Source organism: Nicotiana sylvestris, chromosome 1 (assembly GCF_000393655.2).
Source record: "Nicotiana sylvestris chromosome 1, ASM39365v2, whole genome shotgun sequence".
NCBI classification, from domain to species: Eukaryota; Viridiplantae; Streptophyta; class Magnoliopsida; order Solanales; family Solanaceae; genus Nicotiana; species Nicotiana sylvestris.
In genome coordinates this window covers 282,258-354,346 of record NC_091057.1, presented here as the reverse complement: position 1 = coordinate 354,346, position 72,089 = coordinate 282,258, and the positions used below count along the sequence as shown (strand labels likewise).

Below are 72,089 nucleotides of genomic sequence, written 5' to 3'. Positions count from 1 at the left end.
CTATTATTCGTGATATGCCGCGGTTTAGGGGGTTTTGCTCGGTCATTACCTGTGGGGCGGTATGCTACAGAACCATTTCTAGGGGTGTTTTGGAGGCGTTGACCCCTCGCTCGCGTACCCATGCGAGTGCTTGTATTCCTGTTTGAATCGACAAAAGAGTGAAGATACACCAAAATAAAATTGTCTGTTACCTCGACCTGACAAGCCGATGAAAGAAAGAGCGGCATTGTAGGGTTACTCGCTCCGCCTAGTGCTCAAATGGTGGTTTTGGATTTGGCGGCCGTGTTCGGCTTCGTCGTTGTCGCGCCCCCTTTTTCCTTCGCAGAAGTCCAAGTTTCGACATTCACGGGGGAACGACTCGTTTCCTTTTGGGAATTAGGTATTTGAATTTGAAGAGTCGCCACCTAACGGATTAAGGTGCGTTAGGGCACCTAGAGCGATTAACTCGTGTAACTAGTTTGCATTACGAGAGATTAGGGTAAGGGCTCGAAATAACCTTGAGGGGAGGGTGTTAGGCACCCCTCACGGTCTACAACGGTGACCGAACTTAAACTACGTGAATTAGTTATTTTAACAAGTAAACAACTTTAACACATATTTGCAAATAAAGGTAGTTTCATGGTCTAAATACATATATGATCAAGAAAATTCAGATAATAAAAGTAAAAGAGGTTTGGACAACTTACACATATATATGTAAAGAAAAGGAAGTTTAGAGAATTTAAACACATATGGGAATTGGGAAAGGAAAGTCCTAAGTTGATTAGCCTACATGATCAATCTGTGCAATGCACGATAATCCTCCTCACCTAGAGGGGCTACACGTGACATTAGCGCGCAGGTCATCATATCCTTTTACTACCCTTTACCCTACCCTTAATGTTATATAAGCGAGTTTGATTGACGATCCCTAAGCGTTGTGTTACCCGTCCCTTTCTTATGGTTCTGGAGGAACTTAGGACCTCTAAATCTGTGCAGTTCTAGACAAATCTAAGGTATTTAAAAGGTAAAAATCTAGGCGACAAAAAAAATAACACGTAGGACAAGCAAATAGGGACAAACAGTTAGAAGGCTCATATTCACCTCCGCATGTATATAGGCAAATAAACAGCACGTCTAAAACACAGATTTTGAAGAAGTTCAGAAATCCTAATAACATGATATCTAGATGAATTTTACAGATACAAGATATGCATAAGGAAAGTGTCAGAATCCTAACCAGTTTGCCTACTGGTTTTATAGCCTGTTAAGCTTAAGTAGTACAATCAAAATGCAGTTTCCAGTTTTTATATAGAGACTGATTACCTAAGGCTTGCCTAGGCGCGAGACTGTATGCAATATCAATTACAGGAGATAATTAACAGTTTAAGAAATTGTTCAACCTACAAACATGATGTTCTAGGTGACATAGATTATAACAGGTGATTTATACTGATTTGTGTTTAGAGACATGGTGTCTATGCGTGGGGGTTGTTTTGAACCTTTTCATGGGCAGTTGTTTACTTCAATCGAAATAGACATGTTTTACGAAATGTAGACAGAGTTCCTAAAAGACCTAATATCTAATACATACAGGAGTGCCAGTTTTATTAAGACATGATTATTAGCCTAGTAGCAGGATCTCTAAGTGACAATACTTGTGCAAATTTAAAAGCATGGAACAGTGATATGATTATTAGCCTAGTAGCAGTATACTGAAGCAATAACACGAAGCCCTAAGGATAGGACATCTAATGCATGTTTAGCATGATTTGAATGCAAATGAACATATTAGTCCTAGAGCATGGCTTCTAATGTAGATTCGCAGAATATAAAGCCTACAACATATTTTCTACCCAGTATTTCCCACAATATCATATAGCTACCCTCCCTTTTCACTAGTCACCCCAATATCTGTTTACAAATAATTATTACAGACAAGAATTGAATAAATTACATAAATACGATATAGATTAAACTATAGGGAGCCTGATGCAGGCCCAAAGCAAATCCTGGTGTACTAGGCCTTCAGTAGTCTCAAATGCCAATGGTTTCATAGCCAAATTCATGTCCAGGTGTGTCAGAGTTTCGTAAGGACCTCAAGGATCCCGGGCAGTGCTCACACCCAGACTTTTTACAATAAGGATTGAGTAGGTGCAGTGTGGAATAGCCAGCCCCAGTGTGCCAGAGTTCAAAGAGATCTCAAGAGGATCCCAGGGTAGTACACACACTGGAGGGGCAGAACCTATGGACTTAAGAGTAAAGTGAGGGGTGCTTGACATAGTTTTGAGAAGTTTTTGATAAGAAAATAGTATAGAAGTGACGCTAGGAGTGAAAAGGTTTTCTGAAACTAAACATGTTTGAGAGAGGTATTAAAACACTTTTTGAAATTAGCCAACACAAATCACAGAACAACCAGATTCAGGACACTTGGTTAACAAATTCCACATAGGGAGAGAGGGGTTGAGACACACATAGAATACAACTAAGTGTATGGTGGAGCACATAAGTAACAAGATGCACATGACTCTCAAGGGTTCTACAGAATTAATAGGTTAGCTATAAGGTAGGTGATTGAGACATAGAGCAAGGATCATAGTAAAGCCATATTGAAATACATAAACACTAGACAGGATCAGGCACACAACTAGAGTTACCCTGAAGAAACTAGATAACTTAACATGATCTCATTAGTTAAGTAGAATAAGCAGAGATCCAAATAAACAGACTAGGCAACACTATGCAAGTGTTCCTGGTATAGACATACTGACACATATAGGAAAAAACATGTTGAGGCATTCTAGACTAAACAGTAGGCAGATTATTGTGGGTTAAACATACTAGTCAGAGATTCTAACAGAATAAAACTCAAATATGCTAGGTGAAACAGTAATTAGGCAGTGTGATTCAGACATGCTGGTTACATATTGAGCAACATGATAGTAAACAAAAACAGGATTGGAAATCATGACTAATGAACTAGAAACAGCAATGAAACACATAGAGTTTTGGACTTTAAATTGAATCAGGACATACTAGTTAAGGAGAGAAAGTACAGAGTATAGAGCATATATGGTGAAATAGCTAGCCTTGGCTTACAGCCGGCTAGGTCAGTGAGAATTGCAAGTAACAGAGAAGAATAAAGAGCGTTTGAGAGTGTGAGAGTATTTTGGGAACCAATGTTCGTGTCAGAAGTTAGAATAGAGGAGAGTATATATAGTAGTTAAGAGCAAAAAGAATAAGGTAAAGGAGATCAATCATTCAGCAGTTAAGGAAGCCACAGAATCAACGGCAGTTAAGGGCAATTACCCAACAGTAAAGGCAGAATACATTTAAGGAAAGAAAATCAAGTGAGCAATTAGGGGGTAAATAGACAAAAGTTCAATTAAGGAAATAATTAGTGAAGAATCCGTAAATATCACAATTAATCGAATAAGGTAAGAAAACTAATTAAGGTTGTAAATAAAGGAAATAATCAAGAATCATCACATAGTTTTTAACAGAGCCAATCAGTGAATCAGAAATTCAAACGGTACTGATTTAAGGGAGAAAATATAGGTTTTCCACTAATAGAAAAATAGGCTAAAATAGAATTTCATAAACATACAGAAATTAGCTGAGAAATCGAATCAGAAATCCTAATAGAGATGAACTAGGGTAAAAAATCACAAGACATTGAATTGCACTAAAGGGAAATTATGAAGGTCAAAGCACAAAACAAACAATGTAACTAGTAACACGGAAAGACTCAGAATCGAAGCAAAATATAAAAAAATTAGGGCCTTAGCATAAATTGATTAGGGACCAAACAATTTTAACGGAAATCAATCAATAATAAACAAGAACAGATGATTAACATTCGAAAATCAGAAAAACTTTGAGAAGACGAGTTTCAGTAAACCCTAGTTTTAAGAAGAACGGAAAATCACTTGAAAAACCAGAAAACTTTCAAGAAAGCATGTGAAGTAAGTTCAATCCGTCTCAGATCTGTACCGATCTGAGAAGATCAAAGATAAAATTAGTTTTTTTAGAAATAAAACAGATATGAAAACATAGACTTGGGAATCCATGGAGTTAAGACGAAAATAAGAAGGATCTTACTCAATGTTCGAGCCAAATGACCTGAAATAGGCAAGAAAACTCCAAGGTGTAAACAGACCACCTAGGTCCCTTGAGAATCTCCTCAAGGATCCAAGAAATGGAGATACCATAGCAAGTAGGAGGCCAATATAGGCCTGAGATGACAGAGAAATATCGTAGAACAGAGGGCTAAGCCGGTGACGTCGCCTGGAGACTAGGGTTTAGTTAGAGAACGTTTGAGAGAGAAGGGAACAGGTGACGACAGGGTATGGTGGAAAAATGCTTAGGGTTTTGGGGGGGGGGTGTAGGTGGGTTTAATTATGGTAGGAAATATCCTGACCGTTGATCAAAAGTGATCAACGGCCAGGATTGGCCAAGGGGTTTGGTTCAGGCAGGTAGGTATTGGGCCTGGGGTCTTTTGGGCTGGTTTATAAGGGGTATTTGGTCTGGTTAATTTTAGGCTAAAATTGAAATAAAAGAGGCTATTTGTTAAATACCCCAAACAATTGATTAAAAATAATTGATAATTACTAATTATAAAAAATGAATTTCATGCATAGAAATGTTTTAAAAATAGTTATTTAGTATTCAAAAATACAAAGGACTAATTTCTGGTAAAATAATACAAGAAATGTACGCATGGGCTATAATTGCAAAGTTATTGCAATTATAGCCAAAATGTGCCAATTTGGATATTTATGAAATAATTTGGACTCAATAGGACAATAATAATAATATTAAATCAATACATGTTCTAAATTCATTTGTGATGCAATTTTATAATAATTTATTAAAGGTAAAATACTAGGCAAATTAATTTAACAAAATGTAAAAATTGTGGAAAAATACCAAGTGATGCTAATGCATGATTTTGAAGATATATATGCATTTTAAAACTATTATAGGAAAAAATTGGGTATCAACAGCTGCCTCTCTTTACCCGAGAAGGATGAAATAATTTTCGGGTAAAGAAATGATGGTCAATTTTGACCGAATGAGATGTTTTGCAAGATAGAGGCCGAGCTCTGGCCTTTGAGCTGCCTACATATTTCTGGTTTTACAGGAATCAGGCCATGTGTAGTTCTAGATCCATCGGTGGAATAAACCACTGAAGTCATTACAAGAACGGACACGAGATTTCGGGATGGATGAAAGAGTGGTGGTGAACGGTCAAGTTTGAGATAGTTGAAGGAACTGGAGTGAGGTTGCTCCTGCTGGGATAACGATTGCTTACTAGTCATCTGCAGATACAGAGATGCTACAAACATTTATTTGTGCGAAAATTTAAACATGATGCAGATTTCCTTTGAACCATGAAAGTTGTCTGGGCCATGAATTGTTCAGTGAGAGATTCGCAGGCCATGAGATGGTATTCTCGGGCCATGAAGATGGTGCCTCCGAACTATGACGCCTTTGAATAATGATATGCAAATTTGAGAGATCCTCAGGCCATGGCATGGTGTCTTCTGTCTATAAGGATGATGCCTTTAGACTATGACGCCTTTGGATATATTGGAGATATTTTAGCCCATGAAAATGCAATAATGATGTTTAACAAGACAAGGCTTAGTCTTGTGAGGTTGAGGGCAGAACTTAGCCCGAAAGAAGAGCAAATAGATAGTGTCGGAGAGACATCGCTTAGTCTCGGTGAAAGAATGTAATTGAAGGCAGAGTTTAGCCTTATGCTGGTATGGAGACAGAGCTTAGTCTCATGCAAATGAAGGCAGAGATTAACCTTATGCGGGTATGGATACGGAGCTTAGTCTCATGCAAACGAAGGCAGAGATTAGCCTTATGCAAATGTGGAGGCAGAGCTTAGCCTCGTGTAAGATGCGGGATAGGGCTTAATCCCATGCAGATGGAAGGCAGTTCTTAGCCTTATGCAAATATAGAGGCAGAGCTTAGCCTCATGCAAGATGCGGGACATGGCTTAGTCGCATGCAGTTGGAAGGCAGTGCTTAGCCTTATGCATATATTGAGATAGGGCTTAGCCTCATGTAAGATGCGAGATAGGGCTTAGAACCATGCAGATGGGAGGCAGTGCTTAGCCATTATACAAATATGGAGGCAGGGCTTAGACTCATGCAAGATGCGGGACATGGCTTAGTCCCATGCAGATATAAGGCAGTGTTTAGCCATTATGCAAATGTGGAGGCAGGGCTTAGCCTCATGCAAGATGCAGGACAGGGCTTAGTCCCATGCAGATGGAAGGCAGTGCTTAGCCTTATGCAAATATGGAGGCAGGGCTTAGCCTCATGCAATATGCGGGATAGGGCTTAGTCCTATGCAGATGGAAGGCAGTTCTTAGCCTTATGCAAATATGGAGGTAAGGCTTAGCCTCATTTAAGATGCGGGACATGGCTTAGTCCCATGCAGATGGAAGGCAGTGCTTAGCCTTATGCAAATATGGAGGCAAGGCTTAGCCTCATGCAAGATGCGGGACATGGCTAGTCCCATGAAGATGGAAGGTAGTGCTTAGCCATTATGCAAATATGGAGGCAAGGGCTTAGCCATTATGCAAATATGGAGGCAGGGCTTAGCCTCATGCAAGATGCGGGACAGGGCTTAGTCCCATGCGAATGGAATAGCAAATAAGGGTAGAATATTTCTTAGCTGGGGATATATTCGGTGTTCGGTGGCCCATTTGATAGTGATTTTGCTTCGTGTATATATTTGCGAATGCTATTGCTATGTCAGATGTGCCTGCGTTCAAAGAAAAATTATAAGTTTTGTGAGGGGGAGGTTGGTTCGTACCTTTGTTCGCTGGCCTTGCCTTATTTGAGTTTCCCTAGGTAACACTTGGCTGTTACAGAAATAGAATTTTCGAAAATATGCAATTATCGATAAGAATAGAGTCATTTTAGAAATATAGCAAAATACCAAGTAGTTTTAGATGAACTAGTGACTGTAACACATTTCAGAGACATTGCAGCTTTCTTGTGTTAGAATTTTGAGGGTCCTCCTCAAAATCTGCCCCAGTTTGGTAGATGATACGGCTGTTTGCGAGCAACGAACTCGTTGATCTTTCTTCAGAATTTTGAGAATCCTTCTCAAAATTCTGCCCCAGTTTCTTAACCAATTTCTGATTTTCTGGCATGCAATGGCGTTGGCTGGACTTGCTCCGGAATTTTGAGGGTCCTCCTCAAAATTCTGCCCCAGTTTCTCATCTTGGGGGGAAATGAAAATTTTATTATGATACAACCAAACCCACAGGGATGCCTACGTATCCCCTCTTAAACGGGAATCAGGTCAAGTGTAGTTCAATTACATCAGATGAAGAAATGTAAGTAATCTAAGCATAGTATCTCTTGACTGCGTCTAAATTGATTGGTTTTGGCCAGACTTCTTTGTCCATTTCTACAAGTATGAGCGCTCATCCTGTTAGAACCCTGTGAACTATATATGGACCTTGCTAGTTGGGAGAGAATTTCTCTTGGGCTTCATCTTGATGTAGGAAGAGCTTCTTCAGCACCAACTGTCCTGGTGAAAACTGTCTTGGCTTGACCTTTTTATTGAAAGCTCTGGATGCTTTGCTCTGGTAAAGTTGACTGTGACATACTGCGTTCATCATTTTTTCCATCTATAAGGGCCCATTGCTCGTAGCGGCTCCTTATCCATTCTGCATCGCTAAGTTCGGCTTCCTGTATGATCCTTAAAGAAGGAACCTCTACCTTGGCTGGGATGACAACTTCGGTACCATAAACCAGCATGTAGGGAATTTCCCCGGTTGATGTGCGAACTGTAGTACAGTATCCCAAAAAAGCAAAGGGTAGTTTCTCGTGCCATTGCTTGTAGTTTTCTACCATCTTCCTTAGTATCTTCTTGATGTTTTTGTTGGCGGCTTCTACGGCTCCATTCATTTGAGGTCTATAGGCTGTGGAATTCTTGTGCTTGATTTTGAAAGTCTCACACATGGCTTTCATCAGTTCATTGTTGAGATTGGCGGCATTATCAGTGACAATAGACTTGGGAACTCCGAATCGGCAAATAATACGATCTTTGACAAAGTCTTTGACGACTTTCTTGGTTACAACTTTGTAAGATGCACCCTCTACCCATTTTGTGAAGTAATCAATGGCTACCAGAATAAACCTGTGCCCATTTGAAGTAGTGGGCTCGATAGGACCGATGACATCCATTCCCCAGGTGCCAAAAGGCCAAGGTGAGCTTGTGGCATTGAGCTCATTTGACGGTACTTTTATCATATCGGCATGCACTTAACATTGGTAGCATTTGCGGACATACTGGACGCAATCTGTCTCCATCGTCATCCAAAAGTAACCAGCCCTAAGTATCTTCTTGGCCAGGACAAAACCATTCATATGTGGGCCGCAGGTCCCAGCATGTATCTTCTCAAGTAGCTTAGAAGCCTCTTTTGCGTCGACACATCTTAGCAATCCCAAATCAGGAGTTCTCCTATATAAGTTTCCTCCGCTGTGGAAAAAAGTGATTGGACAATCTCCGAAATGTATGTTTCTGAGTGTGGTTCACATGCTCCGAATATTTTCCTTTCGCCAAATACTCCTTGATGTCATGGAACCAAGGTTTTCAATCCGTCTCTTCCTCAATGTGGGCACAGTAAGCCAGTTGATTATGGATTCTCACTGGGATGGGATCAATGAAATTCTTATCCGTATGTTGTATCATGGATGAAAAAGTGGCCAATACATCGGCAAACTTGTTCTGAATTCTGGGAACATGCCGAAACTCTATCTTTGTGACCCTCTTTCTCAATTCATGTACATGGTGTAAATATGGCAATATATTGGAATTCTTGGTGGCCCACTCTCCTTGTACCTAGTGCACAAGCAAATCTGAATCACCTATTACCAGCAGCTCCTGAATATTTATGTCGATTGCCATGTTAAGTCCTAGTATGCAGGCTTCATACTCTCCCATGTTGTTGGTGCACAAAAATTTGAGTTTAGCAGATACCGGATAATGTTGACCTGTTTATGATACCAAAACCTCTCCAATGCCCACTCCTTTGAAATTTGCAGCTCTGTCAAAGAACATCCTCCAACCATCGTATGCTTCGGTAATATCCACTCCCACGAATGACACCTCTTCATCAGGAAAATACGTTTTTAAGGGTTTGTATTCTCCTCCCACCGGATTTTCAGTAAGATGGTCTGCCAATGCTTGTCCTTTGACCGTCTTTTGAGTTACGTAGATGATATCGAACTCACTCAACAATATCTACCACTTGGCTAACTTCCCAGTTGGCATGGATTTCTGAAATTACTTCAAAGGGTCCATCCTGGATATGAGGTATGTGGTATAGGCATAAAAGTAATGCCTCAACTTCTGGGCCGTCCAGGTCAAAGCACAGCAAGTGCGTTCTAGTAGAGAATATCGTGCTTCATAAGGTGTGAATTTCTTACTTAGGTAGTATATGGCTTGCTCCTTTCTCCCTATCTCATCATGTTGTCCTAGAACATATCCGAAGGCTCTATCCAACACAGATAGATGGAGTAGAAAAGGCCGTCTTGGCTCTGGAGGGACCAAGACTGGTGGTGTGGACAGGTACTCCTTGATTTTGTCAAAAGCCTTCTGACAATCCTCGGTCCAGCTTGTTTCGGCATTTTTCCTCAGCATCTTGAAGATGGGTTCACATATTATTGTGGACAGTGCTATGAAGCGACTGATATAGTTGAGGCGTCCTAGAAAGCTCATCACGTCCTTTTTGCTCCTAGGCGGCGGTAACTCCTGAAGAGCCTTAACTTTAGACGGGTCCAGCTCGATCCCTCGGCAACCGACAATAAATCCTAGTAACTTTCCTGTAGGAACCCCGAATGCACACTTTCTCCTTAACCTGTCAAAGAACTTTCTCAAGTCCGCTATGTGATTCGCGGCCCTCTTGGATTTGATAATGGCGTCGTCCACATACACCTCTATTTATTTGTGTATCATATCATGAAAGATGGTTGTCATGGCCCTTATGTAAGAGGCCCCATCATATTTTTGACCAAACGACATCATTTTGTAACAGTATACCCCCATGGTGTAATAAAAGCTATTTTCTCTGCATCTTCTTCATCCATCCAGATCTGGTGATAACCCGCGAAGCAATCTACAAAGGATTGGAGTTCATGCTTGGCGCAATTGTCGATCAGGATGTGTAAATTTGGCAGTGGAAAGTCGTCCTGAGGACTTGCTCTGTTTAAGTCTCGATAGTCAATACATACTTTGACTTCCCATCTTTCTTTGGAACTGACACAATGTTGGCTAACCAGGTTGGGTACTCAACTACCCTGAGGACTTTGGCTTTGATCTGCTTAGTAACTTCCTCCTTGATTTTCAGGCTCATATCTGGTTTGAATTTTCTGAGTTTCTGCTTCACCGGTGGACACATGGAATTGGTAGGCAACTTGTGAGCCACTATGGATGTGCTCAAACCAGTCATGTAATCATATGACCATGCGAAAATGTCCTCATACTCCTTTAAGAAATAAATGTATTCCTCTTTCTCTGTCGGCGATAAGTGAATGCTGATGCGAGTCTCCTTGACGGTCTTGGCGTTCCCCAAATTTACTGCTTCGATTTCATCCAGGTTGGACTTAGGCTTATTCTCAAAATTTTCAACCTCCCTGACAACTTCCTCAGGTATCTCATCTTCTTCATCTGAATCACTATCCTCATATTGCGTTGCCTCATTACATGTCACAGTCACCGGTTCATCAGGAAAAGTAATAATAACGTTGTAGAAAGAAAAATATGAAAGATAATAATGAATAATAAAGAGCAATGCATTTGATTAAGACTTAAAATATCCAAACAAGTACGGCTCGATGAATCGAGCATTTATTTTGAAACAAGTGAGTCTTTAAAACAAAATTACTAAAATTTTTAGATGCCTAGAACGACTACAGAAATAAAATCTACCAAGCTACCCAGTGACTCGGCGGGCCTGGGATGGTGTGGCAGTCCAGTTCCTGAGAACAACTCCCTTCTCCATAGTCTGAATAGTGAGGCCTTCTTCTTCCTCCTCCTCCTCAATTATTGTACTGCAATCCATGTCTTCGTCCTCAAAAAATAGATTCCTCAACCCAACTAATGCTTCTTCTTATGCAGTTCCCCATATTGTATCAGTTTGGTGAAAAGTTTGACCCAGATGTGGCACTGGTTGCTTGAGAGGGTAATAAGGTCCATGCTATAGAGGCGACCAATCATCATACTCCTGCCATGTATACTGGTATCCGAGCCCGAAGGTAGTACCATGACATTTTAGTTGTATCAGTTTGGTAATACCCTGGAGATTCTTCCCAAGACCTTTGCTGGGTTCATACCCAGACCATGCCAATATGCTTTCTATTTTGCTACTCCACCATTTGTCTTTCTGCATTGATACGTTTGATGTGATGATAAGTCTCCCCTCTTAGCCTTCTTCTATTCCTGATAACCGGGATGGTTTGACTGGTGTAAATAGGGTTACTCCCATCTCCGTGAATGATCTGCTCCTGATGGTTCCATTCAAATTTCACGGCTTGATGTAGTGTGGAAGCCACAACCCTAACAGCATGTATCCATGGTCGGCCCAACAGAAGATTGTGCGAGGCTGATATGTCGAGCACCTAGAATTCAACGTCGAACCAAGTTGGCCCCATCTGCAGGCAAAGATTAATCTCCCCAATCGTGGCCCTTTGAGACCCATCAAAAACTTTCACGTTCATGCTTCCTGCCCATATTTCATAAAAACCTTTACCCAATCTTTTCAAAGTATCCAACGGACAAATGTTGAGGCTTGAACCCCCATCAATCAAGACCCTGATGATGAATTTGTCTTCAAATTGCACTTTTATATGCAATTCTCGGTTGTGATTCAACCCTTCAGGCAGTAGATCATCCTCGTGGAAGATTATTTTATGACTTTCCAGCACCTGCCCTACCATATTGGCCATCTCTCCGCAGGTGATATTGTTGGGTACATAAGCTTCACTCAACACCTTCGTCAAAGCATTCTTGTGCGCCTCTAAATTTTGTAATAGTGATAGGATGGATATCTGGGCTGGGGTTTTGTTCAAATGATCAATGACGAAATATTCCCTTGCTTGTACTTTCCTTCAAAGGTCATCTGGTCCTATTTCAATGATAGGCTGCTTGGTTGCGGCATCCTTACTTGGTCTTCCCAAGTGTTCCGGTGTATAGATTCTCCCGGTCCTAGTCATTCCTTGCGCAGCATCAGATTCCTCCATTTTTGCCTTTCCTTTTCGCCTAGCTTCGGCAACGTAATCCTAGGGTATAGCTTTTGAGTCGAAAGGAGGTATGGTTGATACTGTCATCGTGAAAGGTGTGGCCACTTCCACTTCAAATGGAATAGGGGTGGCTACAGGTGGAGCTACCTCTACCTCAAATGGAACTTATGCAGTTATCTCAACTTCGATCGGTGACTGAGTCTGTACTACAATAGGAGTAAGTGTGGCTGCAGGTTTAAAGTCATCACCTTCTCAAATAAGCCCGACTAACCCATCAGGATCCCATTCTTCATCCATCTCTATCACATGTAGCCCACCACCCCTATGATCCGGGAGAGGGTTTTTGCGGACATTGCGTACAACTTCTTTTGCATGTATAACCTTGTTGTCAATCGGTGTCTGGATTTTGTCTTTCAATGTTCGACATTCATCAATGGTGTGCCCCTTCATACCAGAATGGTATGCATATGTTTTGTTTGGGTTGACCTTTTGGGACGTGTTTTCTACTACCACAACAAGAATGAGAGTGGCATAACCAGCGGCGTTCGATCTTTCATACAGCTGGTTGATGGGTTCAGCAATAGCGGTGTATTGTCTGGTTGGTTTGTAGTCAAAATTGGGTCGTGGCCTTGGATAATTTTGGCGAGTTGGAGGTGACTGGAAATGAGATGGTTGGGAATTATAGGTATGATAGACGGTGGCCAGTTGGGAATACCTGGGAGATGAGGGTTGATATGTAGTTGGTGGTGCTTGGTATGTGGGTAGGGGTGTTTGATATGTAAGTGGAGATTTCGGGCCTTGAGCTACCATTACTGCCCCAACGTATTTCTTCTTCGATATGCCGCCTGATTGTAATGCCTTGTTTGTGGCCTGTAATGCCTCAAAGTTGGTTACCATCCCTCTCTTGATACCTTCTTCGATCCTTTCCCCAAGTTTGATGATATTAGAGAATTTATGGTTTTCAATAACCATCAACCTTTCATAGTATTGCGGATCCTGTGCTCTGACGAAAAACTTGTTCATTTGTTCCTTATCCAAAGATGGCATGACTTTGGTTGCTTCCGACCTCCAACGAGTAGCATACTCGCGGAAAGTCTCGGTGGGCTTCTTCTTGAGGTTTTGGATGTAGAAAACATATGGTGCATTTTCTGTGTTGAACCTGAATCGGTCCATGAAATCAGACGCCATACTTACCTAGTTGGACCATTTCTTAGGATCCTGGCTGACGTACCAGGACAAAACATCTCCTGTAAGACTCCTCATGAAAAGCTTCATTCAGATCTTTTCATCCTTTTCGACCCCAACAAGCTTGTCACAATAGATCCTTAGATGAACCCTGGGATCACCAGTACCGTCAAACATCTCGAACTTGGGAGGTTTGTACCCCTCTGGCAGTTCTACATCTGGCTGTATCTATAGGTCTTCATAGTTCAAACCTTCTATCCCTTTGCCTCGTTCGACAACCTAAACTCGACTTGTCAACTTGTTAAGTTCCTCAGCTATGTTTTTGATGAGCAGGTCCTTCTCAGCGGATTCTGGTGTATAGGAAGTTGGTTGGATGGAGTGAGGTACGGTTTCCACGTATATAGGGTTATTTTGGTGAGTGCCAGGAGCCTGGTGTAGTGGTGGTCATTTGTTGAGTTTTGAGGATCGGGAATGGGTTGTGGTGTATTCTGAGTAGTGTGATAAGTGGCGGTTGGTGGGTACTAGATTGGTTGATGGTGGTATTGTGGCGGAGTTGGTATTGGTAAGGGATTGAGATTTTGAGGTGGAGTTGCATATTGATGCGGTGCAGGAGGGTTTTGGGGATGTTGGTTCAATGTATTTTAGGGAGGTGTTGGGTTCTTGGTATTTTGTTGGTTGACATCGGGGACATTCAGGGTGAGGGATAGGTTTGCCAAGTTGCGGACCTACTCAATCTCTCCCTGTAGCTCCAGTATCTTTTGTTCCAACCTTAAAACTAAATCATTTGGTACCGGAGTACTCCGACCGTCTGAAGTTTATGCATTTTCCACATTCTCCTTTCGAATACCACTTAAGTCGTCTATTTTAGCTTTCCCTTTGATCTTTGTATTACTTGGAGGAGGAGGAGGTGGAGAGCCTCTAGATCTGGTGTGATACGCTGATGATGCCAGTATGTGCGAACCAACCTTAGGGGATGGGAATAAAGAATAAATAAAAACAAAAAGGTAAACAAGTTAGTAAGGGTTCTGAAATGTTTGCAGTATTTAAACACATATTGCGGAAATGTAAATTCGCATCCTAATTTGGGAACCTCGTTGTGCCAGAGGTAGCCTAGCGACAAATAAATTTGGAGAAATTCAGTGCCAATAATTGCCTCATTTCATTAATAAACTCCCCAAAACGACACTAAATAAGATAATGTTGCTAATGGCACTTGGACTTATTACATTCAAAAAAGGAAAGCAAGTAAATCTAATCTATTTGGTCCCAGAAGGACCCTCTCCAGATCGGATGCTGTTGTCAATCAACTCCACCAGCTCGCGCAGGTTCAGCAGTAGGAATGCCCTTGCCAGATGCACTCCTTCATTTCCTTCAGCGTTCTAGCAGTCGGTAACCCTCTTCCTTATCTTCCCTTCCAATTCCATTAAACTATATTCCAGATATTCCAGCCTCTCGCTAGATTTAACAACTCTTTCTTTCCACTCATTAATCATTTCCACGTCGGCCTTATGTTGTTCCATATGCTCAGCCTCAGACTCTCGAACTCTTTTGCGCAGCTTATTGTATTTCATCTCTGCTTCGGCAAACTCATCTATGACCTTATTTCCTGGACCAACCCTTGCCTTAAAAACTCCTGATAGATTATCATCCAACCATGAGGGGTAAAAGTATGAATGGCCCGTATGATATCGGTTCGGCTCGATGGTATCCTTCTCCACAATAATCTTCAAAGTCCACATATGTTGTGTTTTATTCTTATATGGGATGGCGTCACCCTGGAAATCAGCTATGAAGTGACTCATCTTAGCAACTCGTGGTATGACTTGTCTCCTACCTGCCTGTCTCATAACTCTAAGGGGAGCATAAGGGTATATCCCTCTTAACTCGATCAACACCAAATGTGGGACATCTCTGGATCTTATGATGAACTCATCAGTGGGAAACCAATCGAACATCCATTAAACCTGGTCCTCAGTCAACTTATTGAAAAACTGCACCCATCCTACAACATCCTTAGGTTGATCGAACATGTCTGGAATATAAGTCATCCTTTTAGGATGATGGAAGGCTATGTGGTCATTCCACGGCGTTCGTGGAATCTCTTGAGGTATTGGCCTCTTTGGAGATGTTCTAACAGCTAGACTTGTAACAGCAAATTGCAACCCTCAAAGAATCTGGACCCCTTATGACAGCGTTTCAAGGCCCAATACATATCCGTAATGATCATAGGGACAATAGTATATGTCTGCCCCTCGATCCCGTCCATCAGAGTTTTGGCCACCATGGCCAGCCTAGTATGGCTTCTATCCCCCTGGATTGGGAATACCAGCATGCCCAAGAAGCACACAATGAATACGAAGACCTTGCGGTGAACCCATCCCAAAGAGGTGATTGAGAACTCATCATCAAAAATACAGTAAGAGATGTTGTGACCGTATCTTTCATAAAGGAAATCAAAAGGTATGTAGGAGTTTTTCAGGCACTTCAAATCATCATTTTTCTTCAGCCTCATCATCTTAAGGAACCCTCTGGTGGTGCGATTTTCAGGTGCCAACAGACCAGGACTATCCCAAGGCAACCCAGCAAATCCCCCTATTACTTCTAGAAGGGGAGTCATTTCTATATCTCCAAAACGGAACACAACCCTTTCCTTATCCCAAAACAGAGTGGCATCCTCGATCAACATCTTGTTTGGTTGAAGATCCTATAGTGATGGCAAATTTCCTAAGACTCTTTACACATGATTTTGGTCACTTGAGGGAAGATCCCTCTACCAATCTATCAAAAGTGGAGGAATACTATCGACCATACTGAATCTGCGGACTTCGTGCCTCATTTTCTGCAAAACAAGAGATAGTTAGGCCCTTTCCCCTTCCAGGTTTGTCTATTAATACAGTAATGATTAGCATATTTGCACTTATTTCTCGAAATTAATGCACACATTCGTGGTTACGTCCGTTGGAATTATGGAAAACCCGATGGTTGGACGAGGCTTATCTTAAAGGGTTATTATGCGGACAACATATTAACCCGGCTAGGTTTGACCATGATGCATATACAATTAATCAGAGTAAGGCTACTATAGAGGTCTAGACTGGGACCCTCAAGCGGACTACTTGAGGGGGAAAGGCACGGAACCATCGAACGCACCGCTGATCGACTAGTTTTACCGCAAATACGCCTTTTCGAATTTAAAGGGTGATATATAGGAAGAGCGCAAACGCTCATCAAGCGTTGCTATGAGATTGACTATGCACGAGTAAAATATGATATTGAGCATGATTTATGCAATAATAAATAGCATGTTGTCAAGTATTTGCACGTAGAAAAAAATGATAAATGTAGTATTTAAATAATTGAAAGACAGTTACAGAAAAAGAGAACAAAGAGACAATTCAGTTTCATAAAAAATAAAGGAAATCATAAATAAGCAGTTAAATCCAAATAAAGGGGAAAGGGTACACGGGATGAAACATGCTTAGACTAATTCACAAAAAGTAAGTTCGTTATGGTAACATCCTCGCCATGCTGTCGCGCCCCCTTTTTCCTTTGCGGAAGTCCGGGTTTCGACATTCATTGGGGAACGACTCATTTCCTTTTGGGAATTGGGTATTTGAATTTGAAGAGTCACCACCTAACGAATTAAGGTGCGTTAGGGTACCTAGAGCGATTAACTCGTGTAACTAGTTTGCATTACCAGAGATTAGGGTAAGAACTCGAAATAACCTTGAGGGAAAGGTGTTAAGTACCCCTCATGGTCTACAACGACGGGTCCCAACCGAACTTAAACAACGTGAATAAGTCATTTTAACAAGTAAACAATTTTAACACATATTTGCAAATAAAAGTAGTTTCATGGTCTAAATACATATATGATCAAGGAAATTCAGATAATGAAAGTAAGAGAGGTTTGGAAAACTTATACATATATATGTAAAGAAAATGAAGTTTAGAGAATTTAAACACATATGGGAATTGGGAAAAGGAAGTCCTAAGTTGATTACCCTACATGATCAATCTATGCAATGCACGATAATCCTCCTCACCTAGAGGGGCTACACGTGACATTAGCGCGCAGGTCATCATATCCTTTTACTACCATTTACCCTACCCTTAATGTTATATAAGCGAGTTTGATTGACGATCCCTAAGCGTGGTGTTACCCGTCCCTTTCTTATGGTTCTGGAGGAACTTAGGACCTCTAAATCTGTGCAGTTCTAGACAAATCTAAGGTATTTAAAAGGTAAAAATCTAGGCGACAAAAAAAATAACACGTAGGACAAGCAAATAGGGACAAACAGTTAGAAGGCTCATATTCACCTCCGCATGTATATAGGCAAATAAACAGCACGTCTAAAACACAGATTTTGAAGAAGTTCAGAAATCCTAAGAACATGATATCTAGATGAATTTTACAGATACAAGATATGCATAAGGAAAGTGTCAGAATCCTAACCAGTTTGCCCACTAGTTTTATAGCCTATTAAGCTTAAGTAGTACAATCAAAACGCAGTTTCTAGTTTTTATATAGAGACTGACTACCTAAGGCTTGCCTAGGTGGGGGACTGTATGCAATCACAATTATAGGAGATGATTAACAGTTTAAGAAATTGTTCAATCTACAAACATGCTGTTCTATGTGACACAGATTATAACAAGTGATTTATATTGATTTGTGTTTAGAGACATGGTGCCTATGCGTGGGGGCTGTTCTGAACCTTTTCATGGGAAGTTACTTACTTCAATCGAAATAAACATGTTCAACGAAATACAGACAGAGTTCCTAAAAGACCTGATATCTAATACATATAGGAGTGCCAGTTTTATTAAGATAGGATTATTAGCCTAGTAACAGGATCTCTAAGTGACAATACTTGTGCAAAATTAAAATCATGGAACAGTTATATGTAGTATACTGAAGCAATAACGTGAAGCCCTAAGGATAGGACATCTAATGCAGGTTTAGCATGATTTGAATGCAAATGAACATATTAGTCCTAGAGCATGTCTTCTAATGTAGATTCACAGAATATAAAGCCTACAATATGTTTTCTACCCAGTATTTCCCACAATATCATACAGCTACCCTTCTTTTTCAGTAGTCATCCCAATATCTGTTTACAAATATTTATTACAGACCAGAATTGAATAAATTACATAAATACAATATAGATTAAACTATAGGGAGCCTTATGCAGGCCCAAAGCAAATCCTGGTGTACCAGGCCTTCAGTAATTTCAAATGCTAAGGGTTTCATTGCCAAGTTCATATCCAGGTGTGTCAGAGTTCCCTAAGGACCTCAAGGATCCCGGGCAGTGCTCACTCCCATACTTTTCACAATAAGGATTGAGTAGATGCAGTGTGGAATAGCCAGCTCCAGTGTTCCAGAGTTCAAAGAGATCTCAAGAGGATCCTAAGGCAGTACACATACTGGAGGGGCAGAACCTATGGACTTAAGAGTAAAGTGAGGGGGTGCTTGACATAGTTTTGAGAAGTTTTTGATAATAAAAAAGTATTGAGGTGACTCTAGGAGTGAAAAGGTTTTCTGAAACTAAACATGTTTGAGAGAGGTATTAAAACACTTTTTGAAATCAGCCAACACAAATCACAGAACAACCAGATTCAGGACACTTGGTAAACAAAATCCAAATAGGGAGAGAGGGGTTGGGACACACATAGAATACACCTCAGTGTATGGTGGAGCACATAAGCAACAAGATGCATAGGACTCTTAAGGGTTCTACAGAATTAATAGGTTAGCTATAAGGTAGGTGATTGAGACATAGAGCAAGGATAACAATAAAGCCATATTGAAATACATAAATACTGGACAAGATCAGGCACACAACTAGAGTTACCCTGGAGAAACTAGATAACTTAGCATGATCTCATTAGTTAAGTAGAATAAGCAGAGATCCAAATAAACAGACTAGGCAACACTATGCAAGTGTTCCTGGTATAGACATGCTAACACATATAGGACAAAACATGTTGAGGCATGCTAGATAAAGCCATAGGCAGATCATTGTGGGTTAAACATACTAGTCACAAATTCTAACAGAATAAAACTCAAACATGCTAGGTGAAACAGTAATTAGGCAATGTGATTCAGACATGCTGGTTACATATTGAGCAACATGATAGTAAACAAGAAATAGGATTGGAAATCATGACTAATGAACTAGAAATAGCAATGAAACACATAGAGTTTTGGACTTTGAATTGAATCCGGACATACTTGTTAAGGAGAGAAATTACAGAGTATAGAGCAGATGTGGTGCAATAGCTAGCCTTGGCTTACAGCCAGCTAGGTCAGTGAGAATTGCAAGTAACAGAGAAGAATAGAGAGCTTTTGAGAGTGTGAGAGTATTTTGTGAACCAATGTTCGTGTCAGAAATGAGAATAGATGAGAGTATATATAGTAGTTAAGAGCAAAAAGAATAACGTAAAAGAGATCAATCATTCATCAATTAAGGAAGCCACAGAATCAATTACACACAAATTGGTATTGTTTCCCTTAATTAAGGGCAATTACCCAATGGTAAAGGCAAAATACATTTAAAGAAAATCAAGTAAGCAATTAGGGGTAAATAGACAGAAGTTCAATTAAGGAAATAATTAGTGAAGAATCAGTAAATATCACAATTAAATCGAATAAGGTAAGAAAACTAATTAAGGACGTAGATAAATGAAATAATCAAGAATCAACACATAGTTTTTAACAGATCCAATCAATGAATCAAAAATTCAAACGGTACTGATTTAAGGGAGAAAATATAGGTTTTCCACAAATAGACAAATAGGCTAAAATAGAATTTCATAAACATACAGAAATTAGCCGAACAATCGAATCTGAAACCCTAATAGAGATGAACTAGGGTAAAAAATCACAAGACATTGAATTAGACTAAGGGGAAATCATGAAAGTCAAAGCATAGAACAAGCAATGTAACCAGTAACACGGAAAGACTCAGAATCGAAGCAAAATATAAGAAAATTAGGGCTTTAGCATAAATCAATTAGGGCCCAAACAATTTTAGAGGAAATCAATCAATAATACTTAAGAACAGACGATTAACATTCGAAAATCAAAAAGACTTTGAGAAGACGAGTTTCAGTAAACCCTAGTTTTAGGAAGAACGGAAAATCACTTGAAAAACCAAAAAACTTTCAAGAAAACATGTGAAGTACGTTCAATCCGTCTCAGATCTGAGAAGATCAAAGATAAAATTAGGGGTTTTTAGAAGTAAAACAGAGATGAGAACATAGACTTGGGAATCCATGGATTTAATGTGAAAATAAGAAGGATATTACTCAATGTTCGAGCCAACTGGCCTGAAATAGGCAAGAAAACCCCAAGGTGTAAACAAACCGCCTAGGTCCCTTGAGATTCTCCTCAAGGATCCAAGAAATGGAGATACCTTAGCAAGTAGGAGGCTAATATAGGCTTGAGACGACAGAGAAACATCATAGAAAAGAGGGCTAAGCCGGTGACGGCGCCTGAAGACTAGGGTTTAGGTAGAGAGCGTTTGAGAGAGAAGGGAACAGATGACAACGGGGTATGGTGGGAAAATGATTAGGGTTTGGGGGGTGTAGGTGGGTTTAATTATGGTAGTAAATATCTTGACCGTTGATCAAAAGTGATCAACGGCCAGGATTGGCCAAGGGGTTTGGGTCGGGCAGGTAGGTTTTGGGCCTGGGGTCTTTTGGGCTGGTTTATAAGGGGTATTTGGGCTGGTTAATTTTAGGCTAAAAATAAAAGAGGCTATTTGTTAAATACCCCAAATAATTGATTAAAAATAATTTGTAAAATAATTACTAATTATAAAAAATGAATTTCATGCATAGAAATATTTTAAAAATAGTTATTTAGTATTCAAAAATACAAAGGACTAATTTCTGGTAAAATAATACAAGAAATGTACGCATGGGCTATAATTGCAAAGTTATTGCAATTATAACCAAAAGGTGTCAATTTGACTATTTATGAAATAATTTGGACTCAATAGGACCATAATAGTAATATTAAATCAAGACATGTTCTAAACTTATTTGTGATGCAATTTTACAATTATTTGTTAAAGTTAAAATACTAGGCAAATTAATTTAACAAAATGTAGAAATTGTGGAAAAATACCAACTGATGCTAATGCATGATTTTGAAGATATATATGCATTTTAAAACTATTATAGAGAAAAATTGCGTATCAATAGTCGTTAACAGTGTCTAGGATTTTCACAGGTTGGGCCCACCTTGCTGAAGTGTTGAAATCGAGTCCCGGTTCGATCTCGTCTGATTTGCATAAACAACAAGGGAAACATGTCACACTTTGTTCATAAATCATCCAGTGTGCGGGGGGATGTAAAAATAGGACAGGATGTGCCCGCTCTTTTAAGAGACCACACGACAGGCTATCGTCCCTTCCCAAGGGGTAGGAATACAGGTCAGTATATAAGGTAGATATGTCAAATGGGGATGTGGTCATGCCGGACAACCGTGATCCTATTTTAAACGTGCATATGTCGTGCCAAACCCATCATTATAGGTGAGACGTGGGTTTTGCATATACATTGGTTATTTCTATTTTATGTAGCAGCCTGACCTAGGTTGGTACGGTTGTCTCGAATGCTTACTTACCGCTCTTTCGAGTGGGTGTTCGTGCCGAGATGGTGAGGCCATGACAGCCTGGTAGTGATATTTCGTTGGTTCTAGATATAAAGGAAACTAAAAAATTTGGCTAAGAAATCCCCACAGATGGCGCCAAATTGTTTGACCAAAAAAGTATTAAACCCTTTTGTTAAACTAATTAATAGAGATATAGAAAGTAAATCTTAGCCAAACATAATTAATTCTAGATCCAAATATATTGAGTACAAAAATCGAAGAAGAATAAGAACATGTAATATTTCTTAAGATGATTATCGTACATCAAATGCGAATGATAGGCTTACATCTGTGACAGGTTTGCACCGTAACCGTATAAGCAAAGAAGGAGAAGAGAGGGAAATGTTGATGACTAAGAGATTCCCCTTGTTGATCCCATAGAAATGACTATCAAAAAACTCCCCCCAGATCTGGGCTCAGCCTCCCATATATATATTAACAACCTTCCCTTTTATCCAATGGTCTTTGACCGACATACTTTCTTTTGACTGTATCCTTCATCAATTTCCCAAACATTACACTTATTTTGCGATGTAAGCTTTCTTACGGCTTGACCCCAGCAATGGCCGAGGTGCTCTTTTGCTATCACGCCCTGTGGGCATGACTACGGCTTGGTCGACCCCTTATCGTTCCATTCCAGAATAATCATCTTATAGTAAGGTTTTGACTCATACAGACATGTTTTTATTTTCTTCGCACATCCAAAGTCGGATTAGAGGAGCTTGATGTCATTTTAATCTTTTTTTTTTTTTTTGAAAATTAAGAGAGACAATGGAAGTTCAAATTATTTACCGTATTGAACTTGTAAAATTCAGCTATTCAAAAGAAGGTGATGATGCTAGCCATGAAATGACAAATTAAAGTACATTTTAGAAATATGCAAATAATACCTGATTCTTAAGAATATTTTGTACCTCATTGTTCCTCATTGGTACCTCATTGTTCTGAAGAGCATTTTTTGTAATTTTCGGGGGGGGGGGGTTTGGGGGTGGGGGGGGGGGGGGGCTCTTGTATAAACAATTTTACCATTCGGATAATAACTCAATTTTCAGCTCTCAAAGTTATTAACTTAGAGCTTGTTTGGCTTAGCTGATTTAGAATAGCTGATAAGCAGTAGGTGCTGAAAAACACTTTTAAGTGCTGAAGCTGATTTAAAAAATAAACAGTTACTTGTTTGGATAGAAATGCTGAAATTAATAATAAGTAGCTGAAGAACTTGGTATACAAAGAGTTTTGTTTAAAAAAGAAGTATTTTAGGGATAGAATAGTAAATATTTTGGTCAAACTTAAAGTGCTTATAAGCTGAAATTTGATAAGTTGGGGGACCAACTTATGGCTTTTGGCTTATTTTTGGCTTATAAGCACTTAACTTATAAGCACTATTAATTTTACCAAACGCGTAGATAAGCCAAAAGTGCTTATAAGCCAGTTTGACTACCTTATAAGCTTAGCCAAACACCTTCTTAGTCTCAACGCCCAGTTAATTTTTATTGTTATAATAGTATTTGAAATTATTGGTCCGGCTAATCTGTATTCTCGCCCCATAGGACTTATTATAAGGGGATCATTGTGTGTATTAGAAGGAAAAGATAATCTAAATTTTATACTTTCGTGGTAAACTCAAGTAGTACACATTACCAATTCAAGTACTAACATGGACATCAAATTAGTATAATCCGAACTTTTTAAAAGATATTTCCATACTACTCTTAACATTTAATCAAATAAGAATTTGAGATCTAAATGTGAAGTGGGGCATCAAACTCGCCCCACTAAAGACATAACATAGAATAAACGAGTATATCTTTAGGGGAATTTTAGTAGCTCTATTGGTTGATTACTTGAACTTTCATCTTGATGAGAATTCCATTTCCCATCTTGTAATTAATTTCCTCCCTCATTTCTCCTTCCCCTACCCTACAATAATAATAATAATAAAAAGAATAATAACTATGCATTTCAATCTAAAATAAATTAAGATCAATATAACTTCTTTATTTACGTTCAACTCATGTCATCATGATGCCAAACGATAATACATCTAGCTAGCTAGGAATAATATGTGTACGGTTACAGTCGTCCTACCCCAGCATAAGTGGCGCGGAGACTCAAAACTTGGGAGGGTCAACGGTGGTACCCAATATTCACTATTAGTTAGTCACTACCTCTAGTTTTGATTCTTTGCTGGTCCTAAAAAAGCAAACAAAAATCACATGCATGAAAAATATTGGAGAAACGAACTAACCCTAGATAATACTACTAGCAGCCTTTTTGTCGTCAATATATAATTGGGAAGGCATGCGAATTATTTTTTTAAAGAAAAATATAGTATTAGAAATGTTTTCTGTCTGTTTCTTAATTGGAAGGAAATATCTACAAACTTTTTGAAGGAAACACAAGAATGTTATAAAGGCTCTTGGAAGACAGATGGAAGGATGTGCATGGTTACTTTTGATGTCAAGAAGGCATGTCAGCAGTGATATTTATATTGTCCCAAATTAATATTTACTCTGTATTATTATGTTATTTTCGAGCTATATTGGCCTAATACATACATAGATATCCTTCTTAAAATATTTTAATTATTAAGATATGAAAAACTATCTGGTAAGTTTTAAATTATAAAAATTAAAATACATTAGAACTGTACATTAAAACTAAAACACAATAGTGATATTGTTTGACCCAAAAGATATTGAAACTTTTTTTATTAAATCAATTTAAGAAGATGAAGGGGTAAATCTTAGTCAAACGTAGTAAACTCCAGATCCATGAACTAATTAGAAAGTAATGCATAAGATAAGATAGAGCTAATCTTATTGATATTTTTCATTTTGCCTCCCATTAATTGGCGGAGAAAACCATTTCACATATTCTCTTGGAGATCGCTTTGTTCTTCCTTCTGCTATGAAGGTTAGAGAGGAGAGGAAAGAGAAAGAGAAAAAGGCCCCCCACTTCCCAGAAGGTTTTCCCCTATATATAATTATGAATCTTTGCTATGCGCTTGGTTCGATACACTTTTATACTACGTCCGCCTTCGTCGTCCCCTGAGCGTTGCTTTTTGACTTGGCGGGCATTGTGAGTACGGAATATAGAATAAACCATGTCGTCTTCCACTACCTCACCGCTTGTACGGGATGTCGGTTGGATCGACCGTAACAACCAAATTTCGACCAATACAGTTAGTCCCTCCGTCTACCGGGGTCGTCCTTGTCGGGCCTGGCAGACGGACTATGATTGTTATATATTTGAGAGAAATATGACTACCTACCCCTTGGGTATGACCGTTGTGGCTGTTTCGGAACCGAAACGTCATTTGGATTGAAATGTTGTTCGTGGTTGTCGCCATTATGACACACGTTCCCAGGGAATTGAAACGTTTCGTGCCCTACCAGATTCGATTGGCGACTCTTGGGTTTCGTGCTTGGGGGATTTATGTCTCTTATAAATAGAAGGAATACATCATTCGATTGACATACTTCTTTACCCTTTACTTGAAAGAACTTTGCGAATATTCTCTCCTCCTGATACTTCAAATTTTTAATTTTCCCCAGTTAGCCGAAAACTTTCATATTTCCTTTTCTTTATCCCTTTGCTTCACCAAATTGACATAATGGCGGGTGATTCTTCTCGTGCTGACCTCCCTGTTACAATTTCGACGCCGAAAAGTGATGTTCTGGCTACCGGAGGAGCAGAAGTGGTAGAGGATGAGGAGGTCCCGTTGGTGGCCAAGATCTTGCCTCGCGCTGGGAAAGCATGGACTGACTTCTATAGTCCCGCCGGGGAGGAACCAGACCTTCTCTTTCTGTTATAAATGAAAAGGGGATCGCAAAATTGAAGGCTATGTGGGGAATTCCTCGTTACGTCGAAATATTGCCGGCGGTGGGGGACGACATAGTCCATTTTGACCGCCCAGGGTATTGCGTGTTCTACGCCTACCCTTTTATTGTTGGATACACGCTTCCTCTCCCTCTTCTGGTGGTAGATTTTTGCCGCTTTTACGAGGTATGCCTCGCTCAACTTTCACCATACCTGTATAAACTGTTTCTTATGTTGCTCAAGTTTGCGGAGCTCGCCGGTCGTGAGATCACTTTGGGGCACATGCTCAATATCTTTGCCCCTCAGCTCATTCACGGCACGATGATTCACATGTGCCATCGAGGGTCGAAGAGTCTGGTGGTGAAGATGGACGACATGACTAACCGTCGCTTCTACGAGAATTACTTCTATGTACGGACCGAGCACCTTGTGGCGGATCCTACGGGGTTCCCTGAGAAGTGGAACTTTACACGTAAGTTTCTACACTTTTATTCGGAGCAATATCCGACCACTTTCCGTTGTAGCACTAAACTCTATTATATTTTTACAGCTACGAAACTACCCCATCCACCTATTGAAGGTATCTGCGAGTGGGTGAGTGCCATCCTTCCTCATATGGCGGGGGTCCGCACATGGTTGACCTTCTATGAAAAATATGGACGCAAGCCTCTTACAGGTTAGATGTTGTTTTTGTTTGCTATTTTTCCCTTTTCCCTTTTTACTTGGTTTCTTATGTGTTATTCATCGATGTCAGGGAGAGTGCGGAGAGCGTGGGCTCCTCCATTAGCTTTTCGCCAGCCTGCATCGTCCGCTCGCCCTACTACAGTATCTACTGCTCGACCTTCATCGAGGGCTGCTTCAGTCGAGTCTACGGCTGTGGTCATACCTACGGAGGCCACCCCTCAAACCAATACTCCGACCCATGTTGCTTATTCGGCTGTTGAAACTTCCCGTGCTGAGGAAGGAGACGAGCCGTCCAAGAGGCGCGAGTGGAGTCCGGGACAACACCTCCGACTGTAATACATATGAAGAAAGATTTTCCCTTGAGAGGATCTAGAGCGGGGGTTGATACTATTCCGCCTGTAAAGACGGAGCCAGCCGTTGTATCTATCCCGTCGATGGAGATTCCTACCACTGTCATTGATCAACAACCTGCCGCGAAGGGGGATCAGATTTTTGAGGCCGCTGTTATTGTTTCGGACGGGCCTTCATCCTCAATACCCGGTTGTGCTTCCTCCCCGGCTGCTAAAAGGGGAAAGGGCATCGTGGTCGATGACTACGAATCTAAGTCAGACCTCGATCCTAATGATATTAGGATGTTTGAAGAGGGTCTTACCTATTCGGTGGTTCATGTGGGAGGCCCGTCCTGTATTCTTGAGATCTTACCGGATATTAATCTCTTGGGGGACACGGAGGATCTGGTGTCGCAATTTGACATTTTGTGTTCCGCTACCGAGAACGAGGCTCTTCGGAACGTACCTGATATTGACTTGGTGCATAAAGTGGCCGCTATGGGCTTGAGGGTAAGTTCTGCCTTTTTCTCTTTTTCCTTTTATTTTTCTGGATGATACGGTTTTAACCTATCTTTTCATTTTTCAGACGTACATGTTGGAGATTGAGAGTGCTCGTAGGGCTGACATTCGGACTAAGATTTTCCTGAAGGTGTTGGAGAAATATTGAAACTATCGCAATAAGTGTCGTGACATGCACGAGCGGCTGAAGGCGAACCCTGATTCCTCGGCGAGGAACTGGAGAAGAGGGAACAACAATTGACGGAGGCTATTCGCAGAAGTAGCGTGCTCGAGGAGCAATTTCGTGCGAAGGATGAAAAGCTGGAGTTAGGCAAAGGAGTTGATGCAGAGTGTGAATATCTTTAGGAGAAGCTGAGGTCGATGCAGTCTAAGATAGATCAAAATCTTATCAGGGTTGAGCAATGAGCGCGGAGTGGATAGGAAAATTGGAAGAGTTGGAGAGAAAGGTTGTCGGGTTGGAGAATATTGAGAGTTCCTGGTCATCGGCTTCGACGGCGACTCTGGAGAACACTATCTGCATCCTCCAATCCGAGCAGGAATCGGAGAGAGCGACGACCATGCTAAGGGAGGCGAGGCTTGAGGAACGCATTGGTGAGATCGACCAGGAAGCATCGACCTTGGGGGATCGGGTCGCCGCTCTGGAGGCCGAAAAGGAGCAACTGTTGGCTCAAGTCGAATCTTCCTCCGCCGTTGTTCCCCGATACTTGCACGAGCTTTGGGTTCATGCTGAAGCCCAGTGGGATATATACAAAAGTATGTGGGAGGTGGGTAATGTTACCGAGGCCACGTATGAAGGAGCACAGTCGAAGGCACGAGAGGCTCGTGTTAACTGCGGATACGACTTTGCGATGCCGGAGGCTGATGAGGGCGCGAATGATGAGGGATGACTTCCTGGAGATGGTGCCGAGTGAAAGAATTGCTATCTTTGTCTGTTTTTTTTTTCCTTTTTGTTGTTGTTTATTGCTTTTTCTTGGACTCCGTTAATTTTATCCGTATGTAATCTGCGGCTGTTTGTGCAGTAACTTTGTGTAAAGAGGGATTTTTCATTGTCATATGCTTTCTGTACTTCCTTTCTAGTTTTGCTCTTCATAATTTTGGTGCAAAGTAGTAGATTCTTGTGTGATGAGTTCTCGACTCTTAGGGAATTTAATGTCATATAGTTTGAGTAGGACCCTGATAACGGCTTTGACTGATGGGACGATGCTTTTGGGCTTATGTCGAGGTACTATCCCGTCATAGCCCGAAAGAGATCCAATTCTATTTCTAACAGCGACCTTAGCCGCAGGGATGTTACTTTCGAGCGTACACCAAAATAATATCTCATCGTGAGTCCCAGTTTTCTTCGGCAATGGCCTTTGGCCTTGAGGGTGTTATTTCGAACTTTCCTCAAAATATTAATCCATTATTGTTCGATCGAGGTCGAACTCTTCTTTTCGGTGAAGGCCCTTGGCCTTTAGGGTGTTATTTCGAGCTTTTGTCGAAATATTAACCCGTCGTTGTTCGATCGAGGTCGAACTCTTCTTTTTTGCGAAGTCTCTTGGCCTTTATGGAGTTATTTCAAACTTTCGTCGAAATATTAACTCATCGTTGGTCGATCGAGGTCGAACTCTTGTTTTTGGCAAAGGCCCTTGGCCTTTAGGGTGTTATTTCGAGCTTTTGTCGAAATATTAACTTGTTCGATCGAAGTCGAACTCTTCTTTCTAGCGAAGGCCCTTGGCCTTTAGGGTGTTATTTTGAACTTTTATCGAAATATTTATCCCTTATTGTTCGATCGAGGTCGAACTCTTCTTTTCGGCGAAGGCCCTTATCCTTTAGGGTGTTATTTCGAACTTTCGTTGAAATATTAACCCATCATTGTTTGATGGAGGTTGAACTCTTGTTTTTTGTAAAGGCCCTTGGCCTTTAGGGTGTTATTTTGAGCTTTCGTCGAAATATTAACCCGTCGTTGTTCGATCGAGGTCGAACTCTTCTTTCTGGCAAAGGCCCTTGGCCTTTATGGTGTTATTTCAAACTTTTGTCAAAATATTAATCCGTTATCGTTCGATCGAGGTCGAACTCTTCTTTCTGGCGAAGGCCCTTGGCCTTTATGGTATTATTTCAAACTTTTGTCAAAATATTAATTTGTTATTGTTCGATCGAGGTCGAACTCTTCTTTTCGGGCAAGGCCCTTGGCCTTTAGGGTGTTATTTCAAACTTTCGTCGAAATATTAACCCGTCGCTGTTCGATCGAGGTCGAACTCTTATTTTTGGCGAAGGCCCTTATCCTTTAGGGTGTTATTTCAAATTATCGTCGAAATATTAATCTGTCGTTGTTCCGGGTTATCCGGAGAGTTTGGTATCTCATGGGGGAGTCCCAGTTCGCCTGATTTTATTTGGGTATGGGAATGTGGTGTTGGAGAATAAAAAACGATGCTGCTTTGCTTAGCACTCGTTTCAGACTCCTGTTGGAGTTTTTCCCTCGTCGGCTTTTTGATCTTGGGGAGTTCTCCCTTGTCGGCGCGGTCTTTAAATCCCCGGGAGGGCCTCCTCGAGACACCTCCTTAGTGAGGGAGAGGGGGTATCACTCAAGGGGTGTCATTTCCTAGAAGTTGGGCTCGTCTGGCGGACGATATTTTGGTCACTTTGTTGCAATTCCCTATTCCTCAGTTGGAATGTTTCCTCATGCGCTTGCCTGCGTGATGCTTGCATTTTTGTTTTAGCAAACAGCAGAAGGTGGATCTGTGGCATTGCTCGCTTTGCCTGGAGTGTCAATGGTTGACGGGGGTGATGTTTTTTTTGAACTCGGTAGCCGTATTCGTCTCTCTTTTCCCTTCCCCCTTTTTTTTGCCATCATCTTGTGCAGGCTAGGCTCGTTTTGGCTGGCTCGTGGGATGCCCGACGTGCGAGGGAGGGTGTTGGTTGCAACCTTTACTTGTGTATAGCATCATGATCTGGGTTGGCGTGTGAGATTTACTTACCATTCGTTTCGATGGGTGATCGTGTTTCCAGTTTTTGATCTGAAGGCGACTAGGAAGTTTTCACTAAGAAATCCCCACAGACGGCGCCAAATTATTTGATTCAAAAGATATTGAAACCTTTTTGATTAAATCTATCGAAGAAGATGAAGGGGTAAAACTTAGTCAAACGTAATAAACTCCAGATCTATGAACTAATTAGAAAGTAATGCTTAAGATGAGATAGAGGTAACCAATCTTATTATGCTTTTCATTTTGCCTCCTATTAGTTGGCGGAGAAAACCATTTTACATATTCTCTTGGAGATCGCTTTGTTCTTCCTTCTACTATGAAGGTTATAGAGGAAAGGAAAGAGAAAGAGAAAAAGGCCCCCCACTTTCCAGAAGATTTTCCCCCTATATATAGTTATGGAATTTTTGCTATGTGCTTGGTTCGATACACTTTCATACTACGTCCGCCTTTGTCGTCTCCTAAGCGTTGCTTTTTGACTTGGCGGACATTGTGAGTACGGGATTTGGAATAAACCATGTCGTCTTCCACTGTCTCACCACTTGGACGGGATGTCGGTTAGATCGACCGTAACGGCCAAATTTCGACCAATACAGATACATCATTCATAATTTTGACTACTAAAGTGAAGTTAAGACGGTTAATTTGAGATAGAGGAATGCTTCTTTTTGTTTTATTTTGCAAATTTATTAAAAATATTCTAAAACATTAACACATTGCATATGGCTAATTTTTTGTTTCTTAAAATGGAATAAAGAACTTGTAAAAACGAAAATGTGTACGTTCCTAAAACATTACTATTAATTAAGGAGGTAAATGTTGTTTTAGAACGGCTTTATTTAGGAAAATAAACCATTTAATTCGAATGAGATTATATATAACTTAGGTGGCAAACAGCAATGCAAAGATGTGACAGGTTTGAATTCCACCAAACATGTGACAATATATCCAGATTGAAACAAAGAGAAAACTATTTCGATTTCTTCAACTTTTACATATATGCTTCTTATTACTCCTATAATAATTTTAGATGTTTCGATTCCCTCTTCAAAATTTCTCTTTAACTTTATCTGTATTGTCTCATTGTTTCCTAATAGTAATAGCCGCCTGTACTCTATTTTCCTGTGATTGGATTTGGATGGAACATTCATTTATAAGACAACTTGGTCTTACTATCCTCCTTTAATAATAATTGATTTAGAAATAAAGCATCTTGCCTTTAACTGTTCCTTTGGTCATTTGTGACTGCTGCAGTGAAATAGAATTAATTTTCACTAAGGGGTCGTTTGGTTGGTTTTTTCTAACTTATATATACACCTTATTCAGTTCTATTCTTATACATGGCAAATCATGACATTAGTAATACCATAATTTTTGATACATAGATAAGCATGTATAAAGACATAACTGTCCTTTCAAAACTTTTAATACACCAAATTAAATTGTCGGTAAGAAATAAGTTCAGCATAACTCTAATACCAGTATTAGTATCCCCTGGACATAGTCCTTTCAGGCAGTGGCCGTTTAGTCCATGGTCCATTGGATGGTCGGTGCAAGGCCAGAAATTGGAACACATTGATTCCGCTCGTTCCCGTCCTTCGCTTCAGGACCTATCCCTCGGTGTGGTCAGTACTCCATACTGTCGGGCTGAGCCATTCCCATCCCAAGTGGTGCCCCGATTCGGCCTGGCCGGTCGGGAAGAGATTCTCATCATTACTAATACATCATATTCAGTATTATTCTTATCCACCCTACCAAACGACCCCTAAAAAAACTTTAAGAACAAAAAAAATAAACACGCAAAAAGATCAAATGATTCAATATTAATTAATACAACAACAACAATAACCCAGTATAATCCCACTTAGTGAGGTCTGTGGAGGATAGTGTGTACGCAGACCTTACCCCTGTCCTGAGTAGAAAGTTGGATAGAGAGGCTGTCAATATTAATTAATACAAATTATTAAAAAGTTGATCTTACATATAAAGTGGCCCTAGCTCCATTTCTTGTCCTATTTTATAATTCAATTATTACATGAGTGATTAGAATCTTGCTAATAAAAACTCTAATAATTTTCAAATAATCTCATCGATAAATGATGTAGGCTACTGTTCTGAAACCTAGTTAGTGGGATTATGCTCTTGTTGTATATTACCATATAGATAATCCCTTAATAATTTCAGCCTGCTGTTACCTTTGTTAATATTTTCATTTTGTCCTTCTAATAAGACCAATCTAGAACATGGAAAACTTTTAAAATAAAGTGGTGCTCATCAACGTGGTCCTCTATATATAATGACCCGACCCGAACAAGTGGTGAATATAGAACAAGCACATAATCCCAAAGAAAATAATACTCCTACTAGTCAAGAAGACTGTTAAAAATATGTCCTACAACTTTGGATGTTGAAGAAAGAATATAATTATTAAAAAGAAGAGTACGTTATAGTGAGGACAGTAGTGTAAACATCACCCAATCACTATTGATCAGCTAAAGTAAGCCATAAAGAAAAGTATACAAAGTTCAAATGAGGAAATGATGTTAAAGGGAAGGAGAATAAGAGATCACCCAACACAAAGGCAGAGTTAGAATTTGAAATTTATGGGTTTTGAACTTGTTACGGAATCTATAGCTCGTGTTAGTTAATTATCGGATTCTTAATTAAATATTTATACGTATTTAATATATTTCCGGCTACAAATACGGGATCTAAGTAAAAGGTATTGTGTTAAACCAAACTATATCTAATACTCTAGCTCTGCCTCTGAACAACAACAACAACAACAACCCAGTGTAATCCCACAGGTGGGGTCTGGGGAGGGTAATATGTATGCAGACCTTACCTCTACCCCGAAGGGCAGAGAGGCTGTTTCCAGGAGACCCTCGGCTCAAGAAGGCAACAAACATGACTGAAAGATTAGAGTTCACGTCATGAGTTAGCTGATTAAAAGTAAATGATAAGCATCAATCAAGTGTGATTTATAAGTATTCGAACGAATCTTATAAATACGGAGTTACGTATTTAGATATTTTGAACCCCATAAAAGAAAGATAGATTTTTAAGACCTTGGCTGCATATATGTTGGGTAGTTGGTGAGATCTGATATCATGGATTTGGTATTTCCATGGTGAGAAAGGCAGTGGGAACTCTGACATGTTGTCTTGATAAACCTATTGTAGGTCTCATTCGTGAGAGAGAAAGAGAAAGAAGTTTGAACTTGAGATCTTCATATATAGTGTTGAACAGTACAAGTAAAATTTCCCATTTTAGTATATGAACTCAGGGGCGGAGCTAGAGTGCCGCCATCGGGTTCGGCCGAACCCAATAGTTTTGATTCAAACCCTGTATTTGTCTTAAAAATTCTATTGAATATATATAAATTATTAATTTAGAACTTAGTAACTTAAAACGATTAGAATCTCAAACCCATAAGTGTGACGCCTCTGTATGAACTGAAGTATTGTCATTTTATGAGTTAGTGTACATTGAATCAGACTCGAAAAAAGATTTGGTTAATGAAATGGAGAGATAGGTCTAAACTCTTGTCATTTAAGATAGCTCTATAAATAATTAGTTTCACATTTCACACTGTATTCTGAAAATGCTCATATTTCATTAAGATGACAAAATATCAATATGAGAAAAAGTTTCAACATCTCAATTTACAAAGCTAAAACATAAATTACAAATATAATTAATTTAGCACCTAAATTGTACTTAATAGTGATTTCCAAAGGTGCCATTGGCTGAGAGTTGGTCAAATTAAAGAGAAGGCTTTTCAATTTGGAACAAATTCTTGCCCCTGAGCAATTACTACAATCCTTTTCTCAATCAAACATATAAAAAGTTTCCTCAGAAATGATAGGGGAAACAGGGGATAGTATAAGAAAACTGGAGAATTATATTTCTGCAGAAATATAGGCAGCAAGTGAAATAACCATAATCTATAATCCTACATTTGGGTCAGCCATTGGTGAATACCAAGTGAAGAACAACTAAACAGCAAATTGCTGCATTACAGAAGTGACAAGACAAACAATTTGGATATGTCCCAGCTGAGTATATTCTTCCTTCCTTGGCACAAAAACTCATCAAAAGATGATGAGGAATCAAACAGGATAATTGGAGCAGACTAATCAGTTAGCTTCGAAAGCGGTCAAGAAGCTGAAAACAAAGGTGGCAAGATGTTAGAACCTAGCACGATACCTTCGGATACAAAAACTGAAACATATCTGTAAAATAAATGCCACTGTCAACCATCTAACCTTTTTTCCCCCTTAAGGCACACCATAATGGCCAATTATTAGCACTTATTGCAGATCAAAGATTAATTACTACTTATATATTAGAACATAAAAATTGCCTTTTGAGTTCTAATGATGCATCTCCTGATTTAGTGAAGAATAAAGTGTGGATTTTGGTGGAAGGTTGGGGCACTAAATTACATCAGACTGATAGATTTAATATGTTTCTACTCCCCAAAGAGAGTAGATTATGAGATAAATTTGATCGTAACCAAAATGCGGCGCCCTGTTATAAGCAACAGTGGCACACTGGGCATGTTTACTCCCTCCGTTCAACATTTGGCCCTTCACATTTTTGATAAGGAACATTTGGCCCTTCACATAACAATTATCAAATGCGAACTTAAACAATATGAGTACACCAGGAACCTTGAGCACAAACAAACACTATAGGAGTGTGATTTGCACAACCAATGCATTGAGGACCAAATTGCAACTCCAGACAACCATCAAAGACCAGAAAATAACTTCCATTTTAACGACCTCAAAAAAACAAACAATGAGTAGTGTATAAAAGAAAGAAATGCGACCATAGCCAAAATTGAATTCAGGCATGCAACAGTACAATATATAACACAACCAATCAAGGGACAATGCCCGCTTTCCTCGTTTTTTAGGAAGAAAAGGAACATCATCAACCCCATGTATCAGTATAAATGTATGCCTTTTTAAAGGAAAAATGACTTGAAAGAGCTGCCCCAAAGAAGCCATATTCTCTTTCAAAATTTAGCCACCAGAATTTGAGACAGAAATAAGTATTAACTCACCAGAGCAGGATACTGCAGAATCCATCCAAATACAGGAATCTGGAAAAGAAAAACCTTGATGGATGGCCAGAAACCACTGCAGGGAAAAGATCAACGTCTAAATCTCTTATGCTACCCAAGGAAAGACGAACATGAAGAGAAAAATGAGAGAACTTGTCCGGAAAATATTCAGGAAAAGGTGCTCACCCGAAGAGAACAATGCATCCATATATTTCCACAATGATACCCACAACTGGCCAGCGAACGAATATAAGGAAGAGCCCGAGCATAAATGATATTGTGCCCTGGAACAAAAGTCTTGTTTAGTTTCAGTCAAAGAAAGAAACTGAATAAGTGACACCATCATTTATGTTTTTGAGCGAGATAATTAAGCACCCCATGTCAGTGCCCCTCCCCCCGGCTCTCTCCCTCACAATTTGAAGACTATTACTATATTCATTTTGCTTCGTATTAAAACAGTAAGAGTTGAGAACATAAAGCATTTGGATTCAGCAGCGAAATGACAGAAGACAGAGAAAACAGCAATGCATGAACGTAAAGGTTGAGAAAGCATGGACTAGAGAACCAATAGCCCTTGAAAGATAGGTAAGAAGGTCTGGGATTAGAGCAGAAAGTGCTAACCTATTAACTTCCGAAACATTAGCGTGAGTATCATTCAGAAAAAGAGACTGTAATAACATAGAAGACTAGCTCTCTCTCTCTCTCTTTCCTACAAGCCCCCCCCCCCCCCCCAACTTTCCCCATTTTATTTTATGACCGAGAAATCCCCGAGAGCGTGGTGCATGGTTCAAAGCTCGGAGGATAATGGATCTGCCCTCTACCCTTTTTCACTTAAACATCGGGCTTTTATTTCTTTCCCTCTCTACTTTCTGGAAAGAGCTTAGGGGTTTGCTTTAAAAAGTAACTTAAGCCTAGAGTTATGACCACAAGAAATGGAAACCAAGCCACCTGACCAAGCTCAATATCATAGATTAGAGATGGAACAGAGAGTATTCTACATAGCTCGAGAAATATAAGTCGAACTAAACTAGAGCAATAGTTGGATATGTAAGAATCTGAAAATAGCATTGGCGGGTACCAGAAATATCTGCAGAAGATGCAATTTATAAACTCCAGAATTTCAATACACATGGGAAATTGTGAACATCGAACCCTTTATCTCGTTCCTTTACTAAAACAAGAAGTTAATATTGCTTCACAAAAGAGTTAAGTTATTACTCATAATTTTTTATATTCATGATCTTTTCCCAGAGAATCGGATGGTTTTCCTAATAGCCTTTTATTCGGTATGATTTTAGGCTTTATGGGTTAAAATTCTAGTGTTCTTCTCATTCCTTCAAAGATGCTTTTCTGAATATTTTGAGCATCTAGGAGACACAATTATCCATACTTCATGGTTTGCCCCTTCGTGACCTTCTATTCCTGGATTTCTTAATCTTCTTTCTTCAGTATTTTCAGATAGAAAGCAAAACTGATCAAAAAGCTTTAACTCTGAGAACATTTTAAAAATCTATCTAACAAGACAGAAAAATAACCTCGTGATAGAGAGCAACTAGTTTTCAGGGTCATATTTAGGCCACACTGAGACGTGTTCGAATTTAACAACCGAAGCTTTCAGCGATGCCTAAGGATTAGGTGTAGCAACAAGCATGATGTATGCCTAATCAATCACATGGAAGGGATAAATCTGCTAGATCTATTAAACTACACCACAGAAATACGAGATTGCTTATATATACAGAAAATTGGTAACATAACATATGTAGCAGAAAATGCTATGAATTTTAACAGGAGAATAGGATATATTCCTCAATTACTTCTGTGCACTTTTACTTATCCAAAAAATATCTACCTTGTAGTTCACTTTGAAGAGTTGTAATGTGGAACGCCAGCCCAGCAAAAGTGCTACACCTGCCAACAAAAGTATCTAGGACAAGGTATAAAAAAGATATTTAGTCGGTAGCCTCATAAACCAAGACTAGTTAAGACATCCATAACTACAGATTACTTACATTACCCAGCGCAAGCAAACCCCTGTCGAAGAATAAAATTATGGCAAGAAATGTGAAAAAGATGCCAAATCCAATGAGACCTAACCCAACCTCTGCAAGGTTAATAAAAAGTTTAAAGGTCAGATGTTAGAGCTGCAGATCTCGAATGAAAACTTGAATGCATTTATGGCTCTTCGAAGCCTCTGGAAACGGATAAGGTTTATCATGTAGGCATGCAAATTGATCTCTCTCTACCACACACACACACACACAAAAGGAAAAAAAAAAGCGTGTAAGCACATGTATTCTAATGGCAAGATCAAGCGTGGGTCTGAATCATGACAAAAAATAGTTTTTCCAACCAGATAAATTCTTTAAAGAAGACTAGCTATTACATTGAGTGAATCAAATAATAAAAGAGTTTAATTGTTGAAGAGAGGACATATTTTTATTTATACTGGTCTTCCATATGCTCTTTCACAGGCCAATCTTATTATTTTTCTTAGTCAAACACGTGGATTTTTTATTTTATTTGAGTGCGGTGAGACTCAGATGCAGGACCTCAACATAATTTGATCACCCAACCGCAAACTTAAGGCAACGGGTCTTATGCCTTTTTTTTGGGGGGGGGGGGGTGGGGGGAACAAAAATACCAAGTTCCTTTGAAAAATGGTGAATTCTCTTCGAAGATAAATTCTTATTGAAAATCTGGAGACCGACGGGGAAAGATGAGGATACTATTAGCAGTGAAATCTAAATTTTTTTACAAAGCCTTGTACATAGAGCCGGGGACTTGGAGAACAACAGTGGCTGGAAGTCATTTTTATAGCTATTAAAGGAGCCTTTGACAACACTGACTGGAAAGTCAGACATATTACTATCATTATCTGTTGAAAACTCTTAAGAGAGATTAAAAAAATATGGTGTTACTATATCACTGAGTGAACAAAGCCTTTTGATTTAATTCCATCATTATTCACAATAGTGGATATTGTTTACCACTTTTTAAGCTTCTTATTATATACATTATTTTGTTTCATATATAGGTGTGAGAAAATGCATAGCAGGGATTATAAAAATGAGAAAGAAAAACTAGACTAACACTATCACATGGAACACAAAATGGAATCTGCAGAAGCTAATCAAAGGATGACGCTCACTTTTTTGCTCGTCTAGTTCATATGCCATCTTGCTGCTACTCTCTTTCTAAAATCAGAGCTGCAATACCTTCCTACAAAACGATTAGCGTAAGACTTTATACTTCTGACCAGTAAATAGATTTTCAATATTGAGTGATAGTAACAAATAGGTGAGTATACCGATTACAGCAGAAAGTCACCCAACCCAGATTCATCCACTTTACCTAATAGTCCTACATGTGTTGAGTTCAAATGGATCTCAATACACTGGCTGAAGCCAATCAGCTCTTTAAGCAGTTAACCAAATTACAACCAGTTAAAGCACCTCATTCTTTTTCATGTTTTTCTCCTTTTCTTCTTTATTTTACCAAATGTTGTTTTTTCTCTTTGAAACTTTCATTTGACAAACAAAGTAAACATAAAATTGAAAGGGCTATCAGCAATTACTCCCATATATAGAACTTCACTTTCCAGTATAAACTAATTCTACAAGCGACAGCAGTTGTAGCAGCAGTGCTTTAGCAGCTATTAAAATCGTAGCCTGGCTAATTATCAGAAAAGATTGGCCGAGCATTATTCTCAGAATCTCAGGTGAACTTTCTTCTTGAGTATCTGTGAGATTCTCAGAAGTGCTACCAAAGGTAAGAGCTAACAGAAGTCCATTCAGGTTTTAACTGCCGGCATGCAGTCTTGAGTTTGTTGCTTTTCGAAGAAGTTCAACATGTAAGACTTAAAAAGCAAAACCTTGCACAGATAAGCCACGAGTTTCACAAATACTGCAGCTCACCTTTGCTAGAAGTTAAATAAAACTGAAGATGACAAACACTGCTCTCAGTAATTACAAGCACGCAAACCTCATATGGAATTCGGCTTGAAAAGAATCAATGTTCCTGGTTGAGGAGTTAGATGGTGATGATGTTCAATCCAACAAGAAGCACATATTATCGAACATAGAAGAGAAGACAATTTACTAAGCAGCACATCTTATTAGACAAGTTTCATGAGCCATTCCACATAATCCATTCAGTCCACTTTGTTTGAACTATTTCCTTATTAGTCTATTCCAAAAAGAATGACACAACTCTATATTTCCTTAATGAGAGACTTTTATTGCCACAAATTTGTTATAACATGTTTAGGACCACAAGTTTCAAAAGCATTATAGTACGACATATTTAAGAACACAAATTTCAAAAGTATTCTTTTATTTTTAAAGTCCATGTCGATTCAAGCTATGCCAAACAAATTGAAATGGAGGGAGTAAAATTAAAGAGCTTTTCTTTTTCCTTTTTTTTCTTTGGCTTTTCTCATTGACCCCACCTGTACCTTCTTATTTCTTGAGGGCATCTCCGACCTTTACCCCATTTTTGGTTCCCATAATGAGAATTTCCCCATTTTGGGGACAACTTACTCCAACCATTCCCCCATTTTTTCCCCCAAAAGAGAATATTCTTTTTTATATTCTTCTCTATCTTCTATATTATATTATTATCTTTCATTTCAATTTTATTTTTTAATTTCCATTAAACAAATTTCATCTTTTATTTTCATTAATTTGTAATTTCCATTAAAACAATTCCATAAAATTTTAAATAATATAATTTGTAAGCAATTATTATAGATTAACTAATAATTCAAATAAAAGTGAAATCATTGCGATACAAGATTAATTAAATACATAGTACATAACGATAAGATTCATTCGAAATACTACATCAATATTCAACTTCAACCTCTAGTATTCTCCCCTAAATGATCTATTAATGCATTACGAAGTGCAAAATGAACATCTTTGTCCTTAATTCTTCTATGTCGAGCTAAAAATTCTTGAAATCGTTGATTTTCATCTATTGCCATTTTTACTGTTGGAGGTTGACCTCCAAATCATCTTGAATTGGTGCATTAAGATCACACTCATTCTCGGTTATCGTGTTGTGCACTATAATACATGTAGTCATTATATCATGTAGCAACATCTAATATTTTATATTTGCACCATCCATTTTTTGAGATGATTATATATTTTTTGTACAATTATAACTTATAATAAAATTAACTTATAATTTTACATAAAAATAATAAATGCACGAAAATTAATTTATCATAATTATACGCCAAGTTTAAGATGCAAAATTAATATCATAAAGATATTACATAAACATAATTAGGTATATATAAAGAAATAAATTAAAAAAGTTAAATAATAAAATAATAATAAACAAAGCATGAATACTAATGGGGGAGATGAATAGTGTAACCCATATTTGAGGGAACACTATTCATCCCCCATTTTGGGGACAAAAATGGGAGAGGATTGGAGCTTCATTACCCTAAAAATTGCCCTCATTATGGGGAAATGGGGTAAGGTTGGAGATGGCCTGATGTCTCTATAGCAATGTATTTTACCTTCCCTTTTTTCTTTTTAAAACTCAAAAGGTGGTTTTTTTTTTTTTTTTTTTTTTTTTGATAACAGAGAAATCTACTACTATTTCTAGCTTTAAGTTTTTTTTTTTAAATAAAAATGGATTTTTGGCTAAACAAGACATTCCAAGTCCTTTTCTTTTGGGTTTCAGATTCTGCAAACAAAAGGGGTACTTCTATTTCAATCTGTCCTCAAGGAAAAACAAAAAGAAATCAGAAACTTTGACAAAAGGGCAAGAATGTCGCAGTTTTATTCAGCTAGTATCACTGAGTTCTACTGTAAAACATCAATAGCAGCCACTTATATAATTTACCCGTATAATTTAAGACTAATAGCAAGCGAAAAAAAAAAAGGGAAATAAGAAATTACCAGTTAAAATCAGCTGTTTGCGCTATCTCCCTGCAACTCGAGATCTTTCCTCGATTGCAGTTACGAGTAATTTGTACCGTTTTTGTTTAGAATGCTATAAATATAAAATCGAAATGCGACTTAGCAAATGCGCCTTCTAAAACGCAATCAAAGTATGCGACTTACATATTTAGTAGGCGTTTCGCCTTAAATTACCAAAACAAAATTCAAAGTTTGGAATTTCACTAAATTTTTTTCAAAACTATGAAACATGATTTATACCCCGCAACTTGTAAAAAATATCAAAACCATCGCAAATTGGTTATCCTACATGAAATAAACAATCAAACATGCTATTATTTAACTGTCATCATATTCTGCTTTACTGCAATATACAGAAGATGTAAAATCAATATCACATTTTGTAACATGGTCCGCTTTCCGCGGCTATTAACAATAGTTGTATTCATATTCACAGGCCCAGTACCAATAGGGTAGTCGTCACAAGATAAGGGTTCATTATCCGTTGTAGTAGCTTCATTTGACGTCGAGGAGAAACAGGTGGGTAGTTGTAGGTTAATAACTGATGGGGCCATTTTATAAATTTTAAAAGTATAGCGTAAATTTATAAAATAAAAAACTAGCAAAATCTCATTTTCAATTGAAAAACTGGTAAGAACCAGTTTGAAAATGCATTTTCAAATGAAATTGAAAAAATTGATAAGATACTAATAAGCAAACATTGTTTTCAAACAAAATTTTGAAAAAAAAGAATTTTGTATGTCCAAACGGGCTCTTTGTACCAGATCCTTATGATTCAGCCCAAAAGGTTGTCGAGATCCAACATCTGGTCGATTGGGGTAATAAGTGGTTTCTGGTTTTATTTGAACTACATGGCTGATGAGTTTTCAAGTTCTTTTTCGTTTTAACAGTATTTCGTATTACATGTTAAAATTAGAATAAAATTAAATATTTCAGCAAATGCTTGTGCATCTACACTTATATATATCAGACTATGTTTATGTATATGGGATAAACCAAGGAGAAGAAGATGATGATACTAAATATATCTTTCTATCTAGTTCGAAGAGATAGTAAAGAAATTTGGCAAACTTTTATTTTAATGATACATGATTAATTTTGGCTAGCTTTTCTATGAATTTTCATTACTTTTGTGGTTTGTATGCTAACTTCTATTTTCAAGTCACTTTTGTTGTTTTATTTTTGTGTGTGTTGTATATGGATCATGGTGTCGCAATAGTGACTCTGGTGTTACAAGCATTTTTCTATTTTTTTTTGCTTTTGGAGAATAGAAAATATATGGTATAGAAGTTCTTATATTTTGCTGGATTTTACTAATAGATTATAGGTTCGCATGAAGAATACGATTTGTATCTAACTTATAGAGATGTAACGTGGCACTTTTCCAGAACTAAAATGACCAATTATTTTTATCACTTTTTCGCATTTTTCTCCTACCTAACTAGAAGTGTAACAATTAAAATTATTGATTCTTTTATTTAAGGTTTTGTATATACAGTAACTCCCAAGAATTAAATTGGATGTGGTAAAAAAAAGATTTTCCCCTTTTTTTTAAAGGTTTTTGAATAATATATTACCAAAATGTTAAATTTAATGAAACAAATTGATAAAGCAGCTATTGGAAAAAAAAAATAGAAGGAAAGAAAAGAAAAATAGTTTGTAGAGGCCGTATAAGATAGGAATAGAAAGAAAAAGGAAAAAGAAAATAGTAGAGAGATTAAGGAATTGAAATGGAAAGAAAAAGAAAATCAATAAAAAAAAATAGAGAGATTTTCTTTTTTATTTTTAGTTTCTTTACTTTTCACTTCATTTTTATTAAATGTTTTACTATTTAGTGAAAAGAACAAATCAAATGCATATAATACATTCATGTATTTAATATATATCTAAACTAAGAATCACATATTTATTGTATAATGTATGATATTTACACAAATTATAAATCGCATCTAGCATATAATCTACAAATTGTATTTAGTATATCCGACTTATGGCCTATATAATAACGGTTTCCATCATTCCACAAATGCATTTTGCATATTTATGGTATTTTATTAAAAACAACCGTAGAAATTCCGTGTTCTGAGGCCTTAAAAATCTCTTTTAGCATCACCTCGATTTGCGTGCGCAGTCCGGGCGCGTAGCTGGAAAGCCTGGATGTGAAAATCTGTGAAAAATGATAATTTTTGACTGTAAAATGAGTTAATTTGACTTCGGTCAACATTTTGGGAAACGGACCCGGACCCGTGATTTGACGGTCCCGGATGGTCCGTAGGAAAATATGGGACTTGGGCGTATGCCCGGAATCGAATTCCGAGGTCCCAAGCCCGAGGAATGAATTTTTAAAGGAAATTGTTTTCTGGAATTGTTTAAAGAAATTTGAAATAAAATTTGATTAGAACATGATGGTATCGGGCCCGTATTTTGGTTCCGGTGCCCGGTACAGGTCTTATATATGATTTAAGACATTCCTGTAAAATTTGGTAAAAACACAGACGTCGTTTGACGTGATTCGGACCTAAATTGCTAAAGTTGATGTTTAAAGAAGTTTGAGAAAATTCTATGATTTTGAGGTTTAATTCGTTGTTATTGAGGTTATTTTGGTAATTTTATTACACAAATAAGTTCGTAGGATATTTTTAAGGTTGTGTGTATATTTAGTTTGGAGCCCCGAAGGCTCGGGTGAGTTTTGGATAGGCCACGGGTGCATTTTGAACTTTGAAAAATAGCTGGTGTGTTTCTGATCTGCAGGCTTTGCATTTGCGAAGCCAGTCTCGCAAATGCGAGCCATGGACCACAAATGCGAGAGTTGGCCTGGGCAGCCTTCTTCGCAAATGCGAAGTAGCCGTCGCAAATGCGATGCCTGCCTTAATCCTCTATGATCGCAAATGCGATATCCTCTTTGCAAATGCGAAGTCGCAAATGCGAAAGTTTGGGATTTTTGAAGGGTTCGCAAATGCGAAAGTTTGGGATTTCTGAAGGGTTCGCAAATACGAACCCTGTTCGCATTTCCCAGCTTATCAGAAGTCGGGGTTCGCAATTCTCATACCTGCAACCTGCAACTTCTATATTTAACCGATTTTAAAACCCGTTTTTCATATTCCCTCAAACATAAACACACTTAGGCGATTTTTCAAGGATTTCTTCTTCTCCAAATCAATTGTAAGTCATTTTTAACTAGTTTTCTTCAATCATTAACATCTTTTAACATAATTTCAACTTAAAATCAAAGATTTTCATGGGGGAAATTAGGTGTTTTGGGTAGAACCTAGGCTTTTCAAAAATTGGGGATTTGGACCTCGATTTGAGGTCCGATTTCAAAACAAATCATATATTTGGGTTCGCGGGGGAATGGGTAATCGGGTTTTGGTTCGAACCTCGGGTTTTGACCATGTGGGCCCGGGGGCGATTTTTGACTTTTTGGGTAAAACTTTGGAAAACTCATTTTTATGCATTGGGGTTGATTCATTTAGTATTTATTGATGTAATTAAGTAATTTGTGACTAGATACGAGCGAATTGGCGGTGGAATCAAGAGGTAAAGCTATAATTGAACCTTCAGTTGTATTCGTGACATCGAGGTAAGTGTTTGGTCTAACCTTAGCTTGAGGGATTAAAAGTTGAGTCCTAATTGCTATGTGGTATTTGTTGAGTACGACGTATAGGCATGGTAACGAGTATCTATACATTGGTGTCTAGCATGACCGTGAGTCTTTATATCATGAACATCTTGATTTCGTTGTATTTTTCATGCCTTGGTGATGATTTCTTGTTGTTGTGAAAAGTTTGTGGAAGGAATTGTGACCTTTGAACATCTTGGAGCATTGGCTCAAGTTATAATACGAATTGTGAAAGTATATGAGATGATTGGACCCTTTAGAGCATTGCCTCAAGTGGTAAAGTGAGTTATGAAGTAAAAGTGAAAGACAGAGAAAGAGTTATTAAAATGTTCCCTTGCCAGGATTTAATTATTTAGTTGTTGTTCCCTTGCCGGGATTTCTATATGATCCGATTTATTCCCTTGCCCCTTGTTTATGATTGTTGTTTGGGTGAGGAAGAGTGTTAAAGTACGAAGGGGGATGTCGTGCATTGTTTGATATTGTGAGGAAAGAGTGCAAAGCACGAAGGGTGATGTCGTGCCGCACGATGTACCATTCCGTGCCGATTTTATTGATTATATGGTAAGGAAAGAGAGTAAAAGCACGAAGGGTGATGCCGTGCACATCTTTATTATATGATAGCGTTGGTGAGGACGAGAGTAAAAGCACGAAGGGTGATGTCGTGCACACTTTTGTTATATAATTGCTTTGGTGAGGACGAGAGTAAAAGCACGAAGGGTGATGCCGTGCAAATTGTTGATTTCTGTTCCTGTGTTGATATTCGAGTTATGTTGCTTCTTTACTTACTTGATGCCTTTCTATTCAGAACTGTTATCTCCCCCACAGCATGTTTCCCCCTCTCACATGGACTGGTTATTTCTGTATTTTCTTTTCCACTGTATATATTTAAACTGCACAGGTTTATTTGGTAGTCTGGTCCTAGCCTCGTCACTACTTCGCCGAGGTTAGGCTAGACACGTACCAGCACATGTGGTCGGTTGTGCTGATACTACACTCTGCACTGTGTGCAGATCCAGGAGCAGCTTTCAGACAGTAGTTGGAGTGCTTCTTTTAGTCCACCCGGAGACCCAAGGTAGACCTGCAGGCGTCCGCAGGCCCTGGTGTCTTCCTCTATCTCTACTTCCTGTTTCCTTTGTCTTTTATTCAGAAACAGTGTACTGTTGTTTCTTCAGACCTTGTATGTAGTAATCTTAGACAGTCTGTGATACTGTGACACTAGATTTTGGGCATTTTGAGGTTTTAAAAGTTGTAATAGACGCTGATTTCAGATATTTCATTGTTATATTCCGCTTAATTATTTAAAGTTCTGTTGTGTTCATGTTATTGCTTGTGATTGTTAAAAAGAAGTAATTTGGTAATGAATTAGGTAGTTAAGGGTTGGCTTGCCTAGCTCTCATTAGTAGCCGCCATCACGACTCTGAGGGTGGGAAATCCGGGTCGTGACAACAACATACCACTGAAATTGTTGCGCCAAAAGTGCATATTTTGGGAAAACCCCCTTGAATTTCAATCATGTCCTAGAAGCTACCTCAACAGTTGAGAGATCAACGTGGAGCTCAACTAACACTCATGGGAGCTTTAGTCTATTACTACAGTAATAAGAGTAGTTAGTAGTAGATTGAACAGGTTGAACCAATACAGGAAATTTTCAAGAATAAAAACAAAAAATGACAAGAACTTAAAAAGACTGATGTATGTCAGTGAATCAATACATAAAATGAATGATCATATTATTGTTCAACAATCTGGTGTTCCATAGTCAATGACTCCAAAAAATCTACATGTATATATGGATCGAATTGCAAAAAAAGAGGACACCTGAGATAGGTGATCCTCAATTGTACACAACTAAACAATGTTTGAGTCATCTATGCAAGCGCTCTCTGACCCAAAATAGGGGACATTGGTAATGCAACTATAGAACAATGCTGAAAGAATGAATTAAGATACAACTCTAACCTCTTATCCGCAAAAACTACATGTAAAACCCAAAAGTATGGACTCTACAACAGATGGTGAGCTCAACAGGCTATTCACTAGGAAACATTCTGTACTTTCCGAATTGACAGGCTTAAGCTCATTGGTATCCACCACCGAATGATTGTTGGCCATAGTTACCGTTGCCCATCATGGGGTTGTAGCCTCCTGGCATGGTAGATCCAGGAGGAAATCCAGTTGGCTGTTGCATGTGGACTCCTTGCCCCAAGTTCATGCCCATTCCCATGTTCATTGGTCTATTCATCCCCATTCCCATGCCCATTCCCATAGGCTGGTTTACTCCATATACTCCCATGCCCGCACTCGCTCCAGGAGCACCAGCACCCATACCCATTCCCATGCCCATGCCAGACCCTACCATTGGATTTGATGAAGGCCTTAGAGCACCTGCGCCAGCACGACCAATACCAGAACCCGAACCCATTGCTTTGCCCATGGTAACAGTTGATGTCACAGGGGCTGTACTAGGTTTCTCCATCCTCTTCTCCTTGCGGTTAATAGCATCAAAATCCACTCCAATATCAGCTAAAGGATTTGTCTTAGCTGCATACACAAAAATGCAACTTTATAACTACGAAGAAAAAGAAAAGATATTCAGATTTCGGAGAGGCAAAAGCACGAGAACCTACGTCCAGAAATGTTCAAATTGACCAATCCACGGCTCAGCGTATCTGCCCAAACGGTAGATTTTGTCTCAAATTTGTCTTTGGCTGGCTGGTTGCTGCTGATGAGAGCTGTTGAAACTGGAGTAGACTGTGAGGGTACTGATAAATTACTTGTTTGATTTTGTGAATATTGAAAATTCATTTGTGAAGGTATATCGGATGCTGTAGCTGGCTGCGCAAAGAAAGATGATCCAGTGGGAGTTTGACCCATTTGCATACCAACTGAACCTGTAGATCCCAATCCTGTGCTGTAGCCTCCAAAGTTAGCAGTAGTCTGCATAGAGTGACCAGCAGTGACCTGAATTCCAGGGTGGGGAAATGAACCCGATGCAGATGGGAAGCCATTAAGAGATGCAGGGCCATTTTGCGGCCCAAAACTTGTCTGTGGTGTTTGGCCAGGTGGAACCGAATAACCACCAAAAGATGGAGAATGGCTCGTTTGAGCAGAGAACCCAATCTGAGATACAGGTTGCCCATGGATGGGAAAACTTGTTTGCGGTGACTGTAAACCAGGTTGAGCTGCAAAACCTGTTAGTGAAGCAGCATGACCTGTTGGCTGTGCAGCTAGCCAACTGTCAGATGGAAAACCTGTCTGTGCCGCAAGTTGGCCACTTGGGATTGCATGGTCATTCGAGGGATGCACAGAATGTGAAGGAGCAGAAGGCGGGAGAATATCAGCCAATATATCAATATCATGGTTGGATGTGGACAGCTCCAGCTGAGCATAATTGGGTGCTGCATATGTTGTACTCGGGACCTCAGCACTCTGAGGGACTGACAGAAAAACCTCAGCACTTTGATTTGAGTTAGGAAGGAAAGATGGAGGAGCAATGTTCTGCGGATGAATTTGCACTGTCTCTGAGGTCGGTACAGCTTTGAACGGACCATCACCAAAAGGATCCTCAAACATCTACAGGAAAGCGCAAACTTCAGTTGTTACGTAAATGACAACAGATGATGATTAAAATACTGGTGTGTAATATGATATAGGCATACAACATATGATTAAGATCGTCAATTTCCATTTACATAGTCCTCTTCATGTCTGCTGTGTTTTTGGCTTATCTAACCTCCTTCCAACCACACACACAGATAAAGCCAAAATGTGTTAAAATTTGTCAATAAATATCCAGGCAAATGGTATCAAACAAATAACATCAAGTGCGCTGGAGGGAATGTAATATACATTGTAAAGGTGAATTAGTACATGACTGTTAGGATGAAGAGGCCATAAAATGAAGTACAAAGTAAACCTGTCTATGAATTAAAGCCAACCTGGTTAGGGACAGAAGCTGCAGGTGATGCTCCGCCAAACATAGGTTCAGAACTAGTAGGCCCAAAAGGATTAACGTCAGAGGTGGTTGTAGTTGCTGATACAAGGGCTAATGAATTGGAGGAAAATGGCTCAGATAAGGACCCAAGTAAATCCACTTCAGTGCCACCGGAAGTAGTCGGCATGGCACCATTCGATTGAGCTCCGGCCACTGCTCAAACAGCAGTAATAAGTATTAGCTCAGAACAGTTAAGTAACACATGCCATGATGTGCAATAAATAAGTAAAAGTATAGGGTAGATGGAGTCTGGTAGCATTTACAAAGCATATAAAAAGTATCAGATTTTCCAACGTGACATGAAAAATAACCTATCAATCAAATAAATGTCACTAATCAACATATGAAGAAATCAAAATCCATATAGTAGCTTCAATTTATATAGTTAAATCTCTGAATTGCCCCTTATTTTATGATCCCTATGCCAAACAATGATGTCTACGTGTGACTGCGTACCTTTTTTAAGATAAGAATGAATAAAAGGGGGATAACGTGGGGGCACAAGTTGCCTTTTAGTCTTATAATAAGAAAAGAGAGTGTTGTCTGAGTGAGAAGTGGGTCTTAAAAGAAGTAAATTATAGAAGTTATCTTTCTGGTGAACTGGTCATTTTAAATTGCAAAATTCTCCTCTTGAGAATCGATCATTGCTTTTGAAGACAAAAGGAGAAGTTTTTTGTTCTTAAAACCTACCAAAGGAGTATATCTGTATCAGCATATTTATTTAGCTTAAAATTTTCTGTTTATTTTAGGTGTATTCCATAGAGTAAAATATGAACTTGTAGTTTCCAAAATGGCAAAATATATTTTCATGTTGAACAGTTTCTAAAAAGTCATAAAACTTCAAAGAATAGAGGTCTTCATCAACCCCAATCAAGTAAAATGACCTAAAGCATGCAACGCGATTGAGTAACACCTTTAATTGACAGAGGATAACCCACACAACTAAGGATTACTAAGGTCCCAGCTAGAGAAGACAAAAGGAAACCAATATGCCTTCTTTACCAGAAAACACCTTTCCAAAGTGTTTGACTACACTGGTATACTTGAGCATTAAGTATTAATTTGCCTGCTGATCTTTAAAGTATGTCACTACCTGAAAAAGAAGCCCGGGGATCAAATTCATCAAAACTCTCAATATCCTTCTTCTCTGGTGAAGCAGCAGCTGGTGCTGGAGTGGGCAATGAAGCAGCAGTTGGAGCAGGAGCAGGGGTGGTTGCTTGGTTTGGACTCCCAATTGAATGAGGAGAAGAAGATTTAGGAGCAGATGCTGAAGGTGTTTCCCCATTCCTTTTACAAAGAAAAATAAAGATCAATACAAATTTGCAGGAAGAGGAGTTGAGTTAAGAATCTTCTCACACAACTATTACCTTTCACTATGTGTGGGGCTTCGTGATGCACCAATAGCTTCCTCATAACTGGGAGGTGCATCAAGGTTTTGTTCAGAAAACCTTCTTTCTAGCCGCATATCAGTGACACTGAAATTGAACATGTTTAATATTGTCATAGATAGAACCATTCTCTAATTGATCTAATGTTGTATATGTTTATTTATGTATCATCTGATGCTACATATACACATTATACATATAAGGTTTAAGTCATCCAAGAGAGTACAATGTGTTGTGGTTCCTCTTTCGGGTCACCTAAACCAATCTAGTAACAGAACTTAAGAAAAACTAAAAAGAGTTGATCTAATAGTGATCTCACTAGATTTGGATCTTTTTTGGCTAGCTCCCAGACTTATTATAATATCCTGTATTGGAACTAGCATGTTCTCTATCGGAAACAACTTCTCTTTGCCCCAGGGGTTGGGGTAAGGCTGCGTACATCTTACCCTCCCAAGACCCCACATGGCATCTAAAGAGTGACCGGAACCTGTCCCTGACCAGCTCGTAAGTAGCATCCCGCTGCTGGTCGGCACAGCGGGGCGTCAAAAGCAAGTCTTTTTTGATTGCCCCGCGGACCTTTTCTAAAAGCACCTTGGGTCGGAGGCTGGTTGTAAAGTAAAGAAGTTTCTTGATGCCAATCAATGAATCATCTTACTTTATCAAAAAAAAAAAAATAGAAAAAAAAAAAACTAAAAAGAGTTGATAGTATCACCTTCCATCTTGAGAACGATCCTCAGCCCTTGCACCACTTCCTCTGTTGGTAAAAGGTAATAGTCATGAAGATTAAAGCAATGCATTACTAGTGAAGAAGGCCAGAATATTAACGAATAGATGGAACTTGCAAATCAAATTTCAGAATAATGGCAGGAATCAAAAAGGGTGCTAGAAGAGATCTTATTCAGTTTTCTATCAGAACTTGAAACTTACACTAGGTCACGAAAAATAATGCCTTCTTAGATATACAGAAAGGCGCAAAGACAAACCTAGAAGAATATTGACCATCATCATCATCATAAGCACGATTTTTGTCTCTGTCAGAGCTCCTACTTCTTGAGTCATAACTATAATCATCTACACTTCGACTTCTTCCACGATGATCATCATCCTTGTTTCCATCTCGGCTGCGTTCATCATAACCTCTACCATAGCGATCCCCATCACGGCTGTATGAGTCACCATACCTGCCATATTTTTCCTCATCTCTTCCATAACCATTTCTCTCTTCATCTCTGCCTCCGTAACGATCCTCTTCATATCTGTCACCATATCCTCCTGAACTTGAATACGAACCAGGTTGATGCATATCACCCACTGATGTGTTGCGGAATCTACCAAGAAGATGAGAAAATTCAAGACACCCTGCCATTGTAAGGACTACCAATGGAAAAGAACAAAAGTTTGGCAAAATATTTGCCAAATTTCTGGAACAAGTAATAAAGGGCAGCCCGGTGCACTAAGCTCCCGCTATGCGCGGGGTTCGGGGAAGGGCCGGACCACAAGGGTCTATTCTGGAATAAGCAATAGTTAGGGATATTTACGTATCACCTGTGTACAAGGGACAAATATGAACATAGTGCAGTATTAATTTGTAGACAAATAACCAGATTAAAGTAGACTTACTTGTCCCTATTGGTAGCTGCCTTTTGGCGGACTTCTTGAATCCTCTCCTTATCATTTACAAGAACGACAAGACTCTGAGATTTCTTTCTCACATTGCTTCCTTGATCTCTTCCACTAGAGTCAATGTATTGAAAATCGGATAATGTCTGTGATAATGACCAGAGAAAACAACAATTAACAGATTTTCCAGATACTAAAAATTTGCAAAACATGTCACCACATTCATAAATCAAAAACAACGAAGAAACTTACAGATATCTGGTATACATGTTCCCTTATTTCATCTATGACGCGCTCAGACCCACTGGCTACTAAATAATCCAAAATAGTTAAAGCCTGAAATTAACCATTGGACATTAGATTAGACTACATATAACAAAGCAAGCAAAGCATGTATGATACAGAAGGATCTGGTAGCACAAAAAATGCCACATTCAGAAGATATAATTCTCCGGAGACATTCTAAATGCAACCTTGGGTGGGAGGAGGAAAACAAAGTCAAGCATCACGAACCTTGTACACATGCCGCCAATTCTTTCCAGTATCACTGATACGCTTCCAAATTACAGCCATAATCATTTGGTACTCATGACTGAAAATTTTGCAATGAACTCTTAAATAGGAGAAAAGCAAAAAAGAATAGCACAATTAAATACAGATGCTGGCACAAACAAGCTTACTAGTTTCTTGAAGCCTGAGCTATATCTGCAAGAAGTGATCCATGAGGACCCCAGGGCTCATTGCTAGTCGCATCAAGCACCTTAAGATGCCAAAAAGCAAACAGATGAGAAAATCATGTAGAAAGTAATATGAAGATCAACATATTTTCCACGCTTCCTGTGCAGCTCCGTTCATTTAAGATTAGACAATATAAACCAGAGTCGAAAAAGATATGCTTGGCATAGATAACAGGTATGTTAGATTTTGGTCTATCCAATTCTCTGACCCAAAGTGTGGGCTATCATTCAGCGCCAAGCAAATGAAAAGGCAATAGGTTTGTTGTGGCATATGCAGCAAAAAATACATAACACCAAAATAAAAGGCGAGAAATGCAAAATATAGTTCGACAGTCATCGGTCATTCTTTTTCTCTTTCTCTGACAAAGGTGGTGCACGGGTCGCTTGCATAGACTATTCCACCGGTACCTGCTACCTCCCCACAGCATAGATACCGGTTAACCCACCAAGGCTTAGCCAGATGGAAAGAAATCACCAAGTGAATTTTTGTCTCTGTTAGGATTTAACCCTGATTTCTAAATCAGTCATTAACAAGGGCATCAATGTTCTACATATGGATGGATCTATTAGTGCAAAAGACTGAAATTATGGACAGAACCTAGTTGTTTCTGAACTTAAACAGATTTGATACTCCCCTTCCAGGCCACATCTTCTCCTTATTCCCTTCTTTACAAACGATTCATAAGATTCAAACTCACAAAAGTAAAAGAAAACCACCTCGCAAATGGGACCAACATATAGATAATGACCTAACTCAAAGAAGCATGCTTTTTTTTAATTAGTTTGAACTACTTACCACAAAAAAAGATTAGTTTTGAAACTATCACTTCTTGTATCCAGGCATGATGCTTCCATCAAGGCAATAGGTCTGGTTAGCAACACCTTCGGATGTTTTCATTAGGCTTGAGGTTAAAACATAATGCATTATTGGCTATTAAAGAAGAATGCATTTTTTCTTAACCCTTCAAAACGTCTGTACAATAATTTCATAGTCACATATCACTATTCATCATAAGTCTTTTACATTTTCAAAAGTTTATTCGTGACAGTCGTTTCTTATATTAAACATTTTTCAATGAAGACTAAAATGAACACGCTCCACATTTTAGTTTCGCGCTCCAGCCTTCAAGAGATAAACCTCAACCCCAAGTCCTAAATGAAAGGTCTGCAATATTTAGTTGGGGATGGGCAAGACAAACTTGCAGTCCCTTCTTTGTATTTCCTGAAGTAGATCTAGTTTTGTAGTTGCACATAAATAACAGATATCAATCTAACAAAAGGGTCAAGGAATATCGCTTACTTTTTGTTCTATTGAGGGGACCTTAAGAACTTTTTTGTTCACCCCTCGCTTGCTGCAATAAGAGGGAAAAGTAACTAATTTCATATCAAGCCAAAGATCTAACACAAGCAAGCAACATATGAAAGACAAAAAAAATTAAAAACCTAATTGAATACTATTTGTTTTTTCTGTACTTCAATTCTGACATAGAGAAATGAGAAGTGCCAAATGGTGGAGGACAAAGCAGAAACAGTATTCTGCTAATTACTACAGAATTTATACAAGAGTTTTAGAACTAATTAAACTTACATGTCTCTCACAGTTTGACCAAAGGCCTTCTTCATTTTGGAGTATACTTAGCAGGCCAGGTACTCTATAAAAAACGAGCACCCTTCAAGTGATTCTGCAGAGACAGAAGAAAGTCATTTATATCGCTGCACCATCTCTGTCGTCCAACTAAGCAGATTTTCAGGTGTTCAAAAAGGAATATCATCTTTCACTGGGAAAAGAAAAAAGAATTATGACATTCATTTGCAACTAGTTTCTGGTTAGAAGTCATTTCCTCAACCCACAAGTTCCAAAAATCCAATCTTTACAAGTGAAACAGAGGCATAGATTCCACGAAGAAGACAACCAAATAAAGACATCTTCAAGACCAGTAATCAACATGCACATTACATATAACACGTCATAGCACAAATCATCAGTGAAATTGTTGCACCCTATCCTTGTTTCATTGCCTTTTTTTCATTTCTTTTGCCAACCAATCCAAGTACGAAATCATATGCAGTGGCATTTTGTTGCATTTGATTTTATATCAAAGACATAGCAAAACTGCAGCCATTTTCACAAGTAGATTCAGTAAATGCAAACAATAAATAAACAAATACCAGAAAAAGGTTAATCAATAAGCATTAAACCCAAAATTCCATAAAAATGCCATATAATCCAGCCACGATTCATATTCTATATTTCCTGCTCCATTCAAAATTCGTTATTTCATCATTTTAAAAAATTGCTGATCAATCCAATAACAAATTGAAGCGCTATTAATTACCATTATTGGATTCAATTTTCCAACTCAAATCACCAAAGGTACAAAAAAGTTCAAAAATTGGAAATACAAATGACAGATAACCAAAAAATTACACATATGAATGAATCAATGAAAATAAGGAGATCTATAGGAAAAAAGGTATGAATGGGATTAAATGAATAGAAATGTGAACCTGATGAGGTGTGATTATACCACCCTCCTCCCAGTACCAGATCTGATGGTGGAATAGTGAATAGAGAGAGAGGAGGAGGGTGAAATAGCTACAAAAATGAGAGAGAGGTGTAACGTTAACGTTGAAAGAAAAAAGAAATAATATGAAAGACAACGCACCTTGCACGTATTAGGAATATACAGATTTGTTTTTTCTCAATGAAACCCTCCCAATTTAGGCGGTGTTTTAACGCTTTTACTCCGGCGTGATTCGAATTCAGGATCTAACGGTCATAGATAGAGTTATTTTTACCAACTAAGCATGCCTCACTTGTCGAATATACAAATTAGAGTCGGAAAAACTAAGTAAACATAAATCATATAGTGAATACGATTTATAAGTCACATATCTGAAATAAACGGAAAAAGGCCAAAATTGCCCTTGAACTATTTGAAATAGCTCATATTTTACCCTTCATTTGTTTTTGATACCAAAACTATCCTTGTCGCCTATGTTTTAGACCACATATGCCCTTAAAACTTTAGCTTTGCCACTTGAGCTGACATGACAATCTAACTAGGTTAAATTTGCTTACATGGTCATCCACCTAAGCAATCCAACATGACAAAAAGTTTATGCTTTGTTCTTTTTTGTTGAATCCTAATCTCAAAAAAGAAATCAGAAAATTAAAAAATACAAAAATAGTTTTTGATTGGAGTTTATGATTTGATTAAAAAAACTTTATTGTTCTTTTTGTGAATTTATGATTGGTTTGATCTGAATTTTTAGATGCTTATCCGTCATAGCTTCACAATATCAATCCCAACAATCACTACTAAAACTTAGGCCAAACCAATTATAAATTTACAAAACCACTTTTCAGATTTTTAAGCTTTTAAGAACTCTTCCGTGAATTTTTTCTTGGGGTATTTTAGCTCAGATCTTCAAAACAAGAAATCAGTTGTTAAAGTTCAATTTTCAGTTTCAATCGCAATATCCAAGCAATTGCAGTAACATAAAATTAAATCTCTTCAAATTTGAAACAATATTTTTGCACTTCAATAACCCAACTAAAAAAAAAATCACCAAGAAGGTTTCAAATCAGCAGCCATTTTCGAACTTCGACACATAAAGAATAGCTATACAAGTGTTCCAACCACAATCAACAATTTCAATTAAAATTTCAGCCTCAGATCTGTTAAACCTAAAACCCAATTAATAAACTCGATCGATCCTTCAATACACATGTGCGACTTTAAACAATCTTTAGCACACTTCGAAATTGGAGTTTCAAAGTCCGGAGAGCAACTCAAACAAGAATAATGGAAAAACTATTTTGGTGCATTTGAATTTTTTGATTTCTTGTTTGTAATTAGGGTTCAACCAGGAAGAAGAAAGCATAAGGAAGGGGATTTATCCTATGGTTGGGCTGGCTAGATGGGCGGCCACGTCAACACATTTAACCAAGTTGGATTTCCATGTCAGCTCCAGTGGCAAGGCTAACGTTTTAAGGGCATTCGTGGTCCAAAACATAGACGGCAAGAATAGTTTTGGTACCAAAAATAAACGAAAGATAAATATGAGCTATTTCAAATAGTTCAAGGATATTTTTGGCCCTTTCCGATTAATATAAGTGACTAATAGTAACCAGCTACATAAGTCGCTTATTCTAATTGTGACTCATAAGTCGCATATAATTATTGTGTTTTACAAGTCGCATATACGCATTTCTAATTGCAATTTGTAAGTCGCATTTATGTCTATCCTTACTCTTAAGTTATACTCCCTCCGGTCCATAATAAGTGACCATTTTACTTTTTATTTTACATACATCATAAGCATCCCCTTTATCCTTCCTCCAGGCCCTCACATTGGGAGTAATAATCTCCGTACCAGTTTGCTGTGTGCGCCTTTGGAATTTCCCAAGCCTACCACCCCTAACACACTCCTTAGCACACTCACAACACGACGCAAAATGTTTCCACCTGGGCGTATCCAACCCAGGGCATTTGTTCTTCGTGTGACCCCTCTTTCCACAATCATAACATATTTCAAGAGTCATCTAACATAAACCTAAGTAGTGTTTCTTACAAATAAAAAATCTGGCTTATTGGGGTCGATAATCCTCTTTCGTTTCTTAGGTGCCCTCCCCACATGATTCGGTGGTGCGATGACATTGATAGGAACAAGGACACTTCCTCCACTAACTAGTTTTTTCAGTCCCTCCTTGCTGCCTCGAACTCGTGGGTTACTCATTTGGAAAATGAGACATGTCGAGGAAATTAGCTTCTTATCTTGAACTCTATCGCACGATCTGGAGTACCAAAGAAATGTGACATTCCTAAATGCCCGAGTAGCCTTCTAACTATAGATGTGGTCGACAACATACCGATAAAAAGGACTCTACCAGATATGGCTCCGAGATATCCTAGGACACTTTAAAACCTTAGGCTTTGATACCAAGCTTGTCACGCCCCGGCCTCAGCCCGACCGACGCTCAACCGAGATAACCTGACCGAGCAAGCATGTACAATACCTTCTACCCGAACTCACTCATGATGAAAGAGAAGATTTATTTTATTAATTAGACAATAAGGAGGATCATTATCATTAGTTACATCATTTTTAAGTCTCAAAATACATACACTTTCATAGTTTGAAGTGGAACATGTGGTACAAATATAGCATTACTAGTTTGACTTTCCCAACACCAACATACAACCCACACTATGTCTACAGAGCCTCTAATAGATACAATGAGTACTATGATAGTGTAGCCACACTTTATATCTCCAACTCACTTCTTTCACTTTCAAGCATCTTTATAGATTTTCAACAATATGAAGCATTCAAAATCAAGGCCTTAAGTATATATATGAGCAATAGGAGTTTTAGACGCATTGAGTATTCTTTCCAAGTTACGCATAATGGACTTTCATTTGAAACATGAATTGAGGTTATAACGCTTTAACACACAAACCATACTTGAACACATTCCTGATGGAGATTGTGATGAGATAGGAGTAATTGGAACACGTTTTGAGTACATACATCTTTTGACACTTTGCTTACTCGGGATAATCAAATTTATTAGTAATAAATCGGAACATAGGAATTAGAAACCTGGGCCAACCATACTTAAAACTTATGGAAACATCATGGAATTCGATTTTAAGAGAGAAGTTTAGCCAATATACCTTGCTTGAGCTTTCTTTAGAGTACTACAACGTCCTGAAAATCCTAGCAACTTCGATCTATTTAGAAACATAATAAAATTGAACCATAATTAGGAAGATATTCGTGGGTTCACCTCATTTAAGCATTTCATCAAATAGTAGGTGTGCAAATTTGACTACAAGATTCTTCTACAAGATTTTCTTCACCCCACAACCAATTCAATACCAAGAGTTTACTCATATTAGCTCAATTTCCTCCCTACCATCCTCATAGCTACATGCATGCATAAATAACAACTCTCATACCCAAGAATCCCTCTCCCAATTACCCATCTTCTACCCAACTCGAAATTGAAGGCTAGGGTATGGAATCTTACCTCTTTAGAAGACAACTAGCAAGTTTTCCTTGTTGAATTTCAAGGCTTGAGCAAAATCTTGATGAACAAAGCACTTGGGGCTTTCTTCTCTCTCTTTAGAACACTCCCCTCTTTTCTCGCTTTTAATCAAATTGGGGCCGTGTTATAAAATTAGAAAATGGACCCTCCGAACTCAACTCTATAGACCCAGAGTGCACCACAGATCAGGTATGTGGCCCGCAAAGTGGACCGCAAAATGGTCCTTCAAAACTAGGTTGGCCTGGCCTAGTTTGTGATAAATTTGCGGTGCTCATATCAGTTATGCGGCTGTAGAATGGACCACAGAATCATCAAACAAAATCCACAAAAAATCTACGATGGAAGTGCGGACCGCAGAATGGATATGCGATCGTATAATGGACCGCAGAAACGACCTTCAAAATTCAACAATTTTTTTGCTCAACTCTGCGACGGGTATGCGGCCCGCATAATGGATCTGCGATTGCAAAAACTGGCCGCATAATTGCCTTCTTCTGCCAAAAATTCCTATCAACACTTCAGTGCATTCTTCAACCCAAAAAGTCTCGCCGTGAAAATTTTCTACCTCCGAACGCTTTAGCCTACCTCAGCACCACAAAACCTTAAATTCCTTGGTAAAATTTTATGTGGCGTTAAATAAGTGTCCATTTACATAATTAAGAAGGAATTAATTTTATTTTTTAAAATTTGCCCTTACATATTCTAATGTGTCAAGGTAACAATTAATTAAGGTTAATTTAGTGAATACATCTTTTTTCTTTAGAAGTTTGTATTTCTTTAATGAGTGTGCCAACAATAAAATGATCACTTATTATTGACTGAAATGAGTACTCTAGAAATGAGTTTACATATTAGGACGAGTTGACATTATACTTTGTACGCAATGGTTATTGGAGTTCCCCACTTTAATTTGGACTAAGTTGTAAAGAACTAATGTCAACAAAATAGTTACATACCAACCATGAAAGTTCTGTCGTGGGTTTGCATTGACCTTAGAAAGTAGAATGACGCCACTAGCAAAGAGTGCCAAAGACACCATCCCTTACTCTTAATTTTATATTGTTCAAATCTTAGACATATTAGCTAGAAATACATATTACATGTATTACTTTTTAGATGGACATGACAAAATAGATTAAAAAAGACAATTATCCATCTATATTATTCCCTAAAAATGGGTTGGATAATAAACTTTTAATAACGAGTCAAATATGGATAAAAGCCATACTATCCACTTAGAAAATAGATAACCAATGGTTTAACTTTTACATTTATAAAGACTCAAATTGGGGAGTTCCTCGAGCATGAGAGATTAGGAATTCTCTCAAAAATGATCATATTAAAAAAGCCATCTATAATATGGTTACCCATACTATCCACCGGTTAATCCGTTTTCTACCAATATTAAATATGGATCTAGTCGGATAATTTATCGATTTTTTGCATTATCCGTTTTCAACCCGTCCATATTCGACCCATCCCGCCTGTTTGCCACCCCTAGATATGAGAGATGTTCCAGTAAAACTAAGAACATCCATTGCACGGGAGAACAAAAAGGACCACATACATTTTCCCTTATGTCACATTTACATATAGGAGAATGTATATGCACCCAATTCTCCATGGTGTACAACAACAACTTGACATGACATTATTTAAAAAAAGTTATCATATTTTTTTATAGGATCAAATCGATTCACATTCTGGGCGCACCGCCAGTGCTGAAGGACCCAGACTAAAAGAAATGCACCCAGTTGCCCTTCAAACCAAGTGCAACACCAGAGTTAATTCTGACGCGGTTCAAAATGCCAGATGTACCAAAATATAATTGAACTTCAGACCCTCAAAAGCACATAACCACATATACAATGGCGGTGAAAGAAAACAACTTGGCACCACACGAGATTGAGTTGGTCCTGCTAAAAAAGTTTGGAGAAACCCTCACGAAGGGGCCCCTGACATAGTACTCACTCTTACCCAAACACTCAATGGATTCCTTTGAGATGCTCATGGATTCTTTCATCAAGGCCCATGCCGGGGCTAGGAAGGTTCAGGCTCGGAAGGCGGACATATTCAAGATTTTGCAAGGAGAGTCTGAGTTGCTACATGAGTTTGTGACCGGGTTTCAGAAAGAAATGATGTTACTACTGACCATGCAAAATGAATGGGCTACTGAGGCATTTACTAATGGGTTGAACTTGTGGAGCTCCAATGCCTCCCGAAAACTGAAAGAAAGCTTGATCGAGTTCCAAGCGACTACATAGGCAGATGTCCATAACTGTTACGAATCAAAGATAAAATAAAAGACGATCAACTCGATTTCCAGCATCAACCAAGGGTCGGGATCGAGAAAAGAATAGGGTTAAGTCGAAGGATGATTCTGATGCAAAGCAGTGATCTTCTAAGGGCCAATTTTTGCCAAACGAAAGGGCCGAAGGACACGACAGAGGGTTTCAATTGGCAGATAGGTTCGCTCCCGATAGGAGAGCTGACCGTAGTCAGAATAGCAGGTTATTGAGAGATAAAGAGGTATCAAGTTCTTGGGATTCCACTTATCCTAGACTATCTGAGTACAATTTTAATGTCTGCGTAGTAGAGCTGGTATCAATGATGAGGAACATCAAGGAAGCACAGTTTTGAGGCCGATGAGATTTGATCCCAGCCAGAGAGATCATAATCTATGGTGTAAGTATCATGGGACTAATGGCCACTGGACTGGGGACTACCAACATCTGCACGAGGAGGTGGCAACATTGTTGAAAAATGGCCATCTAAGAGAGTTCTTAAGCAACCGGGCTAAAAACAATTACTGCCACAGCAGGGACAATGCAGAGACCTCGAAGATAGGTGAAGACCCTCCCCGGCTAACCATCAACATGACTTTTGGGGGAAATGAGATCAATGGAGTAACCTTCCCGGCTACAAAAAAGACAAAGGTATCAGTGACTCATAGTAAGAGACTCCGGAAAGTCACCGAGGACAACATCAGCTTCACAAAAGAAAATACCGATGGACTTCTGCTTCTGCACAACAACACCCTAGTAATTTCTTTTAATGTTCTAGATTTTAAAACTAAACGTGTTTTGGTGGACCTAGGAAGTTCAGCCAATATCATTTGATGGAGAGTGCTGGAGCAAGCCAAGATAACCATAAGTATCATTCCGGCAACAAAACTTCTCGCCGGGTTCAACTTAGTCAGTGTGAACCCTAGTGGAGATCTTGCTGCCTACGAATGTCGAAGCGGTCATGAATACTACCTTGTTTGAAGTAGTAGATGGCTACATGGGCTACAATATAATTCTTGGCAGACCATGGCTACACGAGATGAAGGTTGTACCATCAACATATCACCAACTTCTGAAATTCCCAACTACAGAGGGAATCAGACAAATAAGAGGAGATCAACCAGCGATAAGGGAAATGAATGCGGTCTCGGTTTCCATTAGTAAAGGAAAGAAGCGCACAACATGGCAGTTACAGAAAGCGGTGCCTGATGCTGAACCAAACAAAGATGACAAAGGGGAGGAGTAATCAGAATCCCACCAGATACCAAGGTATTGTCACGACCCCAACCCCGGTCATGATGGCGCCCAACACACTGCTAGGCAAGCCCGACCATTCAACAACATTATCCCAAATTCTTATTCATATTATAGATAAATATCACAGAGAATTTACTAAGTCATCACTTTCAAGTGTATAATTAATAATAAAATTTGCGAAAATTCAACTAAAATACCATACCATAGCCCAATAAAATCCGGTGTCACGAATATGAGCCTCTAATACAGAATATTCACCTATTACAAGTCTGTCTAGGAAAAATACGGAATAAAAGATAGAGATAGAGGGGAGAGATCAAGGCTGTGAACTCCATGCAGCTACCTCAATACTCCCGGATACTGCCTGCTCAGCTAAACAATTCCTCACTTAGCCTGTGGTGTACCTGGATCTGTACGCAAGGTGCAGGGAGTAATGTGAGTACTCCAACCCAGTGAGTAATAAACATAAATAAAGGTTGAGAATAAGAAATCGTGAAAAAATACAAAGTAAACTATAACTGGCAGTTTAGAAGAACAAATAGTGAAGTAACAAGTCAATTAAATCAGAGTACCAAATACTGAGACAGGTATAACCGATAAAAAAACAAATGCATGAGTGCAATGCAATGCATATGATGGTACACTCTAGTACCCACTGCGGCGTGCAGCCCGAGCCATCCATTTATTTATCGTCGACGGCGCTCACTAGGGGTGTGTGCAGACTCCGGAGGGGCTCCTACAGCCCAAGCGCAATATTAAGCCATCTCGTGGCATCAAATCTAGGCCCTCGGCCTCATATCAATCTCAGTATAATCACCCAGGCTCTCGGCCTCAATATCAATGTAATCAACCAGGCTCTCGGCCTCAATATCAATGTAATCAACCAGGCTCTCGGCCTCAATATCAATATAACACTGCTGCGACGCGCAACCTGATCCATGCTCAGTCCAGAAATCATCATAAGCCCCTTGGGCATTTGAAAAATAGTAGTTCTCAGCCCGAAATATCATTTAGAAATATCATTTAAGTTTTCAAATCTTAGAAAGATGGCTGAGTTTGCAAAACAGTATTTAAAACCTTGGACTGAGGTCAAATGATATGCAAAATATGCGAAAGCAGTGATATCAATCCCTGAAGGATTCAAATAATTGGCAAGAAGCCCAAATGTAACAATTAAATCCAAGTAAGGATGATTCTCAATTTAGTTCAAGTAGAAAACACGGTAAAAACATCTCTCGGGACGGACCAAGTCACAATCCCCAACGGTGCTCTACCCCACGCCCATTATCCGGCGTGCAAGTCACCTCAATATAGCGTTACAATATGAAATTCCGGGGTTTCAAACCCTCAGGACATCATTTACATCAATTACTCACCTCGAACCGGCTACTTCTTTAGCTCGCGACGCCTTTGCCCCTCGAATTGGCCTCCACGTGCGTCGAATTTATCTAAAATCAGAACAAATATGTCATAATATGATAAGGGAACAAAGCCCAATCAAAACAATCGAAAAATACCAAAATTCTCGAAATTAGAAAAAACCCGAGCAAAATACTACTCCACAATAGGGCTGTGCACGAATCGGATCGGATCGGATTTAGCACATTTCGGATTCGAATTTCGGATTTCGGATTCTAGAAAATTCAATCCGAATCCGATCCGAATTATATCGGATTGGATCGAATTTTAAAGTTTGGATCGGATCGGATTTCGGATCGTATTATTATGCCTCAAAGTTGCAAACTAATATGTATATTTTCTCTCTAAAAGAGGTAATACATTAAGAAAAATTCATGTTTATGCAATTATGAGAGTACTATGGTGCCAATATAGTTAAATCTAGCAATTGTAAAGGTAATAACTTGGAGGAAGATGTAAAGGAAGTAAACTATCCGATATTAAAGTGTAGTATTTATACATTGCCTAATAATTTCGGATTTCGGATCGGATTAAAATATACCAATCCGAATCCGATCCAAAATTCGAAATTTTAATAAATACAATCCGAAATCCGATCCAATTCGAAATCCAAAATTCGAAATTGAATGGATCGGTTCGGATTTCGGATATCCGATCCGAATGAACAGCCCTACTCCACAATGCCTTTTCCTCTCAAATCGACCTCCGAATGCCTCGAATCTAGCCACAATAATTCGATTCAATCAATAAAAAATATAGGAATTAATTCCATATGGAATTCTACACTTTCCATTAAAAATCCTAAATTGCACTCAAAATTCGACCGTGGGGCCCGCGTCTCGGAATCCGGCGAAACTTATAAAATCCGACAACCCATTCCGATACGAGTTCAACCATACCAAAATTATCAAATTCCGACAACAACTCGACCTCCAAATCTTAAGTTTTCATTTTTTGGAAGATTTTGCAAAAATCTTGATTTCTTCCATTTAAATCCGAATTAAACGATGAAAATAACTATGTATTTATGTAATATAAACACTTTCGAGTATATGACACTTACTTGAGTTGAAATCGTGAAGAACACCTCAAAATCGTCCAAGAACCGAGCTCCAAAAATCCCAAAACGAAAATGAAGAAATCAGCATTTTTGGTCCTTAAGTTTCTGTCCGCCTGTCACTAAAAGTCCAGTTTCGTCACTAAAAGTCGTCACTAAAAGTCCACCAGAGACAGCTTTACCAGCCATATTCAATCGATCATAACTTTATGTACCAATGTCCGAATGACAAATGGTTTAAATTTCTGGAAACAAGAATACAAGGGCTACAACTTTCATGTTTTATACAGTTTCCGATTCCATGTATATTTTGAGATATAAGCTTCCATATTAGCCTCCTCGCATCAGAAATTTCTGGGAAATTTCAAAACAGCTTTACTAACCCTTATTCAATCGATCATAACTTTCTATACAAATATCCAAATGACAAATGGTTTATATTTCTGGAAACTAGAATACAAGGGCTACAACTTTCATGTTTTATACATTTTCTGATTCCTTATAGATTACGAGATATAAGATTCCAAATTATGCTCCTCGCATCAAAATTTTCGAACCTTGCTGTCAAAAATCCAGCAAGTTAAATTGGCCTAAAAATGGCCCGAAACCATTCCGAAACTCACCCGATCCCCTCGGGACTCTAACCAAGTATGCCAAAATGTCTTAAAACATCATCCAAATTTCTCCAATCATCAAAACACCTCAACTAACACTAAAATCATCGAATTACATCGAATTCAAGCCTAAGTTCTTTTAAAACTTCCAAAACACGCATTCGATCAAAAACCCAACAAAACCATGTCCGAATGACCTGAAATTTTGCACACACATCACAAATGACATAACGAAGCTATAACAAGTTCGGAATTCCATTCCTACCCTCGGATCAAAATCTCACCTATCAACTGGAATTCGCCAAAATACTAACTTCGCCAATTCAAGCCTAATTCTACACTAGACCTCCAAAATTACTTCCGATCACACTCCTAAGTCACAAATCATCTCCCGGAGCTAACCGAACCGTCGGAATTCACATCCGATCCCTCTAACTCATAAGTCAACGTTCGGTTGACCTTTTCAACTTAAGCCTTCTTAAAAGAGACTAAGTGTCTCAATTCTTTTCAAAACCTTTCCGAATCAACTCGTTCACACCCAACACTGATAATGAATCATAAAGAAATAGGAAATGGGGAAAACGGGGCGGTAACTCACGAGACGACGGGTCGGGTCGTCACATCCTCCCCAACTTAAATAAACGCTCGTCCTCGAGCGTACCCAGAGTTGTCCTAGAAGCCAACCAATAGCTGAACGACTTTACCAAGAATATACCCGTGGGTGATCCCACACTACCCTATCTCGCATAGGTCCGATAACACAACATAGTTGAAATTTCACAATTCATCTAGTCCATAAACCATAGAACCACACTGCACCTTCCGAAATCATACACAAGATTATAACTTCACATCCATACTTAGAATAAGCCCGAACCAGCTGTAATACATACTTGCAACATCAGGTGCAATTATCTGATATACCACATAACTCAAACACTCGAAACGATAATTTCTATTCACAGTAGCTGCACATAATAATCGAATATCGATAGGAAACCTCTTAACAACTAAAGCCTCATTCCAACACTTTCACATACTGCCAATGATAAAGGAAACACGCAATAAATCATAACCATTTCCTATGTCAACCATTCATGAAGTCATTTCTCTCCTGGTAATTACCATAGCAAATTTTGAACTGAACCTCAATATTTACCCATCACACATACTGAAATCGAATCCGTTCGCATTCATTAATGATTTCAACGATCTCTTCTGACCAAACACACTACTCAGGTGACATGACACATCAATACATGCCTAAGCCACAACTTGCATAATACGTGCACCAATAAGAAACGGTTCGAACATACTCAAATCATGAAAATGACTCAACTGAGAGAGTTGTACCTAAAACTCACCAGTACTGCCACAACACAAGGCTGAGACCCTATCTCACATCATAGAAACAGGACACACAAATTTGACACGCAATGTCATGTTTCCACACAGCTTTGCTACAACGCGCGTTCCTATCCAAATACTACTCCACAGGAAACACCTCAAGTCACTATGCTTGAAATCGACAACCATGCTCAATTGATGTCTGGAGCCAAAGCAAATCATTACACTCATGGTGAAATAAATAACACACACCACGCAAACCTGATAGAACATAACCTGTACGTTATCCACTGAGCAACACCCAATTACTCATCCTGCTCGACTTCCACTACTACAACTCCTATCGGAGCCAGACGATCCGGTGCCCGGCACCAAATTAATACCGAAATCAACAACCTCGCCCGGCGACATGCCTAGCCATATGAAACTCATCTGAAAAGCCCCCCAACACCGGAACTGAATTAATGATAACAACCTTTGCACTGACATCCATCACGAATGCCCAATTAAGAAAGCAATCCTTCCTAACCGTCCGCTGGTCCTTTGAAATATAAACCACTCTGCTAGAACATAATCTAATGCACTTCATCACTCAACCCATGGCATTTTCGGTATTACCCGTAGCGCAATAGTTCAGAATCACTCAACACTAAGACAACCAGTCTGAATTCCGACATCACATCCAAAATCTGACATACCAGCAAACAAAGATCCACTCGAGCCTCCAAATCCCGATTTCCGCTAAACGGTGCCGAATACACACGATCCACCACCACAACCTAGCCTGTACATGATAACTCCCAGTCTCCAACTCCATATGGCACACAAATCATCATACCTGATTCCAGTTTTCACCGTGCAAATACATGCACACCTTTGATACCCAATCATTCCACGATAAATACTCTAAAATTTCCATGTGCCATACAAGCAACTCGAATATCAGCAGTCGATCCAGCCTTAAAGTGCCGCAATACTATTGAAGTGCCATCAACTCAATCATATTGGCCTTTTTTCTGAAACATATACCCTCTACAAATCACTATGATTAGAAATACAATTTCCTTAATCATTTGAAGATCATTCACCCTAATCATCTGAAGCTCATCCTTCTAATCACCTAAAGCTGCCCGTACTGCCTAAGAATGTTATGAATTTCCATTCAGAACTGAACCATAACCTTACACACTCAAATCTCAATCCTTCACAACATATCGAATATACCATATGATCCTAAGGTAACATGAGGACTTCACCTCCCTTCCGAACCATGAACGTTTACGTACTCAACTAGTCAAGAACTTCCATTGATCCCATCTAGAAGAAAAATCATTACACATCCCATACTCTGCATGACATACATAGGTCTTGTTCAAATTCTTACAATACCGACATGACAGATGAGATCTGTATAAATTCATAACACTGCCGAATCAACAATTCATTGGGTCTATACTTCTGGCAAGAACTATCACCTCATTATGAACCAAACAATGGTCTTAGCCCCTTAATTTTCTTCATATACTCAGATTACATTGATCTCGAATTCAATGATCTCATCTCACCCATTACGAACTTCTCAGGCAATAAGCCACCCCAGACATAATCAAAAGCCGCATATGATGCCCTAATATGCCAATAGGCTACCAATTCGAACGCGATACAAAAAAGAAAATGAACTCTGGAAGGAATTACTAATCCCACGCACTAATACAGACTTTCCTTAGAAATCAGGAAACAAGGCATACAAAATAGCATATAGAAAACTATACTCAACATCACATTGTTGCGGCGTGCAACCCGATCCAGATAACATACCCATGGCGGCGTGCCACCCGATCCACACATAGATCTCACATAAGGAGATGCACATCGAGCCAAATTTGCTCATTACAACAAAATACTGAGTATCGGTTGTAAGCATGCTATGTGCATAATAATATCTCTGAGGGACATATAGCGTTATAAGCTACAAAACTCAAGCACAACTGAGGTGCGATGTACAGTCTGAATTTCAAGAGCCAAGATGCTCATATAATGTCATTCCTACGCGGATTCTCAACACATAGCAATTTCTCAAGCCGTCTCACAACTCACACGGCGCAATACATTACTACGCGAAATATCTGACAATGAAACATCAACCTAACTACTCCTCCATGAGGACCGCATTACTAAAATGCACACATCTGGCCTGATATAGAGCCATTATTCACATTAAATCTATCCACCGACTGCAAGCTGATTCTGATCACACTGAACTAGTTTGATAACCTTTTAAATGTCTATAATAACTCCCATTTTTCTCATAACACAGAAGAACAACCATCACAATCGGAGTAATCCTCCCCAGTTCACAACCCAATAAGCCAAGTGCCCTCCAGGCATGAATCTTCAATTTAACGACACCATCACAAACTTCATACTTGGTTTACACCTTTAATCAATCAAGTGATCACATGCCACACTTATATAATCTTCCCGTGGGACACACTCCCACAACCTACCACAACAATATCTGGAGCGTACCTCCAAACCACCGGGCATACTAACGCTAAAGAGCGATCAAGAACTATTAAACGGACGCAAAACCCTTTTTACAAAACACCGATCTTAGGTGACACTAAAGACAATACCAACTTACCGTAAACATCGAAACTTATCTCCTGCTCATCCGAGCTCATGACATCTTGTCAAAAATTTTCCTTCACTCGTGCCATTCTCGGCCCAATTTCCACAACCAGAACTAATTCACCAGCATGCATCAAATCAGAACTAACATAGTACATAACTGCACAATCCGTTAACCAATAGCAAGCTCCCCAACTTGGCTCGAAGCCATAGATCACAACACACTATACTCATAACGCATATACTCCATTGTTGCCTCAATACCATAGTGAGGTTAAACGCAAATCCTCTGTAAGCTTGTGTTAACACATTTCATCTAGTACTTCAACTCTTTGGCAATCTCGCAACAGTTAAACTCACTCTCTTAAGTGAACCAAAAATTTCAAACTTCAACACTTACAATTCATTTGCACATGAGATCTTCTGTCATTCACATGAGGGTCACACCGCCTCAGCACACTTCACGGGAGATAACCCACCTGCTTCGCCTCAATATAACATTTTCGTATACCTTCCACCGCCATAAGCATTACGCAGTCACTTGATCTTCCTAAGTCTATACTCATACCGCAACATGAAATTTACTTCACTCCCAACTAGGAGACAAGAAAAGATTCTTCACACGCCCATAACTCGGGCTATAACTTGAATCACGATGGACTTCAAGCATCTATTAGTTCTTCCATCATTCAGCAGACCCTTCTCGTCTCTTCCAAATCATATAGATATGCCTCGCAGTACTAACATACTCATCATATAGCCACAACCATCATTTCCACTAACAGGGACACTACCGAACATATAAGTTCAAAAACACTTGTTCACACAATCAGCACCTCGGCGCTCCCGCCATAGGCAAAGATCCAACCTCAAGTCCTCCAGACTGGCCCACCATAAACTCACAGAGATAACACCTTGCCCTTCGATCAGGGAATCACAAGCCATTGAGGCACATATGATACTGAGCGCCCATGCGCGCATACGAACGCGTGGAAGGAATTTCAAAAGTTTCTTTTCAAGATGAATCAAGGATGCACGATAATAATTCAAGAATGTGAAGTTTTCCTAAAGGTTCTATAGCCTCTCGAGGATAAATACAGACATCTCCATACCGATCCGCGAGACTCTACTAAACCGGCTCATAAATCGCGAGACCAATTAACCTAGGCTCTGATACCAACTTGTCATGACCCCAACCCCGGTCATGATGGCGCCCAACACATTGCTAGGCAAGCCCGACCATTCAACAACATTATCCCAAATTCTTATTCAGATTATAGATAAATATCACAGAGAATTTACTAAGTCATCACTTTCAAGTGTATAATTAATAATAAAATCTGTGAAAATTCAACTAAAATACCACACCATAGGCCAATAAAATCCGGTGTCACGAATATGAGCCTCTAATACAGAATATCCACCTATTACAAGTCTGTCTAGGAAAAATACGGAATAAAAGATAGAGATATAGGGGAGAGATCAAGGCTGCGAACGCCATGCAGCTACCTCAATACTCTCGGATGCTACCTGCTCAGCTAAACAATTCCTCACTTAGCCTGTGGTGTACCTGAATCTATACGCAAGGTGCAGGGAGTAATGTGAGTACTCCAACCCAGTGAGTAATAAACATAAATAAAGGTTGAGAATAAGAAATCGTGAAAAAATACAAAGTAAACTATAACTGGCAGTTTAGAAGAACAAATAGTGAAGTAACAAGTCAATTAAATCAGAGTACCAAATACTGAGACAGGTATAACCGATAAAAAAATAAATGCATGAGTGCAATGCAATGCATATGATGGTACACTCTAGTACCCACTGCGGCGTGCAGCCCAAGCCATCCATTTATTTATCGTCGACGGCGCTAACTGGGGGTGTGTGCAGACTCCGGAGGGGCTCCTACAGCCCAAGCGCAATATCAAGCCATCTCGTGGCATCAAATCTAGGCCCTCGGCCTCATATCAATCTCAGTATAATCACCCAGGCTCTCGGCCTCAATATCAATGTAATCAACCAGGCTCTCGGCCTCAATATCAATGTAATCAACCAGGCTCTCGGCCTCAATATCAATATAACACTGCTGCGGCGCGCAGCCCGATCCATGCTCAGTCCAGAAATCATCATAAGCCCCTTGGGCATTTGTAAAACAGTAGTTCTCAGCCCGAAATATCATTTAGAAATATCATTTAAGTTTTCAAATCTTAGAAAGATGGCTGAGTTTGCAAAACAGTATTTAAAACCTTGGACTGAGGTCAAATGATATGCAAAATATGCGAAAGCAGTGATATCAATCCCTGAAGGATTCAAATAATTGGCAAGAAGCCCAAATGTAACAATTAAATCCAAGTAAGGATGATTCTCAATTTAGTTCAAGTAGAAAACACGGTAAAAACATCTCTCGGGACGGACCAAGTCACAATCCCCAACGGTGCTCTACCCCACGCCCGTTATCCGGCGTGCAAGTCACCTCAATATAGCGTTACGATGTGAAATTCCGGGGTTTCAAACCCTCAGGACATCATTTACATCAATTACTCACCTCGAACCGGCTACTTCTTTAGCTCGCGATGCCTTTGCCCATCGAATTGGCCTCCACGTGCGTCCAACCTATCCAAAATAAGAACGG

General features: G+C 39.0%; 2 protein-coding genes across 5 annotated transcripts; both read right to left on the bottom strand.

The window, feature by feature from the left end:
* Window positions 1-34,178: 34,178 nt before the first annotated feature.
* Window positions 34,179-41,522, bottom strand: LOC104210546 (vesicle transport protein GOT1). Of its 3 annotated transcripts, XM_070158130.1 has the most exons (8): window positions 41,414-41,483; window positions 39,410-39,512; window positions 38,644-38,714; window positions 37,505-37,596; window positions 37,345-37,419; window positions 35,679-35,776; window positions 35,493-35,568; window positions 34,179-34,585 (listed from the first exon to the last, which is right to left on the bottom strand). In XM_070158130.1, exons 3-8 carry the CDS (start codon window positions 38,669-38,671, stop codon window positions 34,562-34,564), a joined length of 393 nt encoding a protein of 130 aa, XP_070014231.1. In that variant the 5' UTR covers window positions 38,672-38,714; window positions 39,410-39,512; window positions 41,414-41,483; the 3' UTR covers window positions 34,179-34,561. The 3 variants fall into 3 exon arrangements, with proteins under 3 accessions (XP_070014231.1, XP_009757772.1, XP_070014234.1); XM_009759470.2 differs by lacking the exon at window positions 39,410-39,512 and having other exon boundaries at window positions 41,414-41,522; XM_070158133.1 differs by lacking the exons at window positions 39,410-39,512; window positions 41,414-41,483 and adding an exon at window positions 38,803-39,031.
* A 5,236-nt stretch (window positions 41,523-46,758) lies between these two features.
* On the bottom strand, window positions 46,759-55,450 carry LOC104210547 (clathrin interactor EPSIN 2). 2 transcript variants are annotated; one of them, XM_009759474.2, is made up of 14 exons: window positions 55,301-55,450; window positions 54,381-54,474; window positions 54,093-54,144; window positions 52,736-52,815; window positions 52,569-52,647; window positions 52,308-52,391; window positions 52,056-52,201; window positions 51,419-51,763; window positions 51,148-51,189; window positions 50,415-50,522; window positions 50,141-50,334; window positions 48,992-49,200; window positions 47,681-48,626; window positions 46,759-47,594 (listed from the first exon to the last, which is right to left on the bottom strand). In XM_009759474.2, the coding sequence occupies exons 2-14, from the start codon at window positions 54,413-54,415 to the stop codon at window positions 47,131-47,133; spliced, it is 2,784 nt and encodes a 927-aa protein (XP_009757776.1). In that variant the 5' UTR covers window positions 54,416-54,474; window positions 55,301-55,450; the 3' UTR covers window positions 46,759-47,130. The 2 variants fall into 2 exon arrangements, with proteins under 2 accessions (XP_009757776.1, XP_070017955.1); XM_070161854.1 differs by lacking the exons at window positions 54,093-54,144; window positions 55,301-55,450.
* Window positions 55,451-72,089: the final 16,639 nt, after the last annotated feature.

Coding starts and splice junctions, on each gene's coding strand:
- LOC104210546 (XM_009759470.2), bottom strand. CDS start 38,671: ATGGCATATGAACTAGACGAGCAAAAAA. Junction 35,777..37,344: donor TCTTCAAAGTGAACTACAAG/GTAGATATTTTT, acceptor CTTTTGTTCCAG/GGCACAATATCATTTATGCT. Junction 35,569..35,678: donor GGATGCATTGTTCTCTTCGG/GTGAGCACCTTT, acceptor TTTTCCCTGCAG/TGGTTTCTGGCCATCCATCA.
- LOC104210547 (XM_009759474.2), bottom strand. CDS start 54,415: ATGAAGAAGGCCTTTGGTCAAACTGTGAGAGACAT. Junction 48,627..48,991: donor CAGCTTCTGTCCCTAACCAG/GTTGGCTTTAAT, acceptor GCTTTCCTGTAG/ATGTTTGAGGATCCTTTTGG. Junction 47,595..47,680: donor CAATTTGAACATTTCTGGAC/GTAGGTTCTCGT, acceptor TTGTGTATGCAG/CTAAGACAAATCCTTTAGCT.